This window comes from Mustela erminea, chromosome 10 (assembly GCF_009829155.1).
Source record: "Mustela erminea isolate mMusErm1 chromosome 10, mMusErm1.Pri, whole genome shotgun sequence".
In the NCBI taxonomy this organism is placed as follows: domain Eukaryota; kingdom Metazoa; phylum Chordata; class Mammalia; order Carnivora; family Mustelidae; genus Mustela; species Mustela erminea.
Window position 1 is genome coordinate 54,756,192 of NC_045623.1, and position 54,596 is coordinate 54,810,787.

At 35.8% G+C, this 54,596-nt stretch overlaps 1 protein-coding gene across 7 annotated transcripts; it reads left to right on the plus strand.

Moving 5' to 3' along the window:
• Positions 1 to 2,540: 2,540 nt before the first annotated feature.
• C10H1orf141 (chromosome 10 C1orf141 homolog) lies at positions 2,541 to 54,147 on the plus strand. Of its 7 annotated transcripts, XM_032301927.1 has the most exons (10): positions 2,542 to 3,892; positions 5,020 to 5,173; positions 10,351 to 10,442; positions 14,741 to 14,898; positions 28,550 to 28,662; positions 33,579 to 33,646; positions 39,307 to 39,409; positions 48,593 to 48,662; positions 49,918 to 50,107; positions 51,833 to 54,147. In XM_032301927.1, exons 3-10 carry the CDS (start codon positions 10,368 to 10,370, stop codon positions 52,403 to 52,405), a joined length of 1,350 nt encoding a protein of 449 aa, XP_032157818.1. In that variant the 5' UTR covers positions 2,542 to 3,892; positions 5,020 to 5,173; positions 10,351 to 10,367; the 3' UTR covers positions 52,406 to 54,147. The 7 variants fall into 7 exon arrangements, with proteins under 7 accessions (XP_032157823.1, XP_032157824.1, XP_032157818.1 ...); XM_032301932.1 differs by lacking the exon at positions 14,741 to 14,898 and having other exon boundaries at positions 2,541 to 3,892; XM_032301928.1 differs by lacking the exon at positions 5,020 to 5,173.
• Positions 54,148 to 54,596: the final 449 nt, after the last annotated feature.

A 54,596-nucleotide genomic window follows, 5' to 3' on the forward strand; every position in this document is an offset into this window, starting at 1 on the left:
TCATGAAAGCAGCTCTTCAACAAATTTTTAAAATACAGGCTGCTGACTTCCATTCAACCCTGCAGGCTGCAAGGAGGAAGATTAAAGCTTCTTTTCATAATTTTGTGTTTCCAGGAAAGTACAAAAGGAAGGAAGGCAGGAAGGCAGGAAGGAAGGAAGGAAGGAAGGAAGGAAGGAAGGAAGGAAAGTGAAGTTACTACTCCTAGTCCCTTTATGCTTGATTTTTTCCTTAACCTCTTTATTCTTCTGCTCTTTCAGCATAGTTGTTTTTATATCTGTAATATAGGTGAGTCACTTTAACTTTTAGTGATTTAAGTGTGTGGGTGCAACCTCTCCCTGGAGAAAGAAAATTGACCTTTTCAAGGTAGGGAAAGTTCTGGAAATTTTCGATGGACACAGGATGTGTTGTAACAGGGCTGGAGGTGGCAGGGTGGGGAGAGAAGAACCAGCAGAACTAGAAGAGAAAAAAAGAAAGTAGAGGCAGTGGTATTGGAAGGCCAGAAATTAAAATTTGTGTGAAGATGGGAGATGAACTAGAAAACACATAGTTTTATTAAATCTTAGGCTCTTTTTTTCCCCCAGTCAGTGCAACTGTCTCCAGCTGTACCTACTGAGAGAGAGAGATTGAGGAGATGTGAAAAGTGGCATGTGCAAAGCTGGGTTGCTGGCTTCTCCCCACCATGGTTTCTCAGGTGAGTGTAGGATGGGGGTGGGAGGCTGGTCTGGGGCTCTTCCAGGTTCCTTGAAAACAACCTTTGCATCTTCTGTACTTAGTATTAAAGTATCTTACCATTTGCCCCTAGTTTTGACTTCACATTAAAGGACAAAGGCACAGAGTGTTTTAGTTGGGCTCCTTATTTTCAGCACCCCCCACCCCACTACCCAGTCCAGGCCAGCTGGGGGTGGAGAAACCACCTGGAAGGTGAACCTGGAGAGGGGTTGGAGGTGGGGGGTGAGCACAAGGTGTGAGCCTGCTTAAGGGGACCTGACTGGTACATCCAAACTTGCCAGACAGAACTAACCTGGAATGGGATGGTAAGAATTGATCACTTTTGCAATAATTGTGGAATTTTGAGATTCTCCTGATTGTTGTCTGATTGGTTTTTCACAATAATACTCCCCAGATCCTGTGAACATATTTTTTTCCAGACTTTTATTTATTTTATTTATTTTTATTTTTTGGTAACTTTATTTATTTATTTATTTTTAATTTACATTCAATTAACATATAATGGTGTTATTTATTTCAGGGGTACAGATGGGTGATTCATCAGTCTTATATAATACCCAGTGCTCATTGCAACACATGCCCTTCCCAAAGGCCATCACCTGGTTACCCCATCCCCCCCCCCACTCCCTCCAGCAACCCTCAGTTTGTTTCCTAAGATTAAGAGTTTCTTATGGTTTGTCTCCTTCTCTGGTTTCATCTTGTTTAATTTTTTCCTCTCTCCCCCTGTGATCCTCTGCCTTGTTCTTAATTTTTTAAACGTCCTTGATATTTTTCCTTAGAAGCTTCCTACCCAACCTCAAGTTGGTTATAGGCAAATTTTAGTAAAGTTTCAAAATGAATAGTAAATTTTCTCTCCCTCTCTTATAACAAAAAGACAAGGAAATTATGTGGTATAGATCTAAGCACATGGGCCATATTTAATAGTTACATCTTCTGATAGTGAGCTTTCAAATTAGTTCTCATGATTTGTGGGCTATATTAGTTTATAAACACTGCCATAACAAAATGCCAGAGACCGGGGGTGCTTAAACAACAGAAATTTATTTCTTTCAGTCCCAGAGGCCCGAAGGTCAAGATCAAGGTGTCTACAGGGTTGATTTCTTCTTAGTCCTCTTTCTTTGGCTTGGGGATGGCTGCCTTGCTGTGTTCTCACATGGTCTTTCCTCTGTGCATGATGTCTGTGTCCTAATCCCTTCTTACCAGTCAAATGGATTAAGGTCTGGTCTAATGACTCCATTTTCACTTAGTGACTTTGTAAAACAAAGGCTCTGTCTCTAGCCACATTCTGAGGTACTAGGTATTGGGGCTCCCAAACAGGAATTTTGGTGAAGCATAATCCAGCCCATAATTATGGACCACTTCTCAATGTTTTAGACTTAGAAAAAAGGATTTTCTTGTATCTGTACTTGAAATGTGAGGTGGAGAAATTCAGCCTGGTATCTCATTAAGTAAAACGTAATTATTGAACAGTGAGTTCGATGTGTGGAATACAGTGTTTGGTGCATGTGTAAGATAAAAGCATAAGAAGACGCTTTTCCTTCAAGGAGTAAATGTTTGAACCAAAAAAACCAGATAATGGGAGAAAATTTTAATTTAAACTTCCATTTTCTAGATAATTGCTCAGTCACACTCTTTATGTGTTTGAGGCCCTTTTGGTTTTCCTGAGTTCTTCCTTTAATAGGAGACATTTAGAACTTGCTAAGGAAGCCTGTTTAGCAGAGCCTATTATGTTGGAAGCATTAGAGTTTTTTGTTTGTGTGCTTTCTGAATTTTCTTCAGTCCCAAAGGTGCTAACTTTTAAAAATGAATTATTGTTCTTAAAAGCAACTTTTTAGTTTGATACTGTTATTTTTAGTATGACTCAGCCTCTGATGTGCTTATAATGTTGGCCCTGCAACCCTGAAATTGTTCATTATGCAGCCAAGTCTTCACAGCAAGTTCTGTGGGTGATTTACTGTAAGAACCACTGAGAATTTCATTTTGTCCTAGTTGGCAAGTTCTCTGTTTCATTGTGTTCTTTTTTAAAAAAACTGTCATTACTGAGCCAGTAATTGAGAACATAAATCCAAGTTTCCTTTGGAAATAATTTTACTGAATTTAAATTTGGCAAGAAACATATTTTATAATCATTCACTCAACTTCATGTTTCATACCCCAGTAAATCATCCTGAATTAACATTATCTATTAAGATAAACTGGAATTACTCTCCCTAAAATGATATAACCAGAGATGCTTCCAAATTAAATTGTACTTTTCAGATCCCACTTAGGTATAAAATCCTTTACTTGCTGCTGAGATTCATAGGTGGGTAATCATTGTTTTACATGAGCTTTCAACACAGTGAGGAGGCAGCTTGTCAGAATAATTTCTGTAGCACAATGTACCCAATTCTGTGGTGTAGGACAAAGCATGATAGGAGCACACATGAGGAAGAGACTGTCACCAAGACAAGGAATACAAGGATGTCAAGGAAAATTTCACAGAAGAGGTAGCCTTCATACTAGGATTTGATAAAGAGTAGGCTTTCGACTGGAAGGCATGAAGAAAAAACATTGCCAGGGAAAGGAAAAGCATGAGTGAAAAATATACCTGTGAGAAAGGCAGGATGCATCCAGGGAATGAGAATCATAGAGTTTGGCAGAAGAAGACTGGATATGGTGGAGATTAACTCAAAAGGTGAACTAAGCCAGATCCTAGACTGCCTTTTCTTCAAATATCTCATATGTCATCAGAAAAGTTTGCATGTTATTCTGTAGGTAATGGGGACCTAGTTAAGGTTTGTATCCTGGAGCTGGAGTTGGTCAGCAATTCAGTGTCATCAAAAAGACAACTCTGATGGAATTATGAAGAATCAGTATTTGAGGGATAAGGAGGAAGACTGGGGCAGGAGAATGAGGGGCAGTAGTGTGCAGGAACTAATTGGAAGGAAAAGTGAAATCTGAAACCTGGGAAAGACAATGACAATGAAACAAAAGCATCAGAACAACAAAAACAAAAGGATCAGAAAAGTCTTGTCCAGTTGGGATCAGTATTGCTTCACTGTTCATGGAATTGTATGAGAGACTATTGACCCTTCTAACCCCAAGATTCTATGAGTTAGGCTTCTGTGACCACATAAGAACACTACATAAGAACACAGAGTAGAGCATTTTCCTACAAGTGTAAGTACATATAAGAACATTTCAGATATATCTATACATATTTTAGAAGTGAGATCATCTCTCCTGTCCCAGTTAATGTATTGGTTGAAAGGGGGATCATTAGATCTATTTACTTGAGCACAACCTAATGGTATGTTTTTGATCTATATCCAGTATGAAGATATGGTAATGTTTATCAGGATTGTTTCCCTAAATAGTTGTTATATATTCAAGGCCTGCATACTTGTGTGTTTTTTTTTTTTTTTTAAGATTTTATTTATTTATTTGACAGACAGAGATCACAAGTAGGCAGACAGGCAGGCAGAAGAGTGGGGGAAGTAGGCTCCCCGCTGAACAGAGAGACCGATGTGGGGTTTGATCCCAGGACCCTGAGATCATGACCTGAGCCAAAGGCAGAGGCTTTAAACCCACTGAGCCACCCAGGCCCCCTATACTTGTGTTTGTAAGACACAGTCTTAGTTTCTGTTCAGTGAACTCAGAATAAGATTTTTTTTTTAAAAGAATTTGTATTTATTTATTTGAAAGAGAGCATAAGTTGGCAGAGTAGCAGGTAGAGGCAGAGGGAAAGCAGTTTCCCCACTGAGCAAGGAGCCAGACATGGGGCTCAATCCCAGGACCCTAGGATCATGACCCAAGCCAAAGGCAGTCGCTTAACCTACTGAGTTACCCAGGTGCCCAGAATAAGGTTTTGGTATAAAATTGAGAAACAAAACTATGAAAGAACTAGAGAAGGAAAGGAAACATAATCAAATGACATGATACAGAAGATACTGAATTGTGGGATTAAAATAGAAGATACTAAATTGCTGAATAAATTCTCATTGTTTATCAAGTTCCAAGGAGTTTGTGTAGTTATAATTTAAAGAAATACACCGTGGAAAAAGTAAGCAGACAGTTAGACATATGGCAAGGATGGCAGAAAAAAATGAAATGATATTCAGGTGGAAAACATGCATTTTGCAGCATGTTAAGAATAAGACCCACATGTCTTATTCTTAATAGGGAAGTGCATCATTACTGGTTTTTACTTATTTTATTTGCCAAATATTGTATGTCATTTATATTCATTCAACTGAAACTTATAACGACCCAGTGAAGTAGGTGGTTGTCTTATTTCCATTTTACAGATGGAACAACACAGAAAAGGGGCAACACAGAGAAGTTAAGCAATTAGCCCACAGTCACACAGCTGATAAGTAGCAGAGCGAAGGACTCCAGACAGTCTGACTCCAAAGTCCATGTTCTTAACCAACATGTTATGCTACCTTTCTGAGTTTGAAGGTGGGAGAGAAAGTAATGCTTTTAAATGCTATAGCTTAATCTAGAAGAACATCAACAGGAATTTGACAGTTATTTGTGCTAACTTATACATGTAAATGCCAGTTGAAAACTGTTGTAACACTTTATATTTGTCCATTTCCTTTATGGCTGATGGTTATTTCATTCATATTGTTAGGTAACAGGGATGCAAATATTAGGCATAGTTCCTGCTTTCAAGAAACACATGGTCTAGAGGAAGAATAAAATAAGAGTATCAAATGGTTTAATAGAGAGTGATTAAGAACTGGGTTAACAATACACATAGACTATCATGTAAGCACAGATATTGGACATTTAAATCATAGTGTATCAGAGAAAGCTTCCCCGCAGAGATGGTATTTGTGTTGGGTCTTAAGGGATGAATAGAACTTAGAAATACAGGGAATGGAAGAACAACTTTGTAGGCAATGGGAAACAGCAGAAGCCAAGCAACAAGTAAAGAAAATACAACACATTTGAGGAACTGCAGGTTGTTCTTCAGGACCAGGGTATCATGTATACATGAGGAAGAAGCAGAAGAAGTTAAAGACTTGGAGGCCAAACCATGATTCTTACATGAGAAATCAAGAAGCTTGGCCCTTTCTCCTGAAAGTTGTAGGGAGAGATTGAAGCCTTAATCAGGGAGGTGTGTGTGTGTGTGTGTGTGTGTGTGTGTGTGTGTGTGTGTTTTCTTGAGAAAATAAGTCAGACAAATGTGAAGGACAAAATGGAAGATAGAATGGATCAAATGTATACACATATTTTGGAACTATTGCAATAATCCAGGCAACAAGTTATGGAACCCTAAACATAAGCAATAGCAATGTGAATAGATATGAGGAGAAAAACTGAGAGGATATGTAAGATGTAGCGAACACAAGATAAAGATTGTGTGCGTTTAGAGAGGGGATGAGAGGGAATTTTTCCACAGAGTGGTGACCAAATCCTGGTTTGGGGAATAGTTGCATCAGAATGGCTTTAAAAAATAGTCTTTATCTTCCCCTCCATAAATCCTGACTTAGCAGGCCTGGGGTAGCAACGGGACATCTGTACTCCTTGGAAATTTCTGAGTTCATTCTGCAATAACAAGGATTGTTACTGCAATGCCTAAGTTTATGGACTGAATGCCCGTAACTATGAGATAATATGATAATAAAGGTTGAAAGAGACTTTTGACTGAGGGAGAAGAAGGATGTGGACAAGTTTACTTTTAGATCTAATTTGGGCTACCTGTGGGAAATCTGGGTTGAGTTAGGAATATTTGTTTGGAACTCAAAAGAGATTTTGTTTGAAAATAGATGGTGGTAGATGAAGCTATGAGTTTGAGAGGTCATCCCAAAGGATGTATGGAATAATGAAAAAGATGGTCTGAGCCCTTAGAAACACTAAGGATGAGGAACACTTCCGTCTCTCAAGTATTTAGGGAGTGATTGGAGGAAGAAGGAATCTTCAGAGAGTAGGAAAATGGGACTGTTGTCTTAGAAACCAAGAGAGGGCAGGGTTTCCATAGAAAGGAGTGGTATAAGAGTTATAGACATTCATATAAGGTAAAAAGAGCAGAAAAGCAGTCACTAATTGATAAGATGGTGACCCTGGTGGCCTATGAGAGTGGCTCTAGTAGCAGAGTATAGAAGGAAGCCAAATGATGATAAATTAAGAAGGAAAAGAAATGTAAGAAATTAGAAATCCTAAGTAAAGATGAGCATTTTAAGAAATGTGTCAATCAGGGAAGATGAGAGAGAATAACAGCTAGTCAGGTTAGGGGAAGAATTTTTTTCTTTTTTAAAACTAGAAGAGGGGGCGCCTGGGTGGCTCAGTGGGTGGGGCCTCCGCCTTCGGCTCGGGTCATGATCCTGAGGTCAGGGATCAAGCCCCACATTGGGCTCTCTGCTCAAGAGGGAGCCTGCTTCCCCCTCTCTCTCTGCTTGCCTGTCTGCCTACTTGTGATCTCTCCCTTTCAAATGAAGGAATAAAATCTTTAAAAAACAAAACAAAACAAAACTAGAAGAGGTGTGAGAATGCTAAGGAGAAGAAATTGTGAAGAAAAGAGATTGACAGATTCCAGAGAGAGGGTGCAAACAGTGGAGGTAATTCTTTTGGGAGCACAGAGGTAATAGAGTCTAGAATACCCTGGGAGGGATTAACTATAGATGGGAGAGACAACACTTCCATTAAAATTAAAATACAAGTTAGATGCAAATGGATGCAGATAAGACTTTGGCACAAGAAAGAGGAGTTGAAGAAGTTCTTACTTGATGGTCTCTGTTTTCTTTCTTCCTTTTTCTTTTAAAAAAAAATCTTATTATTTATTTATTTTATTTTAGAGAGGGGGGGCACTTATAAGCAGGGGTCAGGGGAAGAGCAGAGGGAGAGACTCTCAAGTGTACTGTACTGAGCATGGAGCCCACAGGTGCTTGATCTCACACCCCTGAGATCATGACCTGAGCCAAAACCAAGAGTCAGTTGTTTAAGCTACTGAGTCACCCAGGAGCCAGATGGTCTCTGTCTTCTTAGTGATAGAGGAAAGCCCATCTGCCTTGCGCAGGAAGATAATGTCTGCCAGAGGTAGATTTGGTGGAAAGCCTAGCACAGTATTTCTCAGGTAATGCAGTTAAATAACCAAATGAGGAAATAACAATTAAATGTTTACCATCTGATGATAGTATATGGTCAGAAATAGAATTAAGTAGAATATGTGCTCATAGAAATAGAAGTATGAAGTAGAAGTATGAAACCAACATGCAGGTTTAAAGTAGACATTAAAATTAAAAAAAGGAATCAAGAAAGGACTAAAACACAGAGAGTTATATTGAGGAACATGTAATATGGTATTTTGTGTTAAAGGATTAGTTTTTAGTTTATGCAGAACAGTTTGAATATGTCATTGTATTAGAACTGCCTGATGCTCCTTTGCTCTCAGTGTTTATTTGAAGAGATACAGCTAAGCCCTTGGTATTCTTGGTTTAATGATGAAAGCAAGCAAGTTAGTCTGTAGTGTTTCCTCACCTCTACTTTGTCCCAGGGCCATTTATTCATTAGAAGCCACTGGCACACTGCCAAAGACCTACGAAAACATTTGGAAACTGAAAAAAAGTATAGGCTTCAAAATATGAACTGCAAAATAAAACTCCAAAACTAAAATCAAAATTCTGTCAGTTTCATTAATGGTCAAATTTAGTATTCATGAAACTGTCACTGACACTTAAAAATCATTTGTTGCTTAAGTTTTCTCACTTCAAGAAACCTTGTGACATGCACAGTGATTTGCTAGAAATCATACCATACCTAAGTAATTTACCATAGCAAAATAATTTTAAATAAAACACAATTCCTTTAAATTACAGCTGTGTGTGTGTGTGTGTGAGAGAGAGAGAGTGTGTGTGTGTATAAAAGATATGATACATCCTAAAATGTCTGGTGTGATGTTGAAGATGTATAACAAGGACATCTTATTCTCTAAAAAGACCTGCTTTCTGTTCCCTCTCACAAGTCAGCCATGTGCCTCAGTTGTCCCTTGTGTAATTTATCTCTTCCCCAAACTGGGAAACCCATTCACTTCAATATTCTAGTTCTTGAAGTTATTTGCCTTTCTATTCCTTATTGAAAAATTAAAATCTTTGTCCCCAATAAAAGAAATTTTGGTGAGGAATATGGGAGCCTTCTCTATGCCCTTGAACTCACATTATGCTTTAAGGAAAAAACAGAAACCAAAATTCCTTCAGTTGTTTTTAGGATCTATGAGAGGACTGGTTCCTGGATTGGAGAAGACAACACATAGTATCCAGATAATCTAGATTCTCTTAATTATCATATGGTTTCACTTATTTGTGGAGCATAACAAATAGCATGGAGGACATGGGGACTTAGAGTGGAGAAGGGAGTTGGGGGAAATTGGAAGGGGAGGTGAACCATGAGAGACTATGGACTCTGAAAAACAATCTGAGGGTTTTGAAGGGACGGGGGGTGGGAGGTTGGGGTACCAGGTGGTGGGTATTATAGAGGGCACGGATTGCATGGAGCACGGGGTGTGGTGCAAAAATAATGAATACTGTTATGCTGGAAATAAATAAAAAAAAAAAAAGAAAAAAAAAATCTGTCCCGTACTCTTCATTAGGAGACCTAGAAAGTTTGAGGTAACTCATAATTGTGCTAACACACTTGCCTACATATTCCCTCTCCAATCTGCAACTTCAGGTTATATGGTTTGTTAACAAGGCAAATAATCGGCCTGCAGCCCCATGGCCCAGAAGAGTCCAAGAGTAGAAAAAGGAAACCAAGTACTAAATAATGTGAGCTTTTGGCATAGAATCCTTTATCCCTGTCTTTTCATGCATTATTGTTTTGGAAAACATTGAATAATATATAATATTGGAGAAATAGCGTAGATATTTTTGAGCTTGGAAGAACCAAGCTCTTTGGTTGACATTGATGTTCCTTAGAAATATTGAGGAATTCAGTACTTTCTGTGAACCAGACAATGTTTACATTTAAATGCCACTGGAACACGTTCAATCCACTGAGCAAAAATCTAGACAGAGCCTTGGGTTAACGTTTGCCTCTACTCTACTCCTAGCTATTTGTAGTGCATTGCAAAGGTACTTTGTGTCCTGATGTCTAACATTTAGGTCCCCAAGCCCAATACGAGCTGCCTGACCCCAGATGTAATTTTCAGCAATCTTAATTGATGAGAGATTTTGAGTTATTAGGACAATAGGATTCATCCAGCTTGACAGCTGCTCTCTCTATGTGACTGATCACTTTCTAAGTGCTGTATTAATAGTCTTGGATCATTGACTAATTTAATTTGAATGCAATTAATTATACAATTGTGAACTCTTCACATTGCTTTCATTAAAATTATATCACAACAAAAAGAAAATAGGTATAAATCAAGCCATGTGTCCTTGCTTCAAGTATGAGTCACATCAGACATTTTAACTTTCCTAAAGTCCACACACATCTGGGAGTTCTGATCATTTGACCTTCTGTCTAAAAAAAACTTGGATACCTCTATAATCCCATTTTTATTCCATAATCTATACAGTTCTCTTTTGTACCCCAAATAGTAATGTAAATGTGGGTCTCTTATGCCTAACTAATCAAATTATATGTTTAAATTTTGTTTTGGAGATTTCTTCTCTTTTCTCCTTTTTAAATAGGAATTTACTGACAGAAAATGGCAGAAAAAATCTTAGAGAAGTTAGATATTCTGGATGAGCAGGCAAAGATACTCTTGGCCAGAAGAGCAAAGGTTTGTAAATGAAAGCTAAAATTAAATTTAATCATTAAAATATTATTTCAAATGTGAATGATTTTTAATTTTTAGTTAATGATGCATTAATTTGGAGATATAAGCTAATTTGTAAAAAGCAAATAATTAAATTAGTTCAAAAAGTAGACCATGGGGGCATCTGGGTGGCTCAGTGGGTTAAAGCCTCTGCCTTCGGCTCAGGTCATGATCCCAGGGTCCTGGGATCGAGCCCCACATCGGGCTCTCTGCTCAGCAGGGAGCCTGCTTCCTCCCCTCTCTCTCTGCCTGCCTCTCTGCCTACTTGTAATCTCTGTCTGTCAAATAAAATAAATAAAATCTTAAAAAAAAAAAAAAAAAAGTAGACCATGTCAGTGCATACTATAAAGAATTAATTAGATATACATGGTAACTTCTGGATAACTGTCATTTTTTTTTTCTTTCAAGATTTCATTTAAATTCAGGTGAGTTAACATAAAGTGCATTATTAGTTTCAGGATAGAGTTCAGTGATTCATCAGGTGCATATAACACCCAGTGCTCATTTTAACAAGGGCCCTCCTTAATGCCCGTCATCCAGTTACCCCATCCCCCCAGACACCTCCCTTCCAGCAACTGTCAGTTTGTTCCCTAAAGTTAAGAGTCTCAGTGGTTTGTCTCCCTCTCTATTTTCCTCTTATTTTATTTTTCCTTCCCTTCTCCTATGTTCTGTGTTTTTCTTCTTAAGTTCACATGAGTGAAATCATATGGTCTTTGTCTTTCTCTGACTGACTTATTTGGCTTAGCATAATATTCACTCTAATTCTATTCACATTATTGTAAATGGCAAGATTTCATTCTTTTTGTTGGCTGAGTAATATTCCATTGTGCGTATAGAAGTATGTTTTTCTCTATGTATATATATATCCATTCATCTGTTGATGGACATTTGGGCTCTTTTCATATTTTGACTATTGGATAGCTGTCATATTATATTAGGTTATAATGTATCTAAGGTGATGAAGATAAAAAAATCAAATAGGCAGTCAAATAGTAAATATGACTACTATAGTTCTCACTCATATTTTCTAACATATAAAAAGTTATTTAATTGGTTTATTAAAAAGAAGAAACTATTTGGTATAGTTACCAAATTAAAAATAAAACTCATAAAATTAAAAAAGGTGGGACTTTTATAAAATTCAATAAAAATATTAATAAGGAATATAGTTTTGGGGATGCCTGGATTGGCTCAATTGATTAAGCATCAAACTTGGTTTCAGCTCAGGCCATGATTGCTTGGTAGTGGATGGAGCCCTGCATCTGGCTCCCTGCTCAGCAGGAGTCTGCTTCCCCTCTCCCTCTTCCTTTGCCCCTGCCCCTCCGCCCTTATGTGCTCTCTCTCACAAAAGAAGTAAATAAATCTTAAAAAATATATATATATATATATATAATTTTAAAAACCAGGTTCTTAGCATATATGAGCAATTTAATTTGGTTATGCAAAAATTTGCAAAATAATATAGCAATGTGAGTAAATGAAACATAAAGAGCATCAAGTTTAAGAAATCAAGGAAAACAGCACAGAGAGGAATTCTAAAGTGATTGAACATATTTGTGAACCTGAAAACGAAAATTTTGTTGCTTGAATAGAAATTTGATTTTCTTTTATTCAGAAAATAGAGAAATATAGAAAAAACAATAAATTCATTCTGTTATCATTACCCAAATTTTGAAATTGCAAACTAGGAGTAACTTACTAAAGCAACCATATTGGACTTAAGCACTCTGAAGTTCTTTCCTCTTTCATTTTTTGTTTAAAATGAAATGTACTTTAGAAAATATCAGAGATAAATCTATTTAATTTGTCCTGAAATCCCCTTTTATATATGATTAGTCCTTGTAATTCTTACCTTTTACTAAAAACTTCCTTTGTGCAAAGCATTTCAATGCATTTTCTAGTTTTGTGTTACTATGCCCAATTTATGTGTTACTGAGAGAGGATTCTCTGGATATTCTTTTGAAAGTATATATAATCAAAATGTAAAACTTTTCTTATTTTTTTAAAGTATAAAATTAAAACATACTTTTGGAAATAAGCAACATACAAATATATATATAAGTTATACTTAAAGAGGGGTGCCTGAATGGCTCAGTTGGTTAAGGGTCTGCCTTGAGCGCATGTCATCATCCCAGGGTCCTAGAATCCAGTCCCACATAGGGCTCCCTGCCCAAGGGGGAGCTTGCTTTTCCCTCCCCCGCTATCCCTGCTTTTGCACATCCTCTCCCTCTCACTCTCTCTCTCTCTCCCTCTGTCAAATAAATATATAAAATCTTTAAAAAATTATACTAATGGAAAATTACATAAAGAAAAATTGTCTCTGGCCTCTTCAACTCTTTCCTCTTGAGGCAAGCAACACTTCGCAGTTTGGGTTTATCCATCCACATTTTCTTTTGTACTCTCACAAAGATATACAAATATTATATATGTATGTATAAATCAATATATCTTTACATATACTCATAAATATGCAGTTGCACATACACATACATACATTTATGGAAATGAATTGCCTCTATTTTCTTTTTTAATGACCAAAGGATGAGATAACAATATATAAATCACTTTGGCACTTCTTTATTTTTTTAAAACCTTGTATTTTGAAATAATTATCAACTCATAGGAAGTGTCAGAGGGACTACTGAGAGTCCCATGTCCCTTTCACCCAGTTGCCCCCAGTGGTGGTGACATCTTAATACGGGTTGTGTACAGTATCAAAACCAGTATGAGTCCCAACCCATGTTAACACTTGTACATTGCTCTTTACCAGACTACAGACTTTATTTAGTTTTCACCTGTATTCATTTGTGTGTATAATTTTATTGACTTTTATCCTGTAATAGATTTGTATGATCACTACCACAATCAAGGTCAGCACATTTTCATCACCATAAAAGAAATCCCTCATGTTACTTCTCTGTATTTGTATCTATACCCCTACTTTACTCCCCGTCTAGCCCTGGCAATGGCTAATCTGTTCTCCATCTCTATCACAGTAATTTTGAGGATGTTATGTAAACAGAATCATTCAGTATGTGAAATTTTGAGATTGACTCTTCTTCACTAAGCATAATGCCCTTGAGGCCCATCTGAGTTTTTGCATGAATCAATAGCTTTGTTATTATAGATAATATATAGATTTTATTGCTGAGTAATATGCCATTATATGGATGTACAGAGTTTCAATCACTCATCCACTGAAGGACATTTGGGTTGTTTTCAGTATTTTGCTTTTAAAAATAAAGTTACTTTAAAAAAAAAAAAGCTTAAAGAGAGCTGCTCTGAATATTTGTGTACAGGTTTTTGTGTGAACGTAAATTTTCATTTCTCTAGGGTGGACACCCAAGAATGTAATTGTTGGGACAATTTCTGTCTCTTAAATTCAACAAGGTTAAGGGCGAAGGTTTGATGTGAGTTCCCCTTCCCTGCGTCTCAGTGTGGAAACTGCCTTTAATAAGCAAGCTGAGCTATTGTGGGATTTACCTCATTTGTTTCCCTTTTCTTGGGGATTATGTTCTCCTCCCAACCCCCGCCTGCTTTCTAATGCCTGATTACAGTTGTTTTCATATGTTTTGTCTGGTTTTCTAGTTATTTACAGCAGGAGGGCAATTCCTATAACGCTAATCCTTCTTTGGCAGAAGCAAAAGTTCCTATCCCTTGGCTTGCTTTCAAATTTTTCATCGCTTTATTCCTCTATGCAGTGCTGGAGGTTTTTTTAGAAAAGATTTTGGCTCCTTAACTAACTCGTTAGCTATATCCTTTTCTCTCTTCAGTCCATTTCTATAAATATTTGAACAAAGTCTTTTGATTGCTTTCTTAACTCTATTTCTGGCTCATGCAACTAGACAAATGTTGCAGTGATTCACCTCGTTTGTGGGGACAGCTAGAGCAGCAGGTTGGAGACCATGTTGCTCTCCTTCCAATAACTCAATGTATGAGTATGGTCTTTGCTTAATTTACAGGTTGTTCTGAAATTCTAAATTTTAGAATTAGGAGGGGGCCTTCATGATCATCTCATCCAAAGTCTTCTCATTTCATGGATGGGAAAAGAGCAGCTTAGGTCACACAGCAACAACATTAAAAAATGTTGGTACACAAGGCTCCCAGTTTTCAATCTGTAATATTTCTCCATTATTGACTGGCACATAAATTCTGTTGTGTGTGCATAAAGTGAGACTAATTTCGTTCCTTTCCACACAGGATTTTCCCTCTATGAAAAGAAGTCATTTTTTTCACAATGCTGTACTTTGGCTTTCCTGCAGACAAACATGCTTCAGAGTCAAGGGAAGAAAAATACTTCAGTTACACCCCTGACGTTTGACTTTCAGTTAGAATTTGAAGAGGATATTGTTCCATTCATATCTAAGAAAGTACCCAAGATCACAGGAGACAATTTATACAGTATTAAAAAAGGGAAAAGGTAACCGTACTAACTACCTGGGACTTTCAGTTTGGAGTTTTAAAGCACTACTGTAGATTTGTCTTAGATTATGTAATTTGCTTTAAATGTAAGCTTTGTCTAACACAGGTTATGTTTTATAGTGCTTATGAATTACAACATACTTGATCAGCATTCTGAATAGTCATCATTTACAAAATATTTATTATAATATTTTACTATTACAGATGGTAATTAGGTACTAATTACAATTCTGAGTTTTTAAAGAAAGACTTGTCTTGAATTCTATTACATTACCCCAAATTAATATCAGGTTTTATTTCAAGTCTTAGACCAACAGACTGACAAAAGAAGTCCACATAGAAAATCAAGAAGTCAGTTTCTCTGTGTCCTTACAAGGGATCGCCTGAGTATGTCATATTTGGTTTTCCATTGGCATTCTGTATGTGCACTATGCCATTAATTTTTCTAGATATCAGAAATGTAGAGGAGAGCCCAGGCAAAAGAAGTAATAAGATGTAGAATTAACAGAATTGCAGTCGTACATTGGTGGTGGTGGTGGGGACACTGTTCTTACCTCATTTATTCTGTATAACCATTCAGTGTGCTCAGTGAAGTTTTACAGATGAGGAATCCATTGGAATGAGGTGAAATAACTTGCCCAAGGTCACACAGATAAGTGGCCCAAGCTGAATTTAAACCCTAGCAGTCTGATTTCAGAGCCTGTGCTCTCCATCAACACCTATTTTGAATGTAGAATGACTTGGGGCTTCTGGGCTTGGTAGCTAGGTGTATTACGACACTCTGTACTTAGGAGGAGAACATATTATGCAAAGCACATTGGGGTGGATAAGAGTGATGAGGGAGTAGGAGGCTGGCTGAGGACAGAGCAAAAGCTGGCGCCTTGCACCCCCTCTCCACCCGCTCCCCTCCGTAATATGTGTAGCATTCCTCAGGCACCCCTGACTGCCATAAAACGATAAATAGTTAACTTGCAGAGATCACAATCCTGCAGAACAGGAATCTCCCTTGCTCTGCAGATGTCCTAGAGATCTACAAACAGGGAGGTTACCTTATCAATAGCACAAATTTCCAGAGGCAAGTAACTCTCAGTTCCTGAAGCCCTAATATCTCCCTCCCCACCATAAACTGGAGGAGGCTGAAGTAGAAGGGAATGTAAATGATAGCAGGATCATAACACCCCACCAAGAATCTCCCAACTATCTTGATGTTAATGCCTGACCTAAAAACGACATTGATCAGGCCATAAGGGCAAGGCCTCCCCCCCGCACTTGTAGGCCCTCCTTAACATGTGAAAACTCCCCTTGAAACCTCCCTTCTCCTCACCTTCCCCCAACCGCAAGGTATATACCATGCCTACCCTCACAACCCGGGGCAGCAGCTCTTCCTGCCCACGGGTCCTGTCCCCGTGCTTTAATAAACCACCATTTTGCACCAAAGATGTCTCAAGAATTCTTTCTTGGTCATCGGCTCCGGACCTTAGCCCACCGAACCTCACCTAGGTTCTAGAACTTCATCAAGAGGATTACAGTGAGAAGAGCTAGGTTTTATTTTGGATATATTAAGTTTTAGATGTCTGAAGGTTAATCAGAAGGCGGGGAACATTCTTCTTCCAGGAAGCAACCCGTTCTTGCAGCGAGTCCTCTTTAGCTATGACAAAATGATTGCTTAAATAACAGAGCACAAAGCAGAAAGTTTCTGTCCTCATATTAGCAATGCTTTCCTGGTTTCATTGATTATATTGGATAGATTCAGCTCCTCCATCTCTTGAGATGCAGTTCCTGGACTTATAAGTTAAGGTAATTATAATTTAGGATACTAGTCTCCACCAGTGCTTGTAAACCTCGATCCTACGCCAAGCTAAGGTGTCATATCTAATTCATACAGCTTTCAGCTTAGCCTAAACTTTATGTCATAATTGCCCCCACCTGGACCAGAGACTTTCTGGTCACTGCAGGCCTCTTTCATTTCTGACCTCTAGCCCCTTTGCAGTTCAAAGTGTGGTCTTCCATCCAGCAGCATCCTATCACCCCAGAACTTAGAAATGCAGAATGTCTGACCCCCTCCCAGACAGAAGCCATGATTAACAAGATCGCCTCTGTGATTCCTGTGAACACTAATGGTAGAGAGGCACTGTTCTAGCCCAGTGAGTCTCAGACATGGAGGGCTCCTTAAAATGCAGATGCTGGGCTGCACCTGCAGAGCTTTTGATTCAATAGGTCTGGCTGGGGCCTGATTATTTGCATGTCTTTTGAGTCTCCAGGTAATGCTGGTGCTGCTGGGCCTGGAACCATCCTTTGAGCTCTGCTCTAGTTTACATGCTACTCTAATCTTCCTGCCTGGAGCCAACATCTGTTCATTCTGTTTTTTTCCCAGGGTTTGTTGAAAATCATAGCAACTCTCAATCTGGTGCTGTGGTCACCTAATTTGTGAAATCTGCCCAGGTTTATTTGTAGCTGAGCTTTGCTTTCAGAGTAGTAGTTTTTAACCCATCTGTCCATTAGTATTACCTGGGAGCTTTAAAATAATTGGATTCTACTTTCATTAGTTTGGAGAGAAGCTTCGGCATTAATATTCTTAAGATTCCCCAGATGATTCTTAAATAAAGCTGAGATTGAGAACCATTCAAATTCTTAGGGCTTCTTTCCCACTTGCCCCCAGAGACATGTTTTCCGTGTTACTATTAGTTCAGGATTTCTGCATTTCTCTTGGATAAGTGGGAATTGATAAAATATTAAAAATACCTCTTGATTAATCTGTATATAGTCTCTAAGATTTCTCAGAAAACCCAAGCCTACTCTTCGCTGCAACTTTTCACAATTGGATGTTTGTCATGACAAAATAGTCATTCTCATTTTACCAAAATCCCTTTAAAAAAGTTACCTGACCTCTACCCTGAAACAAATAATGTTATATGTTAATTTATTGAATTTAAATTTAAAAAATTAAAATTAAAATAAATTAATTAAAAATTAAAAATTACCTGGAATAAGGAATTTTTAAAAGAGAGACAAAGTGTTTTCTCCATTACCTAAGTATTTAGTACTGGATTATCAGCTGAAAATGGAAATTTTACCACTTATAAAGGGGTAAGAAATAGAAAACAAGTTAGGGGCAAAGAGACAGATTAAGAGTATTTAAATTGTCCCTGAAAATTACAAGAGTACTGAGGATACAATAAAAAAAAAAAAAAGAATACTTTTTCTTTAGATTCATAGATTAATAGGGACTTCTCATTAGAAGAATTATTTTCCTAAAAATAGGGCGCCTGGGTGGCTCCATCGTTAAGCATCTGCCTTCAGCTCAGGTCATGGTCCCAGGGTGCTGGAATGGAGCTCTCTGCTCAGTGGGAAGCCTGCTTCTCCCTCTCCCACTCCCCACTGCTTGTGTTCCCTCTCTCACTGTGTCTTTATCAGATAAATAAATAAAATCTTCAAAAAAAATTATGTTCCTACAAATAAATCTACACTGAGACCTGTCAAAAGAATATTCCTTTTAGAAATAGTTTTATGACAATAGGATAAACTTGCATATAAAAAATTTAATTAAACATGAATAGAACATTCACTTGCAGCCTATAGTGAAATTTAATTGGCCAAATTCCTTGTTCCTTTAGTTTAATACTCTGTGTGACATTAGTCTGGCATAGAGATGAAGAGAAGGTTTATAGGCCAGTTGCCAGATTTGTACTTTACTTTATCTCCTACTAGTTGTAACTTTGGACAAATTATATAACCTCTTTGTGCCTCAGTCTCTCCTTATGCCTCAGTTTCCTGGTCTTCTCATCATTATTCTGAGGATAATAATACTATATAGTCCACAGGGCTGTTGTGTGAGTTGAATGGATTAAAGTTAAATGGATGTGAAGAGTTTAAAATTCTCCAACATTCAGTAGGCACTCAAAAAAAGAAAAAAAAAACCCAGCTAATACAAATATAAGCTGTATTTTTGAAATATGCAGTCATATATTCCAGTCATTAAAAGTAAGATAGTAATGAGATATACAAGTCATGTTTACATATGGTAATCATTTCTAGAATCTTAAAGGTAAAGTAGAACTTACAGGTAAGTTGTGGGGGAGGGGTGAGGTGGGAGCCGGAAGGATAGAGAAGAGGGAGAATTTTATGTGAGTGGAAACAGAGATTCATGCCTCGCTTGCTGCTGCCCACACTATTTCTCACTTATGTGGGTACAGGTTCCTTCAAGGTCCCACGAGGATTCTGGGAAGGTAACAGCCTCAAATCTAGCTCTCTGTGGGTAGAGTGTCACTACTGGGCTGAACATCCCCCTTCTCTGTAGCTGGAGGAGGACTCCTACTTATTGCTCATACCTGGAGAAACCTGACATTCTAGAGCAGAACTTCTCAACAGTGACTGCCTACTTGAGAGGTTTTGGAAAATATGCTGAGTCCTGCCTAGAGATTATGATTTAACTTTTGGGGAAAAGTTGAGGTATCAAAACACCCTACAGGATTCTAATATACAGCTAGCAGTTTGAGAAACATTTCTAGAGGCCTCTTCATTTTGTCACTCCCTTAGTCACCCTCTTAGAACAGCTTCTTTGTGGCTGATACAGGGCTAAAGAATCTTATCTCTCTCTGACTGATATTACCTAAGTCTCAAATAGCCTGACCTTTATAGCTGCTGAAGAACCCACATTCACTGAAATGAGAGGTCAAAGAGAAATCACAGGTCATTCATACGAAGGAGGGAGACAAAAACAATCAGAACTCGTGACTCCTAATAAAGCAGATTATGGAGGAAACAGAAGAGAACTTAAGAAAACATTTATCTGAAAGGCACAATTAATCAGGGATTTAAAAATAAATGAAAGGATTTAAAAATAATTCTAAAACAAAAAGAGATTTAAGATAATATTTCTGGGGACTCCTGTGTGGCACAGTAAGTTAAGCATCCATCACATGGTTTCGGCTCAGGTTATGATCTCAGGGTTGTGAGATTGAGCCTCACATCAGGCTCCATACTCAGCACATTCTGTTTAGGATTCTCCCTTTGTCTCCTTCCGCCCCTCCCCCTCTTCTCTCTCTCTCTCAAATAAATTAATCTTAAATATATATATATGTTTCTAAAGTCAAAAATTGAGTAGGAAAATGAAAATAAAATACAGATGAAAACTGGATTGATAATCTAGAAGGTCAAATAGAGGCACAATCTGGAGAAAATAAAGAAGAAATGGAAATCAGATAAAAAAGAGATACATAATAGGGTTTTAGGGTATTTGACCTATAAATATATACTTAATACATAAATCAGGAAAGTAAGAAATATGGTAAGGAAATAAATACTAGGAAAAATGCCCTTTTTTGAAGACATACTTGAATTTTCAGATCAAAAAGGTTACCAAGTGCTAGACTTAGAGTAACATTATTTGATTATTTATTTAATTCCAAAGACAGAAAAGAATTGGTTAATAACAAAGGAAAGGAAAGCAGAGTTTCATACATCTCATCTAAAACTCTGAGGCTAGAAAATAATAAACTGTTTTCAACTTTTGAACAGAATGGCAATTGAAGAATCCTCTATTTGGATGAATCATCATTTATTTTTTTATTTTTTGAATCACTTATTTACGAGAACAAATGACAAATTTTGGGGTATGAAAAACTTTAGAAGGTAATCTGCCTACCTATTCTTTCTGAGGAATTTACTTGGGAAACTATTTTATGCAAATTAAAATTAAATATAATTAAAATAATGATTCAAACTGGAAGTCTTTATGATACAAAAATGTATTTGGAATTATCCCATGGCACCAGAATGAAAGCTCTGGACTTCCATCTCACAGTGGCTGCCATATAAAAATAATAAAACATTCCAAAGCATTATCAGGGAAGTGATCCATAAGAGATGTCCAGTTGGGAAGAGGCAGCTTTTAGAGCAATCCCCGTGCTTCCAGCTGAGCAGTGTCCTACTCTTGTGTTTCTTCCCTTTATGTGCCATTTCACGTCCATCCCACGGGTGTGCAGCAACCTTCCTTTAACTCTAACCCATCCAGGACAAAATCAAGGCCCTTACCTATATTCCCTTTAACTCAACTACAACAGGACATAATTTTCCAGGGAATTTTCCTAAATATAAAACCAAAAAAGGGAAAAGTAGAGAGGGATGAATTAAAAAAATATATAAGTAGCCCAAAACAAATACAATTTACAGAAAACAGATTTATGATTTTATGCTAGTGAATTAACCCACCAAATTTATAATCCAGGTTTCATTCTTCATATTATAGGAGAACCTAGTGCTAGGAACTCAGTTTTTATTCCTAGGATCTTATCTCCCATTCCTTCTCCGCTATTGGAAAAAATTTTCCATGGATCTCCTATTTCTGTACATCTTGCAAGCAGAGGCACTGGATGCCTTTGTTCCTAACCTCTCAAGGATTTCTGTATAACAAACAGCTTTGAAAGAGTGCTTTCCTCTGAGTAAGAGCAGGCATATTACTGTCCATTATAAAATATCTGGGTTCCATAAGCTCAAGCTTCCACTCTTGTAATATAACCCTGTGTGTGCAGGCATCTTTGGCCCTCTGCTAAATGTCCTGTGGAGCTAGGGTTCAGAGAACTGGTGCAGAAAATGCTATTCCTATCAATGTGAGCCATAATTCAGCTTTTTAAAAAATATATTTATTTCTTTTCAGTGTAACAGTATTCATTGTTTTTGCACCACACCCAGTGCTCCATGCAATCCGTGCCCTTTCTAATACCTACTACCTAGTTCCCCCAACTTCCCACCCCCTGTCCCTTCAAAACCCTCAGATTGTTTTTCAGAGTCCAGAGTCTCTCATGGTACACATCCCCTTCCAATTTCCCTCAACTCCCTTCTCCTCTCCATCTCCCCTTGTCCTCCATGCTATTTGTTATGCTCCACAAATAAATGAAACCATATAATTGACTCTTGCCTCTGACTCTGGAGTCTATTTCACAAGCATAGATGAAACTGTAGTAGGCTAATTTGTTAGCTTGTAAGTAGGGTCAAATCTCAGAACTTTCACAGTTCTTTGCACCTACTTTTAGGAAAGAAGTTTGGAGATATAATGACAGAAACTGTGATACCCCACACCCCTATTCCTTTACAAACTGAGTGATAAAAATACTTTGGGCTTATTATTCAGTGAGAAGGAGAGCACCGTATCCAGGTCCCTGTGGGCTTAGAAGGACCCTGTGTATATACCCATTTTGTCTACTCCATAAGTCTATCTGCTTCTAGGTATCAGGATTTATAATTTAGGTTATTCCTCAACTAAATTCACAAAATTAATCCATATAATAAAGTTTTTAAAAAGAAATAAAACAATATGACAAGGGATTATGTAAACTAGAAAAGAAAATCATGATCACTCGAGGACAGAGTTTGTGTATAATTAATCTTATTAACCAAATATCTAGCATTTGGTTTGATTTATTTCTTCTAAATCATGTTAAGCATGCATTTATTGAAAGACAAAAAAATAAAAATAAAAAACCCATCATTTCCTAGTACTTCAACCAACTTTTGGCTTTCCTCTTATAAGCATACTGAATTTTTAAAAGCATTTTACAAAATTAGCATGTCTAACACCTCCCTGAAGAATATTAAAATGACCATAATTTGAGAAATTGAAGAGGAAAAATAGGCAAAATAAAGGCACAGTATCTGTAATGAATAAAAACCTACAGAACTATGAATATAGAAGAAATTAAAATAATTATAATGAGTTCTTTGTATAACTATGCTGCTTTGAAACATGGGTGTAATAATGAATAATCTGGGGAAGTATAAATGGGTAAAGAGCCTCAGCAAGAAAATGAAGACATAGGAGAACCTGGGTGGCTCAGTGGGTTAAAGCCTCTGCCTTTGGCACAGGTCATGATCCCAGGGTCCTGGTATCGCCCGCATCCGGCTCTCTGCTCAGCAGGGAGCCTGCTTCCCTTCCTCTCTCTCTGCCTGCCTCTCTGGCTACTTGTGATCTCTGTCTGTCAAATTAAAAAAAAAAGAAAAGAAAAGAAAAAACAAAATGAAGACATAAGTAAATTAATAACTATGAAATTTTGAGAAATAGTCAAATAACTATCTTTTACAAAACTATCATCTTGGGGCACATGGGTGGCTCAGTGGGTTAAAGCCTCTGCCTTCAGCTCAGGTCATGATCCTAGGGTCCTGGGATCGAGCCCCGCATCGGGCTCTCTGCTCAGTGGGAAGCCTGCTTCCCTTCCTCTCTCGCTGCCTGCCTCTTTGCCTACTTGTGATCTCTTTCTGTCAAATAAATAAATAAAAATCTTAAAAAAAAAAAATCATCTTGAAGCCGTGTCAGAGGTCTATTTCTTCAAAGTTTCAAAGAATTATTTAATGGGCACCTGGGTGGCTCAGTCAGTTAAGTGGCTGCCTTTGGCTCAGGTCGAGATCTCAGGTTCCTGGGATCAAGGCCCACATCAGGCTCTTGGCTCAGAGGGGAGTTTCCCTCTCCCTCTGCCCCTTTGCCTGCTTTGGAGCTCTCTCTTTCTCTCTCTCTCTCTGAAATAAATAAATAAAATCTTTAAAAAAAAAAAAGAATTATTTAAATTGTTTCTGAGCATAGACAAAAATGGAATACTTTCAGTTCTTTTTAAAAAGATGTCTTTGATCCTCAAGTCTGACTACAAGAACATAAAACCATTCTAAATCTCACTTACGAATATAGATTTTTTTTAAAACCTAAAGTAAAATATTAGCTTAATTGTTTCATTTGCTTATTCTCAACTCAGGAACGTAAAACAGTTTTCATATTTCTCCAATTTCATTCTGATTGCTTTTGGTTATTAAAAGTCAATCTAATTTAGTATTTTGATTCCACATGCTAGCTGAGGCTTTCCCTTCCACTGTCTAGCCAGTCTATTGACACTGCAGGAGCTGAAGTGGAAAAAGTACGGCCAGTGAGTGGGAGGTGAATGTAGTCTTTCTAGCTCACCTCCCGCTCTTCCTTCTCATAATCTTTTGTGCTTCTAGTATAGGAAAATGTGCTAAAGTCAGCTCTTACCAGTTTGTTAGAACTGACTGTTGAGTTTTCAGAATTCTATGAGATAGTTATTATTGTTAAACTATGTAAGCTAAAAATTCAATGACAAAGTAAAAACAAAGTCAATACTCAAAACCCATCCCTAATTATTTTACTCTATGTTACTATTACCTGTGGCTGAAATAATTTACATCTATTGTATCCATATGGCGGAACTATTATATAATATCATGTTACTACACATTTCTTTTTAATTGCTCATTCAGTGATGTCCCATCAGTATCTTGAAATCAGCCATGGGTGTATTTACACTACAGGAATTAACAAACAGTACAAAACGGGGGGCTTGATTTGTTATTTGACTAAATTTAAGACAGTGGGGGAAAGTGAGGGAGAAAATGTTGATGAAGATTAAACTTACAAGTATGTCTTGGGGGTGCCTGGGTGGCTCAGTGGGTTAAGCCTCTGCCCTCGGCTCAGGTCATGATCTCTCAGGGTCCTGGGATCTAGCACCACATTGGCCTCTCTGCTCAGCAGGGAGCCTGCTTCCCCCTTTCTCTCTGCCTGCCCCTCTGCCTGCTTGTGATCTCTCTTTCTCTCTGTCAAATAAAATAAAATAAAATCTTAAAAAAAAAAAAGTGGGTCGTGCCTGTAGCCATTACACTATGAATAGCACACAAAATTGAAGATATATTCTAGAATTCAAAAATTATTGTCTGGTTCAGCAAAAAGAAAGTAGCTTGTGCCATTAAGGAATGAATGAAATTCTAAGATATGTCTTTATTGTTTTACTTTCACGTTATTCATTAAGGTAAATGAAAATGTCAATCAACATACATGTTGAAACTACACTTGGAGAAAAAAGGTTACTAAATATTTACCAGCACCACACCCTCCTCCTCCACCCCTGTATAGGAGTAAGAGAGGAGAGAGAAGGAAAGAACAGCACTTCTTACTTAACCTAGCTACTGCTATTCTCTTCTTTCTTGTTTGTCATCTTCCAGGCAACTCTAGTCACAAAGAGCCTTCCTGATGAAATGGGTGGAGATGGTCAAAAGACAGAAACCTCCAGTTTATAAGATAAATAAATGTCCTGAGGAAGTAATGGTGGCTATAGTAAAAAAATACTGCATTGCATATTGAAAGTTGCTAAGGGAATAGATCTTAAAAGTTCTCATCATAAGAAAGAAGTTTGTGACTTGGTGATATGGTGATGGATATTAACTAGACTTATTGTGGTGATCATTTCACAATATATACATATATCAAATAATTATGTTGTATACATAAAACAAATACAATATTATAGCTCAACTATATTTCAATTGAAAAAAAAAAAAAAAAAAAGCTTTTCCTGTGTGCTTATATAGTAACACTGTGTTAGGCATTTGGTGGTGGTGTGGGAGATGGTGTTTGTCCCAAAGGAAGAGGAACCTCAGAATTTCTAATTTGACATAGTGCTTGCCCTCAAAAAATTGCAATCCTTACAGTTGGAAGAAGAAGAAGAAGACAAAAACAAAACAAAACAAAACAAAAACCCTAACTCTTTAAGGAGACATGGGTGATAGTTCCTCAGAGAGACCAGTTCCCTAACCAAGGAGAGCCTCCTTCAGCCACATCTCTTCAGATTCATCCTCAACTCTTCCACCTCCAGTATATGTCATAGCCTCTTTTGCTAAGGATCACTAGCTTGGCAGTCAGCAATCTGCATGCGATACCAGCAAAATGACCCAAGCCTAGTTAGAACCTCAGTGTCCATTTTCCCCCTTCAGAAACGCAAGCATCCTTGCCATGCCAAACAATGGGATGCAGTGTGCTCTGATTTCTCCTCCCATTCCACCTTCCAAATTTGTTTTTATATAGCTAAACGTAGGGCAAATCAGCAAGTATGCTAACAGGTGTGCAGCTGAAGAATGAGACAGCAAACTCTACCTTTTGAAAAAGTCTGTATAAGTAATTCCTTAGGAAACCCCAAGCCTCCCTGCTCCCTTGAACCCTGAAAAGAGAAGGAAAAGCCACTGCAGACTCTATGAGGTTAATGACATAATTCTGGTATACCCCCCTCCCCACTACAGTTTTCTGCTACTTAGGAGAAGAGGGGAATGTCTAGCCCCAAATATTGGTGTGTCTTTGAAGAATGCAGACTCTTTATTGTTACTTTTTACTCAGCTGTGGGTAAAAAATCATCTGGTCACCCTCTCTAAAACAACAGGATAGTGCCTTTCAATAACTTACTGTATTAACAAAGTAAAATCTAACACTGTACTAAATAAGTATTACTCTACTGTGACTCAGTGGAGTAAATTTCAGGAATAATAAAAAGTTTAAAAAGTACTATTCATTGGCCTCTTACTATGTCACAAATACTGGCTAAGGACTTTCTAAACTTTATTTTACATAATTCTTATACTAACTCTATAAAGTAGCTATTACCTGCATTTGGCCTGTGAAGGACTGAAATTCAGAGGATATCAGTGTTCTGCAGAAGTTCACATAGAGTTGAGATGCAAAGTAAGCCCCAACTCCAAAGTCCACACTCTTTAGTTCACCATACGGAAATTCATATCTAAAAACACCTCTATATATTCTGGAAATGTATTTGAAAAATGATTTAGTAAGATATGGCTAAAAAAATGATCTCCTTAACAAGACTGTATAGCCAACATCATCCTTAGGGTGTAACACTTGACACATTCCCCTTTAAATTGGAAGCAGAAGGATGCCCAGTCTCACTAAACTGCACTATTCTAGAAGTCCTTGCCAGTGATGTTAAATAACATAAGACAAAAATATTAAGTATTTTTAAAAGAACAGATAAATCATTTTATGAAGATTAAATGATTATTTAAAGAAAAATCCAAAGAGAATAAAATAAAATCTCATTGGAAATTATAAGATTATAAGAAAGTTTAATAAAAATTTACCAGAACAGTTTGTGTACTCAACATGTTATTACACATGTACTTACTACGTGTCAGTTACTGCTCTAGGTGCTGGGTATACAACAGTGAGCAAAGCAAACTCTCAATTTACACTTTAGGATAAGATGAGGAGACAGATATTAAACTAAATGAACAAATGAATGTATAATATAAACCCACTAGTGATAAATACTATGAAGAAAAATATAGTAAGTTAAAGGAATTAAGACTGATAGGGATTACTATTTTAGATAGAGAAGGGGACAGAAAAGATCTTTCTAAAGACATGGAAATTTGAGTAGAGTCTTAACAAAATTCTCTTACAACTTAAGTAAGTAACCTTTGGCAGTAGCCAGGGGAAGAATATTGCAGGCAGAGGGACGAGCAAATACCAAGGTTCTTAAGTGGGAGCTTAAGTTCCTTTCTCCTTAGACCAAAAAGCTGGAAAATTCATTCTGCTTCAATGTGAAGGTGGGGGGTGGTGTATGCACAGAGAGAGCCCTAAAGGGGCATTCAGTGGAAGTTCCTTTACTTAGAAACATGAGCAATGGGGAGACAGTTCTGTCTTGGAGTGAGAATTTTGAAACTTATTTGAGTCTAGTAGGAAACAATGGGAGAGAACAGAGAACTATCACTCATATTCATATTTTATGGCTACCACCATAGTTGCACTGGGAATAGACTGTAGGGGATGAGTGGTAGCAGAGAGAGCCAACAGCAGGCAAGAGACATATGGAAGTAGCTTGGATGGGAGGTGAAGGTGTCTTGGACTAGGATAGAAGTAATGAGGAAAGTAGTAGTTGGATTTGGGATGTGTTTCAAAGAAAGATCCCGTGAGATTTCTCAACAGTTGGGAATGGGGAATGAGAGAAAGAGAAATCAAATACATTGTCAAGTTTTGGCCTAAGCTTCTGGTTGAATGGAGCTGGGGAAACCTCAAAGAGGAACAGATTGAGAAGGAAGCAAAAGCAAGGATTTGGGTTTCAATATGTTACGTTTGAGTGCAATATACCTAATGGTGCAATGTGCAATATACCTAACGGCAGAAGTCATGTAGCAGTTGGATATATAAATCTGAAGCTCAGGGAATTTGAGGGATTATAAATTATAAATTATAATTATAAAACTGGGAGACATCAGTCTATAGGTAATATTTAAAGATCTGAGATTAGATATCAACTGAAGGTGAGTTTCTGCGGTTGAATGACTGAGTCACAGCATTTAGTGGTCCAAAATATGAATTATGTAATATTTTATTATTATAACTTTATTTACTTTATTACATACCATCAATAGCCAGTTCAAGGATTTAGTGGGGAAATGCCCTTTACAATAAATAAGTGGTGTCATCCTATCTGGTCTACTATTCTGGTATCTGAGCTGACCATAACTCTGTGTCCCATGACTTTAACTCAGGTCTGACAATGTCTCTAATATTTAATGAATTTCCAGCATATTTTTAAAAGGTTAATCAGCTTATGAACTATAGTTTTCTAGAGTTACCCCAATCCTATGACAACAACAGTTTCCTATTTGTCGGTACTTCAAGTGATTATTACCAATATTTTTATCTCCAGGTTAGTCCCATCCTTTTACATTTTGTATTGTAGTATTATTAATACAATGACATCTAATCTATATTACTGGGACTTAACCACATTTCTCCAAATTTATTTTTTTAGATTAGTTTCATAGATTTTTCTGATTATTTTAATTTAGATTAATTTTATGTTTTCTAGGTATGTCTTCTTCAAAAATGAACCTGAACCTAGAAAGAGTGATTTCAAAAAGTTAAATTTAAGATCACACTTTATACCAACAAATATAAAAAATCAAGAAAGCAAGTCAATAGGTAATGCTCTGTGTAACATATTTACTTCTCCTTTAGTTTATTAATGAGTGCTTTTATTTTATTTGTTATTTTATTTATTTTTTGTTATTTTGTTATTTATTAATGTGTGTCTTAAAAGTTCTTGAAAATTTGATGTCTCTGTTGAAAGAAATTGGTTGAAAGTAGAGGGCTCATAACGACAGCATGAGAGATTTCAGTGAGTCAAAAAGGAGAATTTCCTAAGAGGAAGTGATGTTTAATACCAGAATGGGCAATTTATACAAGTCACAAATCAAGAATAAATTTTAATGTTTATTTTTCTAGAAAGAAAATATCTAAGTTTCCTTTCAGGTCAACCCTTAGAGTTTTCTTGTTACTGTTAAAAAAAGAAATCAAGTATGGACATCTTGCTTAATAAAAACTTATTTTATAGAAACTGTAAAGTAAAGGATCTTTCTTTGAAATTTAAGGAATCTGTAAGCTAGGAACTCATGCTGCAGGTCTTCAGAGAATTTGAGTTTTGTGTTGCCTTTGTTTTTCTTTCTCTGGGATTATCAAAGAACCATTCAATTCAAGGATTCAAAGAATCATTCTCATTGACCCCTTGGACTGAGGCTCCTTGACTCCACCTTGCCTTACACTGCCTCATTTCTCTGAAACACTTAATCATCTAAATTCTCAAAGGATTTGTTTGCATACACTGTCTCTACTTCCTCAGCTTTTCTTCAAACTTCAGACAACTTCAGTCTGGTTTTTGTTTCCACCATTCTACTGAAGCTACTCTGATCAAGAGTCCTGAAGATCTCCGTTGCAAAGTACAAATATTTCTCTGTTTTCATTTTCTTCCACTTTTCAACACAAATATAGTTGGTTGATCACTCCCTCTTCCTTAAAACTCTCCTCGTTGGGATTTTGGATCCCATGTATCTTGTTTTTCTGCTCTATCACTCTTCAGTCTCTCCTCTTAATTTATCTTCTCTATCATTAAAATAGTGTACAATTGACCCTTGAACAACATGGGGGTTAGAGGCACTGACTCCATTGCACAGTCAAAAATCTGCATATAACTTTTGATTCCCCCAAAACTTAATAACCTACTGTTGACCAGAAACCTTTCTAATAATATAAACACATTTTGTGTATGTATTATTATATGCTATATTCTTATAATAAAATATGCTAAAGAAAAAATGTTATTAAGAAAATCATAAGGAAGAGAAAATGCATTTATAGTACTGTACTGTATCAAAAAATCCATGGATAAATGGACTCATGTAGTTCAAACCTAGGTTGTTCAAGGATCAACTGTATATCACAGTTTATCTATTCTACTGTTGAAATTTTGGGTTTTTGGTTTGTCAGCCATTACAATGCTGAATGAACATTCTTGTTTATGCATCCTGCTGTATACATGTTAAAACTTCTTGAGAGTGTATATCCAGGATTTATATTGCCAAGTGTACTTATCCTCAACTATAATAAATACTGGCAAACTTTCCAAAGTAGTTGTACCAATCTGTACTCCCATCAGATTTGTGAGGGTTCTTTTTGTTCTGCTTTCTTGCTAACATTCAGAATTAATTGATTTTTATTTTGGTGCACATACTAGTATATGATTATGTTTTAATTTACACTTCCATGATTACCACTAAGTTTGAGAACTTCTTCATAACACTATGGATCAATTAAACTTACACTTGTAGAAATCATTTGAGCTTCAGCTCATTTTATTTCCAAAATTTTATTTATTTATTTGAGAGAAAGAGAGTGTGTGTGCATAAGCAGGGGGAGGGACAGAGGGAGAGAAAGAAGTAGACTCCCTGCTGAGCACAGAGCCTGAAGTGGCTCTTGATCCCAGGATCCTGAGCTCTTGACCAGAGCTAGAATCAGACACTTAACCAACTGAACCACGCATGTGCCCCTTAGCTCATTTTAAAAGTAGGTTTTTGTCCTTTTCTCATTGATTTCTTTATATATTCTACTCACTAGTTTTTTGTTGGTTTTATATATCATGAATGTCTTCCCTTTTCTCTCTCTCTTTTTTTCATTCTATGGTGTCTTTTTGATGAAATTCTTTGACTTTAAATATACCAGATCTTTCCCCCATTTGATAAGTATTTTTTGTTCCATATTTAAGAAGTGTTTCTCTACTCTGTGGTCATGAAGACCTTCTCCTAGTTATCTTAGAAAAGACTTTAGTTCTTCTTTTTATATTTAGGCCTAAACTCTACCCAGGATTAAATTTTGAGTGAGGTAAGTGTCAAATATAGGTATCTCAGCATGTAATTTAAAAGGCTATTCTTTCCCTAGTGCTCTGGGCTCTTTGCTCTGGAACTCTTATTCTGTTTCATTATTTGTCTATTTACCATTAATGCCATATCACATTAATATATGTAGCTTAAAATAACCCTTGAATCTTGTAGAACAAGTCTTCTAATTTTGTTCTCTGAGAATATCATGGGTATTTTATTTTCCATTATGATTTTTTTTCTCTTACCCATTAGTTATTTAGAAGTATATGTCTCCACTCAAAGTACTTGAGACTTATCTTTTTTTTTATTAAGATTTTTTTTTTATTTGTCAGAGAGAGTGAGCACAAGCAGGGGGAGCAGCAGGCAAAGGGAGAAAGAGGCTCCCTGCTGAGCAGGGGCCCCGTTGGGAGACTTGATCCCAGGATCTTGGGATCATGACCTAAGCCAAAAGCAGGTGCTTAACCAACTGAGCCATCTAGGCGTCCCTATTTGAGGCTTTTCTTTCTTTCTTTCTTTCCTTTTCTTTCTTTCTTTTTCTTTTTCTTTTTTTTTTTTTTTTTAAGATTTTATTATTTGACAGATAGAGGCACAGCAAGAGAGGGGAACACAAGCAGGGGAAGTGGGAGAGGGGGAAGCAGGCTTCCCACTGAGCAGGGAGCCCAATGCAGGGCTTGATCCCAGGACCCTGGGATCTTGACCTGAGCCCAAGGCAGACACCCAATGACTGAGCCACCCAGGTGCCCCTATTTGAGGTTTTTCTAATTATCCTTTTGACTATAGCTTTTTAGCACAATTCCATGGTTGTTTGAGGATACAGTCCATATGATTTCAGTCCTATGTAATTAATGTGTGTTTGTCATTCACTATACGGTTAATCGTAAATGCTCTGTATGTGCTTGAAAATAATGTATATCCTACAGTAGTTGAGTACAGTGTTCTGAATATATCTTTTAAGTCAAATTTGTAGCCTGTATTTTTCAACTCTTTTATATCCTTATTGATTTTTCTGTTTGCTCTTCTGATAGTTTGTGAGAAAGTTCAGACTTGCATTTTTCCTTGTAGTGTCAAATTTTGCTTTATAGATTTTTAATATCCTTTAGGTGATGTTATCCATTACATAAAATTTAAAATTATTATGTATCTAGTGAATCGATCCCTTCTTAATTATAAAGTAATTGTCTTATTATCTAATATTACTGTAGCTACCCCAGCTTTCTTTTGGCTACCATTACATGGTATATCTTTTCCCATCATTTTAATACCCTCTTATAACAATGTAATCTAGATTTATCTCTTGTAAATATCATACTATTAAATGTAATAACCTACTGTGGTAATCTTTGTCTTTGAAATGGAACTCTTAGTCCATTTGCACTTAATGTCATTGCTGATATCTTTGGATTTAATTTTGCCATCTTATTTTGTTCTTTATTTGCTCTTTTATTTCTATGTTTTCCCCCCTGTCTTCTCATGTTTTTCTCTAGGATTGAATTTTTTAAGTTTCACTTTTCCATTTATTAATTTGGAAGTTATATACTCTGTTTCTATTCTTTTTTAATTTTTTTATTCTATTATCTTTTTATTATGTCCAGTTAGCCAACATATAGTAAATAGTTACCCAATCTAGACTTTTAAAATCTAGTATTACCCTCATTCTGGACAAAAAAAAAAAAAGGATCTTAGAACACTTCAGTTATTTTACTGACATCTGACTTTTTATGTTATTGTTAAAATCCAGAGTTTTATCTAAATGTTATGTAAATCAGACATGGATGAGACTCAAGGTATGATTCCTCTTGATGCAAAATTCCTCTCTACCTGTAAACCCCTGAAACCAACAATATGTGTACTTGCAAAATGCAAAGCTCAGACAAGCACAGGATAGGGATTCTCATTCCAAAAGGGAGAAATAGAAAAGAAAGAAGGGGTGACGGGTCCTAAGTGAGTCCAACACCAGTACTTGGCACATAGTAAGTGATCAATAAATAATTGTTGATTGAATAAATGCCAGATACTCTTAAGTTTGTTACATCAATTATCTCCTTTAATCCTCACAGCACTGCTTTAAGGTAAGTGCCATTATTTCCCCTTAACAAATGAGAAAACTAAGGCTCACCAAAGTTAAATAACTCAACCCAAGGCTACAGGACTTACAGACAAAAATGTAGGGTGTGGTCCCAGGCTATCTAAATCCAATGTTGTACTTGTCTGTATGCAACCCATCTGTATGCTTGACTAAATCCATCAAAGGATAATCCAGATTAATACATAATTAGAGTTTAGGGGGAGATTCAGTTTGAGGGGAATACTTCTCTCTTCAAAGGAATGATGAGTGAAAAGATTCCTTTAATTAGTGTGATTCCATTTTATTTAGAAATCCATTTTTCCCCCTGAAGATAGCACTTTGTCGTGTGTTCTGAGGTCATAGTTCTGACCTCCCATAGTTTCTGATAAATAGCCAGAGGTAAATAATCAAAAGTTGTATTCTGTTAATAGAAACTCACTTTTACAGCAAAATAGAATATATTTAGCTCTGAAAATATAAATGTAAAGCAACACAAGCACCTAAGTTTATCAAATTACTTTACTAAAAAGTTTACTAGAAGTAGAGAAAATAGTTTATTGATAGTTAGAAGTAGTCAAATAGTATGGAAATATCATTTGTAATTGTATTTGTTTCTATAGAGCCTGTGAAAGAAAATCTGAAATCAAGATCATTTAGACCTTTCCTTTATCTTAAGGATACAGCTGAGGTAGGTTTAATTTGTCCACTTAACAGTTACTTGGTAGAAATTCAGATTAGCGCTGACAATTTTATGTATACTTCTGTAAGTCCCAAATTCAAATGTATTTTAGGATTAAAAATATAAAGTTTTAAGGTGATTTCAACTTTGATATTACTATAACTTTATGTACAGAGATAATACAAAAAATAATATATTATTTGCTTGACAGTCCATACAGCAGAAATTTTTTACCAAGTATGATAAGGAATAACAGTTATCATAAAGTCAGTTAAAACAGGACATCATAAAAAACTCTACAAGCATAATTAAATATTTAATTTCAATTTAAAATATGAAAATACAAATCCATTTGTAATCTTTTCATGTATAGCCAAGATCATTTTTTTTTTTGAGCATGCTATGGTTATTTAAATTATATAATTACAGTAACAATTAACCATAAACAGGTTTGGGACCAACAATACTGACTCTTTTTTTTTTTACTGAAGTATAATTGAAGTATTGAAGAGTAATACACGATGTGATTTGACAACATTATTGACTCTTGATAACCATTTGAGCAGAGGTTCAAGGGCATCTTGAAAAGCAGTTGACTTGCCTTGAGCATTGCGCATGCCTTGGATATTATTCATTAAGTTTTATCCAGGATACTAGAAAGAGAAGTTAACTAGAGAATCAGCAAGGAAAGTCATTTAAAAGAGTTTCCTAGGACTCTGAAAAACAATCTGAGGGTTTTGAAGGGGCAGGGGGTGGGAGATTGGGGTACCAGGTGGTGGGTATTAGAGAGGGCACAGATTGCATGGAGCACTGGGTGTGGTACAAAAATAATGAATACTGTTATGCTGAAAATAAATAAAAAATAAATTAAAAAATTTTAAAAAATTTAAAAAAGAGTTTCCTAGGTATTAATTAATTTATTATTAACCCTGATTATTGCTAACATGGAGGATGAAACGAAGAAATACATACTTTGGACCATAATTAATGACATTATAATTTTTGTTGCAAATGCCACCTTTTATAATTTTTAAGAAGATTTACAGCATCCATTGTCTGCACTATTTTATCCTCAACTACATGTTTTATTTAGGTTCACATTTTTTAAAAAAATCTTTCAAGAAATATATATTGTAACATCATAAGTTTACTCATAATAATAAATTTATTACCAGTTTTTAGAAAAATGTAACATTTTAATTTTTAAAAATTAAATTGAAATATTCATATGAATATTAAAAATTAAATAATACAGAAAAGCTAATAAGAACACAAAGCACTTCCATCCTGTACTTTTTGTACTAATTTTCCCTTTTTAAAGGTAACCATGTTTAACTTTTAGGGGGTTTTTAATTTCTCTTATGATTAACTCCATAATTTTAAAGAATGAACTTCTACTACAATTTTTTTATTTATCTACTTTAAATATTATCTACTGAATAATCAGTAAAATATATTTAAATTAGCTTATTTACACTGCTCTACACTTTACTTCTCCCCATTTTTTCCTTCCTTTTTTTCCTCTTCTCTTTTTTTCTCTTCTTTTTTCTTCTTTCTTTCCATTTTCTTATTTTTGATAGTTAACTTTTGCACCTATAAAATATCTAAGTATTTATTCTTTTGTTTCAACTTTAGTCATTAACTCCTATTCCCCTTTACATAAGATGAAGATTTTAGCAGTCCCATTCTTTTCTCCCACTCTCCTCCACACCTTCTTCCCCAAGTCAAGTATATATTTACTTTTACATTATTGAGGTCAATGATTGTATCAACTTGCAATTCTGTTGGCTATAGGTTAATTCTAAAACTCAAAACTATAAATAATATCTATGTTACTGTGACATTATAAATAATCATTCATTGCAGAACAAAGTAATGTGCTAGGATTACTGTTCTTCTCAATGAGTAAAATGTAAAAACAAAGGCTCCCTTTGCTTATTCTCCATCAGTTACTCAAAAAGCAATGCTATATGTTAGTCTGCCTCACATTGAGAATTTGACTGTCCTGTACACTTTTGTATTTTTTCCTGAATATTCTAGTTGGCTTTTTTTTTCTTGTGGAGAATGATAATAATAGCAAACATCCATATAGTACTTATAGTACTTCTATAGTATATAAATGCTTATATATCTGTATATATATGTATGTGTTTATATGTGTGTGTGTGTATAATTTACATCTCCAACAACTCAATGAAGTAAGTACTATTTTTATTCCTATTTTATAGATGAGAAAGAAAGAGGCACAAAGAAGATAAGTAATTTGGCTGAGATCAAATTATAAAGGACAGAGCTAGGAAGAACCTAACAGTCTGATACATGCTCTTTACCTCTAAGATATGCCGTCTCTGAAAAAGAAACATGTGACTTTCTCATTATATGTGGATACAGTCAAGCTTCCTTATTTGTTCTCTCTATTGAGTAGAATCCATTTCAATCTTCTTGGAGGAATTGTTCGTTGGAGCCCTGTGACTTTTTGTTCTAAATTTGATCCGTTATTCTTAAGCCTGCTCTGGAGTTGTCACTGGGTCATTCCATTCCTGGTTTAGTTGCCAGATTCTAGTACTCCATGTCTTATTTCTTCTTGGATTTCATCTTTATTTTCCTAGAATATTTCTTCAAGAAACTTCCCTAGAAATGTCATTTACTTATTTTTCCCATGTATATGAATGATAGTTTAGCTGAGTCAAATTATATGTTTAAAATCATTTTTTTCCCTAAACTTTGATGACATTGCTCCACTGTTCTATGTCATTCAATGGTGCTAATGAAAAGTTTTCAGTCTTTTGTAAGTCATCTTACTTTTTTTTTCTGTAATCTTCTAGAATCTTCTCTTTATTAATGTTGTTTTGGAATGTTCTAAGGATATGTCTGAGTGTGGTAATTTTACTTCAATTCATTCTGTTCAGTGTTCTATAAACTCCACCGTAAATTCAAATGTCTTTCTTTAGGTCTCAAAAATGTCTTTCTGTCATTTCTTTTCCAGTTTCCTTTCCACTATTTTCTCTGTTCTCTAATGGTCAGATAATAGATTTCTTTGACTGATCCTCTATATTGCTATTCTCTATTTTTTTTTTTTTGTCTCTGAAAATTTGCCCTTTATTCTGATCTTTTTACTTCATTTTGGTTTGGTAATGACATTTTAAATTTCTTTCTTGTTCTTAGTTGTTTTTTTCTTTTCATAGTCTCCCATTATATTTGTTCTCAATGTTTTCTGAGGATATTAGAGTTCATTTTCTTAAGTTATTTTCTGTTTCTTGAATTACCCTCTCTTTTCTGTTGTTAGTGTTCCTTTTATTTATCATGATGGGTATCTCTGAAATTACTGATTTTTATTATATATGATAAATCTTCATTTATTCATATTTAAGACTGAAGATATGGGTTAATCTTTTTATGAAACTGCTATTAATTTTATAAATAAGCATTTCTTTAGAATTGAGAACCAGCTCTTCTGTGTATACACCAGAATTCTCAACCAGCTAGCTTTACTTTAGCATAAAAGGGCAGAGAGCAGGTAGTTTGACTGGTAGTCTGTATTTCAGATGCTAAAATGTAGAGAGTTTCATCCTGGGAACCAAACTCATATTAGCAGTAAGTTCAGTAGCAGAAGAGCACGTATTTTATCCTGGGATTAATTAAATACAATTTCCTATAACTTTGTATGTGGGCTAGAGTAAGTGGGAAATGGGGGAAGTGACAACTGGTTCAGAAATTCCATAGAATTTCAGTTAACCTGCCTCTTTACAACTTTTTTTTTTCATTCTCACCCTAAATATCTGCCAATTTTAAGCCTGGAGTTTCATTGGAAAACAACTTTAATACCAAAAGATTCAAATACAATTGATAAATTCAATAACCATCTTTGATAAGACTACAGAAAATACTTAATATGATAAAGAATATCAACATAATTTTACAAACTATACGTATATAAAACTAATAACCAATTTCATAATTAATGATAATACATTAATCTATGGCATGGCAAGAGTGACACTTGTCACCATTATTATTTACAAATAATATTGTATTGTTTTAATGCAAGTACTGAGCAATGCAACTGGAAAAGATAATGGAAGTAGTAAAAGCTCTGGAGAATTCTGAGGCAGTATTGCTGAGTAAGTCCCTATTATACCATCCCGTCTCAATGACTATAAACTCTAGACAAGATACTCACAAGACACACACACACACACACACACACACACACACACACACGTGTGCCTGCACGCACAAGCCACCTGAAGACCCTAAAGAGTAAACAAAAGAAGGTCAGTTGTAATAACTGACTTGCCTGGAGCAAAGTTGCTATTTTTATGGCTTTTAGCTTGAAGGGTGGATGAAATTAGCACTGCATGGGGCATCTAAAACGCCAATGGAAAACTTATGTAATTTTCTGGCCAGAAGAGCTAGAGAGCAATGTTCAGGACAACTGAAGCTTTTACTCAGCCATCAGAAAGGATGAATACCCAACTTTTGCATCAATATGGATGGGACTGGAGGACATTATGCTGAGTGAAATAAGTCAAGCAGAGAAAGTCAATTACCATATGGTTTCACTTACTTGTGGAACATAAGAAATGACATGGAGGACATTAGGAGAAGCAAAGGAAAAGTGAATTGGGGGAAACTGGATGGGGAAATGAACCATGAGAAACTGTGGACTCTGAGAAGCAAACTGAGGGTTTTAGAGCGAAGGGTCATGGGGGGATGGGTGAGTCTGGTGATGGTTATTAAGGAGGGCTCATATTGCATGGAGCACTAGGTATTGTACATAACAATGAAACTTGGACCACTGCATCAAAAACTAATATGTATTTTATGGTGACTTACACAATATAAAAAATAAAAATAAAAAAATAAGAAAGGAAAGGTTAAAAAAAAAAAGTGAAGGAGGACTAATAGAAGAGAGCCAAAGATGGTAGGTAGCCCCTATCCAAGTCTCTCACTGACCCCTGAACCATGCATGTTTAGGGAGATTGCAGGCAACCCAGCTAAGGATATAACAACTGAACTGAGATTTGAGCTGCTGCTCCAAAGACAGAGGGCATTTTGAACCTGACCAAGTTAATTGTTAAAATAAAAACATCAATAATCTTTGTAAGGATAGAGTAGATCACCAAAATCTCCCTCTATATTAGATGTCTAATAGTATCTGAGACACTAACCTAGGAAAGGCTAGATCACTTTTTCCTGTTTTCCCCTTTTACTCAGAAGTATACTGCTGCATCTCCTCTATGTATGAGTAAAGTTTCTGTTTAAACTAAGAAGGCTTTTTTGGCTCAGTATTTGAACTTCACACTTTCCTTTTATTTGGAGAAATAAATTTTATATGTGAATATAATGGAGACAAAGAAAATAAAAGTTAGCAAGAAGTGTGAACATAGACCAATTTTTTAATTTCTGTGATTTGTTTCCTCCTCTATCAAGAGTTATTAACATTCATATCATAGGGGTGCTTTTGAGGAGTAAGTGAACATTATATTTGGAAGTATTTAAAGAACCAAACAGCTGTTAGTTTTCATAATTAGATATGCCAAATGTGAATAATTAAATTTAAATTATTTATCAATATACCTGGAAAGGAATAAATTCTAAGGTAGTTTTCTATTTTCCCCGATGTTTAGGTGAAGAATGCTAACGCTTTGTGCAACTTATATCCACAGAATACACAACCATGTAGAACACTGGGTCCTACCGTCATTTCTCCTGTACGCAGAATTCAATCCAAAGCTTATAAGAAGGAAAAAGACTCTACTTTATTTGCAGGTATATATTTTGCATTTTTATATGGAAATAGCTGAAAATTAACTGCATCTAACTTTAAGATATAAGTATTAAGAAAATTTTTAACCAAAGAATATCAGTATCTGATCATATCACCACATTATTTCTCTACTTAATAACATCTGAATGATGTTATTCATTCTATTAAAAAATGGTAAAATCAAGATTCCTTAGTATGGTATATAAGATTTTTCCAGACTTCTATTCTGTCTCTTTATCCTCACTGATTCCAGTCACGATCTGGTCTGAATACTGTGTAATTTGATCCATTCTGGTCTCTATGCTCAGAATATATTTCTCTACCTGATAGATTCTTTTTTAAAATTTTAATTTAATTTGATTGAATTTTATAATTTTTTATTAACATATAATAACATATAATGTATTATTAGCCCCAGGGGTACAGGTCTGTGAATCTCCAGGTTTACACACTTCACAGCACTCCCCATAGCACATACCTTCCCCAATGTCCATAACCCCACCACCGTGGTTTGTCTCCCTCCCAATCCCATCTTGTTTCATTTATACTTTTCCTACCTCCCAAACCCCCCACATTGCCTCTCTACTTCCTCATTATCAGGGAGATCATATGATAATTGTCTTTCTCTGATTGACTTATTTCACTGAGCATAATACCCTCTAGTTCCATCCATGTCATTGCAAATGGCAAGATTTCGTTTCTTTTGATGGCTGCATAGTATTCCATTGTATATATATACCACCTCTTCTTTATCCATTCATCTGTTGATGGACATCTAGGTTCTTTCCATGGTTTGGCTGTTGTGGACATTACTGCTATAAACATTTGGGTGCATGTGCCCCTTCAGATCACTACATTTGTATCTTTAGGGTAAATACCCAGTAGTGCAATTTTGCTTGGTCATAGGGGACCTCTATTTTCAACTTCTTGAGGAACCTCCATGCTATTTTCCAGAGTGGTTGCATCGGCTTGCATTCCCACTAACAGTGTAGGAGGGTTCCCCTTTCTCCACGTCCTTGCCAGCATCTGTCATTTCCTGACTTAATTTTAGCCATTCTGACTGGTCTGAGGTGGTATCTCATTGTGGTTTTGATTTGTATTTCCCTGATGCCAAGTGATGTGGAGCACTTTTTCATGTGTCTGTTGGCCATCTGGATGTCTTCTTCGCAGAAATATCTGTTCATGTCCTCTGCCCATTTCATGATTGGCTGTTTGTTCTTTGGGTGTTGAGTTTGATAAGTTCTTTATAGATTTTGGATACTAGCCCTTTATCTGATATGTTGTTGCAAATATCCTCTCCCATTCTGTCAGTTGTCTTTTGGTTTTGTTAATTGTTTCCTTTGCTGTGGAAAAGCTTTTGATCTTGATGAAGTCCCAATAGTTCATTTTTGCCCTTGCTTCCCTTGCCTTTGGCAATGTTTCTAGGAAGAATTTGCTGCGGCTGAGGTCAAAGAGGTTACTACCTGTATTCTCCTCAAGGATTTTGATGGATTCCTTTCTCACATTGAGGTCCTTCATCCATTTTGAGTCTATTTTTGTGTGTGGTGTAAGGAAATGGTCCAGTTTCATTCTTCTGCATGTGGCTGTCCAATTTTGCCAACACCATTTGTTGAAGAGACTGTCTTTTTTCCATTGGACATTCCTGCTTTGTAAAAGATTAGTTGACCATAAAGTTGAGGGTCTATTTCTGGGCTCTCTATTCTGTTCCATTGATCTATGTGTCTGTTTTTGTGCCAATACCATACTGTCTTGGTGATGACAGCTTTGTCATAGAGCTTGAAGTCTGGAATTGTGATTCCACCAACTTTGGCTTTCTTTTTCAATATTTCTCTGGCTATTAGAGGTCTTTTGGGTTCCACATACATTTTAGGATTATTTGTTCCATTTCTTTGAAAAAAATGGATGGGATTTTGATAGGGATTTCATTAAACGTGTAGATTGCTTTAGGTAGCATAGACATTTCACAATATTTGTTCTTCCAATCCATGAGCTTGGAACGTTTTTCCATTTCTTTGTGTCTTCCTCAATTTCTTTCATGAGTACTTTATAGTTTTCTGAGTATAGATTCTTTGCCTCTTTGGTTAGGTTTATTCCTAGGTATCTTGTGGTTTTGGGTGCAATTGTAAATGGGATTAACTCCTTAATTTCTCTTTCTTCTGTCCTGTTGTTGGTGTAGAGAAATGCAACGGATTTCTGTGCATTGATTTTATATCCTGACACTTTACTGAATTCCTGTACAAGTTCTAGCAGATTTGGAGTGGAGTCTTTGGGGTTTTCCACATACAGTATCAAATCATCTGCAAAGAATGATAGTCTGACTTCTTCTTTGCTGATTTGCCTTCTTTTTGTTGCCTGATTACTGAGGCTACGACTTCTAGTACTATGTTGAACAGCAGTGGTGATAATGGACATCCCTGCTGTGTTCCTGACCTTAGCGGAAAAGCTCTATTTTTCTCCATTGAGAATGATATTTGCGTCCACCTGATAGATTCTTATTCATCTTTAATATTTGGGACACTACAGCTGTAATTAAAAGAAATTCTGACTATATATGGCTCAAACAACAAAGATATTTATTTATTTATTGTTTTAAAGATTTTATTTATTTATTTAACAGAGAGAGAAGGAGAGAGAGAACAAGCAGAGGGAGGAGGAGAGGGAGAAGAAGACTCCCTGCTGAGCAGGGAGTCTGATGTAGGACTGGATCCTAGGACCCTGTGATCATGACCTGAGCCAAAGGCAGACATCTGAGCCACCCAGGCGCCCCAAAGATATTTGTAATCTCAAATAATAAGCAGTCTATCAGTAAGTCAGCTCCAGGCTTGGTTAAGTCAGGAGCTTGATGGGATATATCCAGTCCTTCCATCTTTCCTCAAGTTTCTTAAAATGTAACATGTCCTCCTAGACCTACTGTATGGTATGGTGCCTACTACTATTCAAGATAACTTGTATGGGTAACAACATCCACTGAAAAAGAGAAAAGCTTTTTGGTCCGTTTGTAAAGTGAGGAAAATCCTCCTCAAAGCACTCTAGCAGACCTCCCCAGTTGTCTCCTTGGCTAGAATAGCTTAATGCACCCACATCTAAACCAATAAATCATTATCAGCTTAGATAAGGTTTTCCTCCCCAGTTGTCTCCTTGGCTAGAATAGCTTAATGCACACACATCTAAACCAATAAATCATTATCAGCTTAGATAAGATTTTCCAACCTTTAACATGGTCCATATAAGATATATAATAATATAGAGAGTCATATATTAATAATAAATAACATATATAAATATTATTTTATATAATAAATAATATATATTATATATAATACACATATTATATTTAATATATCATATATATTATATTATATATAATGCATATATGATATATAATACATATATTACATATATTATATATGTAATATATAACATATATATGTATATATATATTATATATTATATATAATACATATATTTCATATATAATACATATATTTCATATATTATATTATATTCATATATTATATATAATATATAATTTTATATATTATATATTATATATAATATATATTATATATACTACAAATAATATGATTCATATTTTCATATATTATATATAATACAAATATATATTATATTATTTTATATTATATATTATATATAATATATATAATATATTATATATAATACAAATATATATTATATTATTTTATATTATATATTATATATAATATATGAATATATTTGTATTATATGTTATATATAATACAAATAATTTCATATATTATATATAATACATATAATATATATAATACATATATAATATATGTATTATATATATGTAATATATGTATATATGTAATATATGTAATATATTAATATATGTATTATATATATGTAATATATGTATTATATATATTTCATATATTATATATAATGCAAATAATATGATTCAGCTTCATGGTATCCTAATTGTCTTTTTCTCTGTTAGCTGGACTTGATTGTGGTACTTTAGTAAGGGTCATAACTCCACAAAACACTAAAGTACCACACACATAATACATTGTATTCTATTCTACTTAATTTTTTTTTAATATTGGTCAAAAGATGCTAATTAATTTAGTATCTAAACTGATAGGTTATAGCTCACATTTTGAAAAGCACAGGCTGAAATCATTTAAAGTTTCACTTCCTTGAGTTAGGAAGGAGCCCAACCTCCTGTGAAAGACACAAAAGACTTGGTTGTTTGGAGAAAGGTGAATAGAATAGAGTTCTATTAGCATAAAAGGGGGAAAGGGGACTGTTGAGTAAGCAACCCTCTTTTTACCACATTATTCCTATCTGCAGTGTTTCCTAATAGCGGGCTGTTCTACTCATCAACAAAGCAAATTTCCCTTTATAAAATTTGTTGAGTCCCTCTACTGAAGAAGCATTATAGTTCTTTTACCAAAGTCCCAAATTAAGACATCTGGGAAATTTGGCAACATAAATACAAATTTATCTTGACCAAAGTTAATAACAAAAAGAAGAAAAATTCATTAAATTGAAACTAAGACATTTTAACCTAAACTCAAAGAAAATCTGCTACATATGACAAAATGCAGTAGTTTGAAAGAAGATTCCAGAAGTTGATTCACAATTTCATTTCCTAAAAGAAAGCAAGAGTATTTAAAAAGCCGGTAGAAGATATTCTGAAAATACTTCTATTAACCCCACCAGCACATGCTCAAAGGAAAGGGGCTTGTTATTAATGATGGGTCACAGAAAGATGGAAAAACCTCCCCTCTCACTTTCCTCTTTGCAAATAGTCTAAATCTTGTATTAGCAGTGTTTTGAGAGAAATGTAATGATCATACCTAGCCCTTTCTTTCTTTGGATTCCTAGTATTGCTTTGAATGTACTCAGAGGGAAAACCTCCTAACTTAGATAAGCAAGGTCTTGAAAGGAGGGTTGACAACAGAAGAGATAAGATACAATTTCCTAGGAATCATCTTTGCAAGTATGAGTAATAGCCACAAGGATCAATGTGTAAAGTAAAAACATATGACCTCATAAAACAGCCCAAGAGCTATGAGGCCTTTCTTTGACTAAATTCCTCCTCAAACTGAATTGCTTACTCCAGACAGAGGTGAAGAACTCTAACCCATGTGGCTCTTCACACATAGATGGACAGGGTACCCACCACCATCACCACCAAATCAGAGTCATGAAGAGGTTTCACAGAACATACAGTTCACAGAAACAAATTTCCCCATAATGATTCAGGGCTCCAGCTCCCTTGCCAGCTTTCTTAGGCAGCTGGATGCCTGAACTCATAACATAAGGTAACACCAGGTAACACTATTAATTTCTAAGATGAGGATTTAACAGTATTCAGATAAACAAGGAGAATGTCCAAAAATTTCCCTCTATTATTTTTGGACTAGCACCAAGCCTGGTTTTAAGTGTCCTGATTCAAAAGTAAGTAGATGGAAAAACAAGAACATGGGATTTTTAAAATATCCTGTAGCAAATAAAGGAGATAATTTAAAAGATAGCTAATGGTCACATTCTGACGGAAATTGTACCCCATGAAACAGGAGGAAATTTAGAGAATACTTGTTTTATATGCTCAAAAGATTAAAGAATGTGAGGATTCTGTGAAACAAGATTCGAAGATATAAAAGATAATTGCCAAAAATGAAATGGTGCTGTCAGAGCTAAAAATATTTTTAAGGTAATTCACAACCTAAAATTATGTTAAAAGAGTGAAGAGTAGAACAAACATTGGAGTAAACCAAATCAAAGATACGAAGGACAGGTTTAGGAAAATCACATAGAATGCAATGTGAAGGGACAGAACCATGACTGGATTAGAAAAGATAGTATTCTGAGGGAACGAAACAGGTATCCTAACCTGAAATAACCAGTGTGTTTGAAAGAGAAAACAGAACAAAGGGAATAAGTTTGCTGAAGAAGAGCATAGGAAAACTATCTTGAAATAATGGAAGTTCTCAATATCTTGATTTTGTTGATGCTTACATGACTCTATTTGTCAGAATTCATCAAAATATACATGTAAAATGCATACACTTAATTGTATGCAAATTACACTTCCATAAATTAGGTTAAAAAAGAAAGCAAGAGACTAACACTGCAGAAGTCTAAAACACCAAACATAAGATAATCTAGGGGTGCCTGGGTGGCTCAGTCGGTTAAGTGTCCAATTCTTGGTTTTGCCTCAGATCACGATCTCGGGGTCATAGGATCCAGCCCTGCATAGGACTCTGCATTCAGCACAGACTCTGCTTGATGTTTTCTCTCTCTCCTTCTGCCAGTGCTCCACCTCCCTGCTTGCACTCTTGTGCACGCTCTTTCTCTAAGTAAAATCTTTTTTTAAAAAAAGATTTTATTTATTTATTTGACAGAGATCACAAGTAGGCAGAGAGGCAGGCAGAGAGAGAGGAAGGGAAGCAGGCTCCCCACTGAGCAGAAAGCCTGATGTGGGGCTTGATCCCAGGACCCTGAGATCATGACCTAAGCCGAAGGCAGAGGCTTTAACCCACTGAGCCACCCAGGCGCTCCTCTAAATAAAATCTTTAAAAAATAATCTACTATATCTAAAATGATCAGGAGATTATTAAATAATAATCTAAAACAACCTGGGAAAAGAGTTGTATAAATGCAATAAATATTAATGCTTCATTTAAAATACAAAATAGGGTTAGTTTCAAAGTCAATGATAGTTAAACATATAACATAATTTATCAAATTCTGTGCTTCTCTCTGTGCATTCTTAGTGAATTCCTTGGTGTTTTCTTCCAGCCCATTAATTCTCACTTTTGTGATGTAATCTAGAGTTATATTATTTATTTTCAAGATTTCCAAGTTTTTTTTATATTGAGTTTTTCCTTCTTCAGCCTGTTTTCATCTCACAATATCTTGGGTTTTTTATATGAATATTTTTCATTCATATTTTTTAAATTCCTAAACATATCACATTTTGTCAAATCTAAGATGTCAACAATTGACACTGTCGAACTATGACATGATGCTAATATACACCTTAGAATTTTAAAGTTGTTTTTAGATTCTTCTATTTAATTTTATTACTGAATTTATCTTCTACTTGTTAACTTTGTTGACTTTCTTAGCTTTATTATTTTCCATATGTTTTACAATTTTAGAAGTTTCTCTCTTTGCTTCCAATTACTCACTTCACCTTACTCCTTCCTTTCAGAACTTTTGCAGTTGCTGCCACTCAGACTTCATGGCCCTCAGGCTGACCCAGATATCAGAGTTGTGAATGGAGCTCCCCTGCCAGGGAAATACTGGGGATATGGCAGATCCAGTTATCATGCGCCGAAGTGGTTTAACTTAGCTCCTGGTTACCGAGTTGGCCCTGGGAAGAAGTGATTTTTCACAAACCAGGGAACCTCAACCCAGCCCCTTATTTCTATCAGTGGACCTGTCTCTCCTACTTGCCCTTCCCATTTCTGTAAATGGTTTTAGCTGAGGCTAAAACCTAGGTATCATTCTTGATTTCTCTATTTTCCATATCCATCCATGAGTCAGTGTAGTTGGATCAACCCCCAAAATATAACGTGAAGCTGGCCGTTACCCAGATTCCCTCTGCTGCAGTCCTTGTCTAATCCACCAACATGTCTCATCTAGACCACAGCAATAGCCTTCCAACTGGTCACTTCACTGCTACTATTGCTATCCACGTTCTTCCATGCCTCCAGACTGTCCATCTCAGAGCAGGCAGAATGATGTTCCTAAAGCATAAATCAAACTTCTTTCTTATTCTGCTTAAAACCCTCTAAATGATCCCTGTTATAACCAGATTAATGTCCTAAGTCTTCTGTATGCCTTATGTGCCTCTATATGATTTGGCCTCTGCTACCTCTCTCATCTCATCTTTCTCCACGCTCCCCCTCATTCACTGCACTCCAGCAATATTGGCCTTTCAGTTCCTTCACCATTCCCGACTGATTTCATGCTGCGATCTTAATACTTGCTGTTTCCTCTGCCTAGTAGTCTGTTTTCCCAAAGCTTCACCTGTTGCATCTTTTCTCAGACTTGAACTCAAATATCTCCTCCTAAGAGAGGCCTCTATAGCCACCATATGTGAGGTGCCATGTTTATTTATTTTCATAATACTTACAATTGGTTGAAATTATTTTATGTATTTATTTGTTGGTTTATTTGCTTGTTTGTTGACTGTTTCCTTGTGTTGGAATAGGGCTTCTGTGGTAACCTGTTATACTGAAATATTGATCCTTCAGTCTTCAAGACTGCTGTGTTGGCCTTATGTCAGTCTGGCCACAAAGTGTACTCAAGTGTTTATCCCAGTGTACTGTATAAAGAATATTAATTAAAATGTTTGCCATGGGGGCACCTGGGTGGCTCAGACAGTTAAGCATCTGGCTTCAGCTCAGGTCAGGGTCTTGAGGTCCTGGGATTGAGTTCCATACCAAGTAGGGCTCCCTGCTCAGTAGGGAGTCTGCTTCTCCCTCTTTATCCCTCTCCTTCTTTTCCAGCCTCTGCACACACACTCTCTCTCCCTCTCAAATAAATAAATAAAATATTTAAATAAAAATAAAAAAATAAAATGTTTGCCATGCTGTGGAAAATGTTGGGAAACATTGAACTAGAATACAAACTACTCGAGGACAAGAGAAAAGTTGAATTTACTGCTAATAGCATATGTGTCTGGGAACACTTCTAAGAAACTAGAGAAATGCTAGAGTGTCCGCTAAGCATACTTGGAAGAGTTCAACCCTGGACATCTCCTTCATGCCAGATGGCAAGATCTGCTTGACCTCTGCTAATTAACCTCCCTCTTTACCAATAGCGTTTAACCATCTGAGGCTTCCTACTGGCTAATAATGACTTTGCATCTTGGAAAGATTTAAAAATTTGGGAATGTCTTTCTTTCACAAAAATCTCCAAGGCCAGTTTTATGTTTGATTTGTCTAAACCAAACATTAGATCCTTGACCTCAGTCTTTTCCAGTTCTGTCTGGTCCACTTAAGTTCTTACTTTAAAAAAAAAAAAAAAAAAAAAAAGTTCTTACTGAGTAGCTACTGCAGATCAAACCCTATACCAGGTCCTTTCCAATATTGTTTTACATTGTAAAATATTTTATACAAGATTATTTCTAAATGCCATGATATGTGAGTGTCTTTTATGAAAATCTTTTATAATTTCAGCTCAAACTGAAAAAAATCCTGGGGAATCATTTGATCTGGCTGGTCACTCAGAAGATTATGTCAGTAAAAGGTAATTTATTTTAACATTTTTATATTTTATTGTGTTCAGTGATGTTTCTTATAGGAAGAGTTCTGCCTTTTCTTTTTTAGTAGACCAGAATGCATTTATTCAGGCACAGTATTAAGATTTAGGCCTACACTGCAAGCCAGTGACTGGTCTAAGAGTGCTCTACTAGTCAGCAGCACATTCATACCTTGAACTCACACTCTATCCATTTCAAGTTCACAAGCAAATGGAAAGAGGAACATGCAAAAATGAATGGAGAGAATACAACTGGGTTTTTCTAGTAGAGACAAGTTTAAATACACTACAATATGGATGTAAGAAAAGTAGCTTTGTAGTCTTTGTAGCTTTGTAGTATAAAGTACTGATCTTTCTCATTAGATCCTCAGAGTAAAATCTTATTAACCTTGCATGTTTTACACTTTGGAGCAATAATGTACAGCCTCTCTAAGTTTATCTCAGTCCTTCTGTTTCTTTCTAAGATGGTATCTGAGTATATGAACGAGATGTTCACTGGACTTTGTGACATTGAGGAAAAGGTACTTGAGTCAGTATCTTGGTTAATGCCCTTGTATTGCTGGTTTCATTTCTAGGTGTTCTGTGGCTGCCGACATCTGTAGTTCATGAATATATGGTCTGTTCTCTCTGAACTTGGATTGGGTCCACTCTCAACTCATTAGTGTGGTAGAACTCTCTAAGCCTCCCATCATGACCTTCATCTTCCCCTAGACTATCCATACCTCACTCATGCCGGGCCTTTGACATAGGCTTCCTCACCTCTCAAATGGCAACCACCTTGGTAAGCCTAAACTCAGTGTCCATGTCCTATGTGAACAAAGGAAATCTGTAATGAAAACTCTATCTTCTTTCTGCCTATAACCATCCCATACCATTGCATTCTGTTAACAAAGCTGGGGCCACCCTTTGTCGTCAGGAAGCTGCCTCGCAAAGCACTTTTTCCCCAGAATCTCAACAAATGGCAAATATCTCTCTACCTTTGTATAATACTCACTCTACACAGTATACCTCGTCCATACTCAAAAGTCAAAGAAGCATATATATTACTACTGTATTTCTTCCACCCCTGCTTTTACTATTTCCCTCCTACAAGGCTGGAAGGAATTGTCTTATCATGTTGAAAGTGTATGGCTGAGGATTTGGGGTAAATGCTGGCAGTGACCCTGAGGGATCAGGGAGATAAGAACTGACAAACTGAAATCAACCCTATAATTATGTATGCTGCAATTGTGTTCATTTTCAGAAGAAAATCTGCCCCACAGATGGATGATTTTAGCACAGGAGAAAACAAAACCATCAAAAATCATCAATTAAGTGAATACTGTTCTATAAGAAAGAAAAGCTTGCTTCCCTTGTGCTTTGAGGATGAGCTGAAAAAGCCAAATGCCAAGATAATCAACACTAGTCCACCAAAGACAGTAACTTCTCATGTGGTAATAATATCTACTATTGTTCAGTAAATATGTGTATAATTACTACTTGTAGGAATCTTAAATTCTAGTGACTGGAATCTTTGACAAATCCTTTTAACTTTTCAGTTTTGCATTGCAAAGTAACAATACTTAGATTCTTAATGCTCTTTTTAGAACTGCCACCACAAAAGTGGGAATTCCTTTGCATCAACTATAAGTTTTGTGTTTTTCTTTATGAAGAAGGCTTTACCATTTTTTTGATTATAAAAGAAAAATGGTATTTTCAAAGTGACTGCATTATATTTCACTTTTCTAACAGTCTATTTTAGCTATTTGAACCAGAAAATACATCCATTGAAGGATATTTGATAGCTCACAGAATCTCTAGGAAGGCTGGAGAGACAATCTGGCTTGAAAACTATATGGTCAGGAGTCACCCAGCTACAACCCCAGACTGCTCCACTGGGACCCATGCTTTTGTTATGGAATTAATGACTTTGATTCTGGGCAGGACATACTATTTCTAAGATCTTTGCCACTCCTGCTCTTCAAAGCAGATATATCTGCTACCATTCTCACTAGAGTGGTTTTCACAATAGCTAACTTTTCCCAGTGCTTGCTTTCTCTGAAGACTATCTCAGGTGTATTTGACTGGCAGAGTCTAAGTCACATGCCTATGCCCTAAACTCAAGGGAAGCTAATAAAGCTAGTTTCTGCCTCTGCGTAAGAGTACATAGATTTGTAACGAAGAACATTTCCAGAGGCGTTGGACAGACCAAAAAAATGATAAATCTCTACTACCGAGGTTAAAAAGGTGACACTGACATCCCAGTGGATTGCAAAACTAGATCTTTCATTATCTTTAGGAATTATAGACAACAATATATCTTTCTGATGTACAGTTAGATGATCCTGGTTTCTTATTTCATTAATTATATTTCTAAAGGAAAGGTAGTAATCACTGACTTAAAGTTTGCAAAGTAAACACTGGTAATAGGAATATTTGACCAGCTTCTTTGGAGTTAATCTTTTTGCCCTATAATGGAAATATGGGAAAGAGTTGCTATCACTGTGAAAAAATAGTTTATTTTTTCAAGTCAGCCTATTACTCTGGCTATTTTATTCTACAAATATAGAGTGTTTTTATGTGCTAAGTAAGGGTTGGAGTACTAGAATAAATATAATATTATAAAGATACTTTTTATATTCTTGGAATTATTAGGATATCCAGACTTTGTAATTTTGGTTATAATTAGTTATGTCTCTTAAGATCTTTGGCTCAATTCATTTTTTTGGTATGCTTCTTATTTCTGAACATGGGAACCTAAGAAATGCCAGAACAAAAAAAAAAAAAGAAAAGAAAAGAAAGAAAGAAAAGAAAAGAAATACCAGAATAATGTTCCATCCCACCAACTATCCTATTTTCCAATGACAACATCTCACACATCTAAGAAATGTATTGATTTGTTCATATCTCACTTTATTTAAAAAAAAATTGTAGGAGGCCAAAAGTTCAGATTTTACCCCTATCATCTCAACAGAATATTAAGAGAAGGAAGTATGTCATATACAAGTACATATACAAGTACATCTTTTTTGTGTTTTTCAGTACCATTCTTGTTCATATTTTTAAAAATCTCTGTAATCATTTTTAGAATATTTTACCATTTTATTCTCATGTTTAAAAATATATATAGCCTTCTTGTCACACTAACAAGACTAAGTACTCTTTTCTTTAATCCACAGGAACAAAATGACACAAAACCCATAATTTTCCATGAGACTGGATATGTACAAATGTTACTTTTGACAAAAAATAGGCTTCCTCTCCATCGTATGGAAAAGGAAAACATTTACCCATATAAGAGAGCAGATTTTGTTTTAGAAAGAAATTATGAAATCCTCAAATCTTTAATTAGTGATCAATTTATTGTATCTTCCAAACCTAAAAGAATTATGCCTACAACATGGAAAAGAGATATACAAGCAATATCTTTTGAAGTGGGCCGTAGAGTTGTAGAGGGTAAACTAAGGAAGAAAACTAATAAGCAGACACTTGAAAACATATCCTGGAGTAAACTCTATAATTTCTCACAGACTTTTTCCAGCCTAACAAAAAAATTTGTTGGCTTCTTTGATGGAAGTGTTATTCAAGAAATGAGTGCTAGACATGGCAACTTTGAAAGAATGTTTTCTACAATAAAACCAAGGAGCAAATTCAGTGCCTCACCTGTCAAACATTGCTCAAAGCCTTTAAAAAATATACTCGAAGTCCATAAATTAAATAATGTAACACCAATGGATGATTTGTTAAACTAGTGAAATGAAAATTAGACACCTCAAAAAATATTATATAGAGCAATATTTAAGTAACAAAAAGCAAATAACGAAGTTCCAAGATCATTGACGAAACTCTTACCAAAATAATGTGTGAATGGATGGTGTAAGAAAGCAAAACATTGACATTGGAACTACAAGCCAACAGTCTTCTGTTCAAGAAAAGCCAACATTTTTAGTAAATAAAAGGACAAAATTAGTAAATAATTATCAACAAGAAAAACTAGTTCATGAATTTTTATGATCTAAATTAGATTCCTCAGTCGTCAGCATTTCTATGGTCAAGTCTCATTTGGGACCAAGAATGACACAGACTGTTTCTGGAATTTGGCTGTTTGAAGACAAATAATACCAATAACCTTTCTTAATAATTGGGTATCAGATAAGACAAATGTACCATTAACTTGATGTGGAATTAATTATATATTAATTATATATCAGCATTTTGGATAATCATTGGAAAATAGTATTACATTAGCAATTCATGCAATTTAAAAAAAACAGTAAAATTTAAAATAGCTTTTTGTTAGTTGACACTGGAACTTCATTGCCTTTTCCAAGTATAACTTTGACTTTTTTCAGAACTGTTAAATAATTTAAAAGAATAACTTATCCTTAATAAGCTAAAGTCCTATAAAGAATTGAACATCATGTGTATTATTATATTGCTATTTTACTGTTTCTCATTCACCCAAACAGTAAAAAGGCAGAACTCAAGTTAGACACAAGTTGGATTTCAAAAGTTAATTTTTAATCCATTTGTTTAAAAGATTTTTTAAAAATCTGAACTCTTAATATGTGAGGAGATGTAGTTTAATTAGAAGCATTTATGTTAGGGGAAGCCTTTGGGGGCCTTTGGCAACTTTGGCAACTTTGGCAAAGGTGAGGACATAAAGTTTTTCAGGTTCCTGTTTCTGCTTCCGATTTTCTTTACTGTGTGCCAAGGCTCCTCTTGTGCACCTCTTCCCAAGGAGGGTTGGGTTTTGGCTCTAAAACAATCACCATGGGGGAGGGGTTGGGGAAGGGGTGCAATTGGAAACTCTTAATGAGGGAAGAGCAAGGGTAAAAGTCTTTGAGGTAAGATGATGGGCTCAGGTATGAAGGAGGTAGAGGAGGAACATACAAGCTTTCCTGGCTCTTTACACCTTTCTTCAGGTTACTGGAGGAGAAGCAGCAGTAGCTCAAAGTTATGAAGTCATCTTTCTCTTTTCCAGCAAGTAGGGGCTGATCCTCTAGTTCTCTTGGCTTGGTGTCATCCAGTCTTCTCACCACCCCCCACTCCCACCCCATCCCGCTTTTCCCTCCTCCCCGGCTCACTGTAAAGCAAAATAGTTTCCCTAACTACACTGCTGGCTCAGAAAATAAAATGCTTTTTTAAAACTCTTTTTTAAAAACTATCAACAATAAAAATAACAAGAAATAGAAAATGTACCTAATAATATCACAAGTAATGATGGTAGTTTTTCTGGATACTCATTGTAAGATAAAGACATGTGAAACTTGAATATGGTATACATGAGTAAACCTGGGGAAAGAATGTAAACTGAGCCTCAGGTTACTGCAAGCCCCACCTTGAGACGGGACAATACCTTATTGTGGTATTATTATTTATCAGTGTTAAAAAAATAATGTGGAGTCCCTGAGTATTTGAGTGTAGCAAACATTCATTAAAAATTCCTTTCCTGGGGTGCCTGGATGGCTCAGTGGGTTAAAGCCTCTGCCTTCGGCTCAGGTCATGATCCCAGGGTACTGGGATCGAGCCCCGCATCGGGCTCTCTGCTCAGCAGGGAGCCTGCTTCCTTCTCTCTCTCTCTCTCTCTCTGCCTGCCTCTCTGCCTACTTGTGATCTCGATCTGTCAAATAAGTAAATAAAATCTTAAAAAAAAATTCCTTTCCTATTTCCACCCTTTCCCCTGCTCTTAACTTCTTAAAAGATGCCCCCCAAAGTCTCTTACACCATCTTTTCTAAGTTAAATGTTGGACCTAACTACAGTATTCAAACTTTAGCCCCAAGTAGATGCAAATTAAAACTAAGGATTTCTGTATTCGTTGTTTTTGGAAGTTTCTGCTGGAACTTGGGAGCTTTATCTTTTAGGAAGACATTAAATCAACTTAAAAATTACATTTGGCTGAGAATTCTCCATTAAAACAGCTAGACATCTGGGAGAAGTGA

Bases quoted from the DNA above. Each gene is read 5' to 3' on its own strand.
- C10H1orf141 (XM_032301927.1), top strand. From the start codon at position 10,368: ATGGCAGAAAAAATCTTAGAGAAGTTAGATATTCTGGATGAGCAGGCA. The intron at 33,647-39,306 runs GTAGGTTTAATT...TTATATCCACAG, and splicing joins ATCTTAAGGATACAGCTGAG to AATACACAACCATGTAGAAC. The intron at 50,108-51,832 runs GTAATAATATCT...TTTAATCCACAG, and splicing joins AGACAGTAACTTCTCATGTG to GAACAAAATGACACAAAACC.